The sequence below is a fragment of the Marmota monax genome, unplaced genomic scaffold, assembly GCF_021218885.2.
Source record: "Marmota monax isolate L192 unplaced genomic scaffold, Marmota_monax_Labrador192_F-V1.1 WCK01_AAM20220418_F8-fsc00179, whole genome shotgun sequence".
NCBI classification, from domain to species: Eukaryota; Metazoa; Chordata; class Mammalia; order Rodentia; family Sciuridae; genus Marmota; species Marmota monax.
In genome coordinates, this window is record NW_026695200.1 from 4,306,134 (window position 1) to 4,378,222 (window position 72,089).

Consider the following 72,089-nt stretch of genomic DNA (forward strand, 5'->3'; position numbering starts at 1 on the left):
CTCCGCAATATATTCCAAACCATGTACTTGTTTTTGCCATTACAAATATTTTTTTGAGATTCAACTTACCTGCTACTATGATGATACCTATTCTATACATTGTATGCGTGACAATGGGTATTAGAATTAGAAAATATAAGTGAAAACAGAATATATGCACTGAAATAACTTATGCTAGTATCTGTAGGATAAGACAAAATTACCACAGGGCTTCCTCAAAGACTTTTGTATAGATTTCAAAAACTTGAAGAAGTTAGGCCTGTACCATAAAATACTCATCTCAATGTAGAAATATGATGTATTATTCCCGTCATTTGTATTTATTTTGTTTGGCTATTACTGCACTTAATTCATGTATTTCCAAAACTCTTTAGCAGGATCATGCAGATGCTTTGCCTGATTGCTTCTGAAAATGGATCTTAAGAGATCTGTGAGGTATAGGCAATTCCCTTTGAAGAAACAATTACTGACACTCAAACTGACACACTGTAACTGCAAAGTGAGAAAGAATAAGGATCAGCATCCTTGGAGCTTGATGGTGTTTTCTTGAGGTTATTTACCAGTGTTTGAAATGGTGATAGATAAGGGAAATTGCAAAGACAATATATCCAATTTATAGAACTTTCAACCTCCTATAATGTTAAACTCTTACATATACCTGATACATGGATGAAACTCAGAAACTGACAATAGTACAAGTTATTAAACAAACTGAAACATAAACCATATCTTGCCAGATTTCCTACTACTATCATTTTTGTGTTTTAGTATGTAATCCAGAATACCACATTGCATTCACTCTTAGTGGAATTATATATTTTGGGGGGCCTAACAAAATACAGCATTGCTTAGTAAGTAGCTTTAAACCACATACACTCACACTACTCCTTCTCCTCACATTTTGTTTGACTCAGGAACCTAGATGATGGAAAATACTTAGGACTTGAGTGAAAGTTGAGCTGGGGAAGGACTCACTGTAATCTCATGTGAGTGTTGTTAAGAGTCAGTTCCTGCCCATTCAACGTAACATCAGTGGATAGACCTAAAATTTAAAGCTTTCGTAATAATCCTTCAGTGCCTCTTCATTTAAAAATGAATACAATTTTAATTATGGAGCACTTACTGACACATTCTGCATGGTCAGGTCAGTTTATCTTGATAACACAACTAGACAAATACTTACATGAAAGAAAATTATAGACTAATATGCCTCTGGATACACAAGCAAAAATCCATAATGGGGGAGGTGAAGAGGGCAGAAAAAAGGAAGGGTGCACATCTGGCAGTTCCTCCACACTATACCTACAAAGAGGGAAAATTGATTCTAAGTGAGGTGGGTAACTAAAACTTAATACTGAACTGTCAAACCAAACCAAAACAACAACAAGAAAAAACCTGTAGATTCACAGAAGTCAGAAACATGAACATAAGAAATAGGACATTAGAGAAGTCCCAGCTTGGGTGCCAGCATGGCTGCCAGCAGCTGTAGTAAAGGGGAGGGGTAGAACAGACAAACAAAGGAGATTATGTGGACAAGGGATAAAGAAACTAAAAACTAATTAACTTGAGGTAACATGTGGATTAAAGAGGAAGCCTAATTTTAATAGACACAAAGTCAGTAGGAAACAAATCAGTAAAAGTGTATGTGTTCCTAAGTTCCTTCGTGGTCGATGGTCACTCAGCTACCTTGTCACGGGGGATAGAGATGCGGAATCAACACACAGACTCTGGGAACTGGTGAGAGAACTGGCTGGAAACCCAACTCAGGTCATCCAGTAAGTAGCTCAGTTTATTTTTGGAATGCACACAACTGTTATAGGGTTCGAGTGGGGTGTGCCTGTCAATCATACATAAGCAAGACAATATCTATAAGCCAATCATCTTCTGCCTAATGTAACTGCACTGTGAGGAAACTCTAATTATTGCTGTCATGGTGGAAAGCAATCCGGAAGGGTCTTTGGCCCTTACTGAGTCAGGGGTTTCATGCCCTGAAGCCCCTGACTCGGTTTCCTGGCCTGGTAGTTTGGCAATGCTAACCACAAGTGCTGAGGATGTGGTTTCATTCCATCCTGCAGGCCCTCCTGTCAGGCCTGAAGGAACATGGATATTTCAAGCACTTCTGAGCTGCTCGTAGCTGCTAGCTGTGACTGAAAGTTTTTCCAACATAAAAGCAATTCCAAACTAACTCCCACAGGAAAAGAAGCATTTTAGACATAGTAAATGACTGCCAGTTTCCCAGGGAAAGCTACCTAAGCAGCATTCACCACCACCCACCACTGGGAAAAGTCCATGCTGACCCTAACAGAGCAGGTGGCCAACTGTTGTGCTCATGCTGTGAGAGAAAGCAACAAACTTCTGCAGTCCTGAGCCTAGGCAAGGCACATATTCATTCATGCTACAGGAGAAAGTGACCATTCACTTCATTCCTGGACCAGGAAAATGAGCACTGGTGCTACCATAAAAAGTGACTGCCTGCTGTGGTCCTGTGGCCAGGAAAGGACATGCTCCATGCCCCTGCCCACTCCCACCACCTGCAACCCCAGCACTCCCTCCACTAGGGAGGCAGCTGACCAACAAATTCACAGAAGTCATCTGAACCAGAGAGACTAAAATAGGCACAAATAAAAGTTTGCCTGGACAATTCAGGCTCTGGATCTCGAGGGAGAAAGCTCCCATTGTTGCCAGTGCTGCAGAAGACACACAGGAGCATCTGTACTTCAGCACAGATGTCTGGTATTTCATATTCCCAGTGGTGAAGGTGAAATGTTCATAGGTTTTGTTTGGTGCCCTAAAATTGTATTTTATCAGAGATCCTAGAATTCCAAATATCCCACAGAGACTGGCATGCCCCATAGGACAGGGAGTGTTACACAATTCTTAAACACCCATGTACAGAGTCCCAAAGTTCTGGCTAGAGTAAAATGTAATTACTAGAATCTCCAATTTATAAATCTACAACACTCTTGACAAAGGAACACAAAACTTATCAACCCACAAACTGTTCTACTGGGAGACTGAAAGCTATGATTTACTACAAGTAGCTTTGCCTCCTTGCAACAAAAGCTCACAGCTAAGAGAAGAATACAAAAGTGTTGGACTTAACAATCCACAATTCTCGATCCAAGGATTACCAAGCCAAAAACAAATACCAAGAATAAACATCCATCCCTGTCAATAGCTTTGACCACTTCAGCAAAAATAAGCCCTTTATTTCTCAGCAATATTTTAAAATTTTTTCTTTCATTATTTTGTTTTTCTTTTCTTCATACTCCAAATTTTTTAAAATTTATTTGTTCTTTTTAGATATACATGAGAGTAGAGTGTATTTTGACATATTATACATAGATAGAGTATAACTTATTCTAATTAGAATCCCATTCTCGTACATGATGTGGAGTTTCACTCATCATTTATTCATATATGCACATAGAAAAGTTATGTCTGACTCATTCTACTATCTTTCCTAATCACTTCCCCCTTACTTCCCTCATTTCCCTTTGTCTAATCCACTGAACTTATATTCTTCCTTCCTTTTATTGTGTATTAGTACCACATTTCAGAGCATATCGGCCATTTAAATCTATGCTTTTTTAAAATTGTAACTATTTTTAAAAATGTTAAATATCACTTGATTCTATTGTATTTTTTCTCTTTTAATTTTTATTCTATTGTAATTTTTTTCTATCCTATTTTTTTCCATTATGTATGATTTTGTGTGCACATGTGTGGGGTGTGCTGTATGTGAGTGTGTATGGATGCACTACATCAATAGGCTTTAAAAACTCATGTATGTTCATATACTTTTCTTTCATATTAAATTATCCTTCTGCAACTCTTTATTATTTAGCTTTGACTTGTCTCAGGTGGGGTTCAATTATATGCAGGTTCAAGCTGTTTTGGTCTTACAGTTGTGGGTTTTTCTATATCTATATCTTTCTTATTTCCCCTTCAACATTCGCTTCCCCCACAAACAGAGAAATTTTTCCTGTTTCCACATTTTCTCTTTATTGTATTATTTTCTGCAAATATTTTATTCCTAATTCTTTATAGCTGACATCTGCTACTTACCACCTGACTATCTTTTGGTCATGCTTTAAAAATAGTTCAAATTTTCTCTCACCTTCACAACTTATTTTCTCTGTAGTTAAGAAACTGTAAACACGCTGGGTGTGGTGAAGCATGCCTGTAATCTGAATGGCGTGGGAGGCCAAGGCTGGAGGATCACAAGTCCAAAGCCAGCTTCAGCAAAAAATTTAGTGAGGCAATTAGCAACTGAATGAGATCCTTATCAAATTTTTTTTTAAAAAGGTAGGGAGGGAGATGGGGATGTGGCTCTGTGGTAAGTGCCCGAAGAAAGAAAGAAAGAAAGAAAAAAGAAAGAAAGAAAGAAAGAAAGAAAGAAAGAAACCATAATCCCACTAAATAATGAAACTATACAGTTTATTTAATTCATTTCCCCATTCATATTGCTGTGGTTATTAATATAGTAGATAACGTAGTAGGGAATTGCTGTTGAATGCCTGATCTAGTCTACAGTTTTATATTACTGGTACTGATGTTAAATGCTGACCCCACCATTCCTACATAGGTGTCAGTTACTATTATAGATGTTTAAGTACACACTGAATATTTACCCCAGAACTGTACATATGCAGTAGTGATATTACTGGTTCTCCCTTTCTTTAAGAGAGTCTGGAAGTGATTGGGACTGTTTAAGACCACAAAGTAGAGATCCTGCTGCCAAGAAACATTCATGACTTTGCCAAGCAATAGTGACTTTTATCCCAAACATGATCTAGCATCACCCAAGCCTAAAAATCACTTTAATTCACAGAGTTAGGGATACAAAAACCCCAAATCAAAAATCTAAAGCCCAAGGAAAAACAACTAGACGGGAACTTCAGGTCTCAACCTCATTATCTACTCATTTATCAAAAAAGAGACATCCTAGAATAAAAAAGAACCACACATGTAAGAACATGTGTATAAAAGAGGAAGGAGAATCTACCTCAATTTATATATGAGTCTATTACTCTGTGATTGTCTTATTGAAAATAATCTTAATGCTTTTAGCTTGTATCTTCATGTTCTCTTCTATTTATTTTTATTAAGACAATCACAGAAAACATTCCCCATATCAGAAAGAAGATATAAATCCACTTACATAAGGCATAACAGGTCCCCAAAGAGATCTGACAAAAAGTGAAGTTCTCCAAAACATATCATAATTAAAATGTACAATATATGGAAAGAATTGTTAAAAGCTTCAAGAGACAAACATCATGTCATATTTAGAGGCAAATCAATAAATCTCATTTCTGATTCTCAACTCAGACATAAAAAGCAAGAAGGGCAAGGAATGCAATATTTTAACTCTAAAAAAATGCCAACCAAGATATCTATATTCAGCAAAGCTCTCCTTCATATTCAATGGGAAAATTAAAACTTTCCATGGCAAGGATAAACTAAAAGAATTCAGACACCAAGCCAGCATTAGAAAGAATTCTCAAAGATAAGTTGCACGCAGAGGAATCCAAAACCAAAACACAAATCTCCCAAATAGATGAAGATCAATAGAAATTTAACCATCTAAATGAGAAACAACACAGAGTTAGACATAGCAAAAAATAAAATTAGCAGTCACAAGCCTACATCCATAATAACACTAAATATAAATAGTCATAATGTGATAGTAGGAGCAAATGTGACTCCATTTTTTTTTATGACTTCACCCTATAAAACAACCATGCCAAGTAGAAGAGTCATGACTGGAGGAAGATCTTTTCCTTTTGCTATAGAAACCTTCAAGAACATGGCACTACCTAATGGGATATTGTTTCTGTAACTAGGGTAACGGGGCTCTGCTTCTGTAACTGGGGTGACTGGGCTAACTGTGATTAATTAGGCTTCCCTCTGCTTGACTGCATTGTTCTGCTTCTGTAACCTGGCTTGCTTGCCTTGGCTAGACCCCCTGAACATTCCTTTTGTGGTTTTCAGGCTTATAAGGAGTGCCTTTGCAATTGTTCGGGGCTGATCAGGGGAACAGCTTTACGTTCTGGTCAGCCACCACTGGTGTGCTTCAATAAAGGCTTGATTCAATTATACGTGAGTGGTCTGGAAGTCAGTTTATAAAACCCTGGGACGAAGCTTTAACTATAACATTTGGGGGCTCCTCTGGGATTCATTTCTTCCCTACCCTCACACCAAACTTGCCTCCAACGACGGGACTTTGGACCTCGGCCCCAGAGTAGAGGGGAGCTCCTGAGAGACATTCCTCAGCCTCACTCCGAGGACAACTCCAATCCGTCCTAGGACACTCTGTAAAGCCTCCTGCTGGCCTGTCAATTCTGGTGAGTCCACTCTTCTCTGGGGGAAAAGGTCAGATTGGACACAGTCGCTTACACCTTCCCTGGGACAGGACGAGACTTTGTCACTGTCTCCCTGGAGGTCTCTCTGTGAGACCTCATCTGTCTGGGGGCAAGACAAGACAAGACGTCGCCTCTGTCCCACTGGAGGCCTCCCTGCGGGGCCTCATCTGTCTGGGGGCCTCTGCCCCATTAGAGGTCTCCCTATATGACCTCAGCGATTGTTGCTTGTCCTGTGTCTGTTCTGCTGTTTGTTGTTTCTCCAGCATCTTTTGCTGTTTGTCATTTTTCCCCTGTCTGTTCGCTGGCCGTTTGTCTTGTGTGTATCTGTTCAGGTGTTGTGCACGGGCCCTTTTCTTTTTTTCATAACTGCTCTTCTTTCATCAGGACTCCTTCGCTCCACCGACATCATGGGACCAAGAAGCGCTACAGAGATCTCTACCTGGACCCCTTTAACTTGTTTTCTTAACAATTTTCAGGACTTTGTCTGTTGGTTTGTTTTTGTTTGTTCCCTTTGTGTTCTGTGTTAATTTATACCTCAGTTTGTTTCTAATGAAAAAAAAATGGTTAAAACGGTTTTAACTGTGCTCACTACAGCTTGCATTAAATGTAAAGTGCTGTCAACAGAACTAAAAGAATTGTCAAAAGTAAAAGCTAAAGGTAAAAAGAAAGAGGCATTCTAGAGATTGCCTTCATTTAGGAACTGGGCCAAGTGGCCAATTGGGTAAATCAAGTCAGTTTCTATAGAGGACAGATTAAAACTAAAGTGTTTTATAAAATTCTTATTCCTAAATTGTATAACAAAAAAACATAATTTTGTCTAAAAAATTTGGCTTTTGTCTCTCAGTATTTGTAAGCATGAATAACTCCCAACTATTAAAAAATAGTCCAAAGATTTTTCAATGTCAAGCTAAAAGTTGGTGGGCGCTATACAAGAAACCAGAAAAACCAGTTTAGAATGGTACCCCAACCTGGGGGATTCTCCCAAGGAGACCAATTAAGCTGTGTATTTGGGAAGTTCCTCCAGGGAAAAATAAGCCCCCTTCATTTGTCTATGTTCCCTCAACTCTTTTCAGCTTTCATGAACAGGACCACCTCAGGAAAAAGGTCAGAAAACTTTTAAAATTCTATATTTGTTAAATTCATAATTTTGATCCAATATGCCTAAGTTAATATGTTTTTCTGATTACACTCTGCTTTATTCTAAGGCCAATTTACAAGGGTTAACTCTCAATCTAATAGGTATTAAAAATAAGCTACAAGGCTTTTGTTTGTCTGTTTGCTTTGTGTGGGTGCACCAGTGTACTGTCTGTCTATATGTATTGCTATGTCTACATACATTTGGTACAAAAAAAATTGACATATGATCTCATAAATTAAAATTTTAAAAAAGTGGATCCAAATACTTTTGTTTAATATAATTTAAAAGGTTCAATTTAAATTAAAAAAAATAAATAAAAGTACAATATCTTTAAAGTTACTTATACACAGCTTTGTTTCTAGATGGTTAAACAGCTGTTAAAATGTTAATGTCTATAAAGTGTCTGATATCCTTGTCTCTAGGATTTTTATTCAACAACAACAAAAAAAGATTACTAATACTATTCAATACACTTGTCTGGTACCTTGTTTTTTAAAATAATATGTAAATTTCATCTAAACGTATATAAAATTAATCATGGATATATTTGTTAGAGACATCTAATTGGTTTACAAAGTTAAAATGCTGACTGTTAAATATAATATCAAGTACTCCTAACTCCTTAAATTCCATAAATTGGTAAACTAAAAAAAATTTTGAAATTATTTTGTATTATTATTAAAAACAAGGTTACTCTAAATTACAAAGTCCTAACAGGTATAATTCTACATACAAGGAGTCAAGAGGTTTCAACTGTATTTCAATTAAAGTACTGTAAATAATAAATATTTCATCTTATTAATATGGATTAATTTATCTAAATTCAAAATTTATAAGGGTTTATTATTTCAAGGTACAAACAAAAAAAGGATCAATGGGTTAAAAATTATTTAAAAAGTTCTAAATATAAAATATATTTAATAAAAAACATTTCCAAGTAAAAATCTTTATGTGATAAAATATAATTATAATACATCTAAGTAAACAACAAAAGGGTCTAATTAAGTAATATAAAGGTCTATAAATAAAAGACAAATATTAAAATGTTTATATGTAACTAAGTTGGTTATATATGTAACACAAATAGTTAAAACTATTCAAGGTTATTCCCTAAGACAAATAATAATGTACAGATATATTTATAAGTTAAATTGACAAAACTTCTAAAAATATTAATTAGATTGTGTCTATTAAGATTTATACCCTAAAACAAGTAATCTTAGAAAAATTAAGGTTTTTACATCTGTGGCTAAACAGCAACTGTTATTTTAAAGTATTGTCCTACATTACAGAGTCTAGATTTTCCTTTAAAAGCTAACCTTGATTAATATAAAAACATCAATAAAAGTATGGTACATCACTCTTCTTTACAGATTAAATGTGTTCATATCTTTCAGGTAAACAAGTCTTTAAGGTAAAAGGTTTAAAGGAACATTTTATCAAGCTGGTATTCTCCAAACTAAAATTGTCTGTAATGGTAATTTAAACTTATAAAGATAATAAATTTTATTGGGGATTTATTTATATTATTTGATGTTTTATAACCAAATCTTATGTTAACTTTTACACTAAGGTATAAAAATTTAAAGGTATTTTAAAAGATAATGAAAGCCTGATCTGTTTAAAAATTAATATTATAAAACATTTTGCCACTTTTCCACATGGAAAAAAATGGTAAGGGCTCTCAGCCTTTACTTAATTAATGTTTCAAATATATGTCATATTGTGCTTGCTAACATTCATACAGAGTCAGAAAACAATATATGTAAACTTTATAAAATGATATCTAAAAAGAGAGACAAAGATCAGCTTTAGAACTAAAACACTTTACCTAAGATTGTAAAGAGCCCTGCCTTACCTGAGATAAGGCTCTGCCTCCCACCTTACAGCATGTCAGAATAACTTCAAAGTAGGCCAGATTTCAGTTAATTTAAAGTTATATTCAAAGATTAATTTATTGGAAAGATTACTGTGATCTCAAATAGAAAATATAATGTGTAACTCAGCCAAAGTTCAAAATTATATACAAGCTAAATATGTTCTTACTATTGTTAATTACACTTTGTATTTTCATTATAACTAAAAAAAAATGACCATGACCACTACACTTAGAGCAATCAAGAGACCTTTACTGTGACAGTATCTGATTAACACAAAAAAAGAGAGAGAGAGAAAAAGGAAAGTGCAAAAAAGTGAGAGGGAGAATGAGAGACAGGGAAAATAAGAAAAAAAGGAGAGAGCAAGAGAGGAGGACCTGGCAAGAAAAAGTTTTTATAGCCAAAATCCAATGGGGTCTGAGTCTGCAAGCTGCCTTGTTGCGTACAGTGATTGGATCATGCAGTAGAAGCTAAGGTGTCATCTTCTGCCTTCAGGCAGATCTTCAACATTACATAAATTAATAAATAAAATAAGAATACTGTGTTATGTAAAAATTAACTGTAAAGTTATAAACATTAAAGTTAAAGCCCAGCATTCTTACTTTAAAATTGGTAAAACTGACTAGCTGGATGTTTAAGGCCAAATTTAAACATTAAGGTTAAAATAAAGGGGCCAAAAAATCCAATATTTGGCTCTTGCCCTCTGAGTCAGCCTGAACCCAGGACAGGGGAAAAAGCTTTGCAACTCCGGGCCACATAACCTCCCAATAAGGGAGATTAATGAGACCACTGGAGAACAGAAAGCCAATGAGTGTACGTGCTACAAAAGAGGAGGGTCATTTAAAAAAAAGACATGCCTGATGCTTCCAAGGGAAGCCATATGGTTAGCAAGAACTTGACCCATCCTAATGCAGATGACACTAACAGAGCTAAAATGCTACTCACACGTTCCCCAAAAATGTCCTCCACGGAAACTCAGCTGACTGTTACCAATAGATAGAAACAAGGTTAGTTTGACCAGCTTGGTCTTAAACACCTAGCAAAAACATTTAAAACCAAAGCACAGCCATTCCTGGACATTTAAAAAGAAACAACAGTTATTTTAATGTAACTTAAAATGTACACTAGTGTCAACATCCCCAAAAATGAGTAAGACTGGAGACAACAGAAGAGAAATTCTTAAACAAAAATGCCTGATAACTACCAATAAACATTGCCAGAAGTTTTTAGTCAGTTTAAGGCCTACAGATCATCCTAACCTCCTACACAGGTAGATGTAATCAATGTTTATTAATATAATTATCTAGCCTTAAGTAACAAAAGGATCTTTACTAAACACAGTGGTCATGCAAAAAAGGTATTTTTACAAAAATCAGATCACATTAACTAATTTAACTAAATGTTGTGTCTACATTCCTGATAATTCTGACAATGTGAAAGATTTATGTTTCCTTAAAAAAAAAAAAAAAAGTGCCCTATTACGCTTTGTTAGGCCTTGTTATGGGGACAATTTCTCAGGTCTTCTGCCTCCTGGTAAACAATTATTAATTTATGTCATTTTCATGATATTCATGGACAGGTTCCAGATGCTACAACTGCTATTTTGTATTAATCTTACTTCAGCACTCATGTCTTTTTGTGTCTCTCATAGAAGTGCCCACCCAGGTGAATTTACATCCTGTTCTTCCTGAGCCAGATTTTTACCACGGACTCCTTGACCCACTCAGTTTCTAAAAAGGGACTCCAAACTGCTTGCCCACTGCAATCGCCCCCCTTTCAGCTGGAAGTAGCAAGAACGATCATTGCCCTTTTCCCTTACAGCAGTTGGAGGTCCCTAATATTAGAGATAAAATTACGGTCAATATAGATGTTCGCCAATATGTCTAGCTCAGAAAGATGTACCTGAAAAACTACTCCCAAGATCACCCTGGGTGATCTCCCAGAAAGAGACACTTGCTTCCACAACCCAACTTATAAGTGGAACAACTCCCCGTTCGCCAAAAATTGTGCTTCCCGGGTCCCACTTCGAATTCCTTGCATAAATCTCCAACCTGTCAATAACTCTAAACTATGTAACCTACTATTTTGGTGGAGTAAAGGAAAAAGAACACCTGTACTTATTAGAAGGCCAGGCCCCACTGATTTATCAACATAGACTGGCTGCCCCCATCTTAGTTCCCCTCCTGGCTGGTTTTGAAAGTCCCTCAGCCGTCAAATAGATATAGATTTAGGAAAACTAGAAAGGTCAATCTCCAAACTAAAGGTTTCACTAGACTCTCTGACAAAAATAGTCTTACAAAACAGATGAGGTCTAGATGGTCTCTTTCTGAAACAAGGAGGACTTTGTATGGCTCCAGGAGAAACTTGTCTCTATACAAACCATTCTGGGATAATAAACAGTTTGGTGCTTGTGAAAAACAGGTCAAATAAAAGAGATAAAACACTAGAAACTTCAGACAATTGGTTCCAAACCCTATTCTTATGGTCCCCTTGGTTGACTACCATCATTTCAGCCATACTTGGGCCCCTAGCCCTTCTCCTGATTGGTATTACTGTAGGACCCTGCCTCTTAAAAACCCTCCTAAACCATATACACACAAAAAAATGGTCTGTTCAGCTGCCATCGGTGGGCTTCAATAAAGGCTTGTTTCGATTATACGTGAGTGGTCTGGAAATCAGTTTATAAAACCCTGGGACGAAGCTTTAACTATAATTATAACTCCAATTAAAAGACAGAGATTAGCAGAAAATAAATAAATTATATATATATAAAGAACCTTAAAAAACAATGCCAAAAATATAAGTAACCCATCAAAGGATGGGCAAAAGGACTAAATAAAAAATTTTCAAAAGAAGGAAAACAAATGGCCAACAAATATTTGAAAATTGTTGAACATCTTTAGTACGGGAAATGGAAATGAAAACTACACTAAGATTTCATCTCACACTTGTCAGTTATTTTTATACCTTAGTGTAAAAGTTAACATAAGATTTGGTTATAAAAGTTATCAAAGATACAAATAATAATAAATGTTAGCAGGAATGTGGGGGAAAATATACTCATATATTGTTATTGGGACTGCAAGGTAATATAACCATATTTGGAAAGCAATGTGGAGATTCTTCACAAAAAGTAGGGATGGAACCACCATATGACCTAGCTATCCCACTCCTCAGTATTTATCCAAAAGAACTAAAATCAGCATATTGTTTTGATACAGTGACTACAATGTTTACAGCACCACAATTCACAATAGCCAAAGTATGGAGTGAAATCAGATGCCCATCAAGGGATAAGTAGATAAAGAAAATATGGTATGTATGTATATATTATACATACATACATACATATATATACACACACACACAATAGAATTTTACTCAGCCATAAAAATCATCAAATAATGACATATTCCAGTAAATGGATGGAATTGGAGAAAATTTTGTTAAGTGAAATAAGCCAGACTTCAGAAACTCAAGGGTCTCATGTTCTTTCTCATGTGTGGAAGTTAAAGCAAAATAAGGTTAAAAAGGCATAAAGGGAATAGAAGCAGGAGAATGTAAAGGATGGATAAAGAAATGAAAAGAGAAATGAATATAGAATGAATCTAACAGAATCATGTTATATAGATATAAGTGTACCAATGGGAATATCTCCTTTATGTATATGTATAAAATACCAATAAAAAAATAAATAAATGAGGGAAAGAAAGAACAATAGAGGAGGGAGAAAAGGGAGAAGGAGAAGAGGAGGGGAGGGATAAAGAGGGTAGAGATCAAATTCATTATATGTATAATTTTGTCAAAAGGAACCCAAATACTAGGTAAAATTATAATACACTAATAAAATTTATTTAAATCTATAATAGAATACAAGGCAGAGAAACTAGAAACTTACAAAAAATATTATATTTTATGAAGAAAGGCATTTATCCAAGGAACACAAGTCTGGTTTAACATAAAAGAACAATTATTAAAATGCATTCTGTTAATAAAGGAGAAAAATAACATGATATCTGGAAAGATGCAAAATAGGCAATTGACAAACACAAAACCCATTCATGGTAAAAACACTCAAGAAATTAGTCATGGATGTTGACTGTTTTCACCTAAATAAAGAATTCACGAAAAAAGTGATGTAACAACACATATTATTGTGACAGTCTCTGTACATCCTCTAAGATTAGAAACAAGGATGATGTCCACTCTTGTTACCTCCATATGAACTTGAAAAATATAGCTATGGTTATTAGCACAAAAGTTAATAGAAGACATAGTATTCAAAGAAAAAATTCATACTCTTTCTTTTCAAATGACATAATTGTTTTTGAAAAAAATCCTAAATAATACACTAAAATGAAATTAGAACCAAAAATTAAGTTCAGTAAATGTTTCAGAGTATAAGGTCAGTAAAAATATTTTTCTATGAACTCATGATTACTCTAAAAATAAAACTTAAAAACAATTTCATTAAATTATCATTAAAATGAGGAAACACAAATTAAGAAAGATGAATTGAAGATATGAACATTGAAACATACTGAAGTGAAATAAATTACAGAAATTGAAAATACTAGATTGATATGATGAATTTGGCAGTGTTTCTTCCTTTCTATTTTATGGAATAATTTGAAGAGGACTGGCATTAGTTTTTCTTTAAAGGTCTGGTAGATCCTGGATGAGAATCATTCTTGTCCTGGGCTTTCATTTGTTGGAAATGTTTTAAGTATTACTTCAATGTCATTGCTTGATAATGGTGCATTTAATTTTTCTATAGCCCCAGTAGTTTGATTTGATTTGGTTGTAAGTATCTGGAATCTATTAATGTCTTAGAGATTTTCTAGCTAACTGGACTATAAATTTTCAAGATAGTTTCTAAATTATCCTCTCAATTTCCAAAGGATCTGTGGTGTTATTTCCTTTCTCATCTCCAATTTTGCTGATTTAGGTCTTTCTTCCTCTTTCTTTTGGTTAATTTGGCTAAGGATTTATCAAAATTTTTAACTTTTCAAAGAACCAGCTCTGTTGCATTGATCCTCATTTTATTTTTTTATTCTCAACTTCATTAATTTTGGCTCTGATCTTAGTATTTTCCTTTCTTCTACTAATTTTGTAATTAGTTTGTTCTTTTTCTAGGGCCTATATTTGTAATATTAGATTATTTATTTGGTATCTTTCCATTATGTAACATAGAAATTCATTGCTATAAACTTTACTCTTAGAAGTGCCTTCATACTGTCCCAGAGACTTTTATCTTTATTTTCATTTGTTTCTAAGAATTATGTTTCTCACCTGATTTAAATTCCTCATTTAAAAATTTATTATTTAATGTCCAGGTGATAAAATTGTCAGTTATCTTTTTGCTGGCTTCTAGTTTCATTCCACTGTGCTCTGATAGGATGCAAGGAATCATCTCTATTTTCCATAAATGATGGGAAAACTGGACATGTCTAGAAGAATAAAACTAAATCCCTATCTTTCATCCTACAGAAAAATCAATTCAGTATATATTATAGAAATTATACCAGGGTGTATTATTGGAATTATACCAGAAAATGCAACTGCTAGAAGAAAATATAGGGACAATGATCCATTGTCACAAAATTTCTTAACAAGCTGCCAAAAGCACAAAAAATAATGATGTGACATAAAGTCTGAATATACCATAGTGAATCTCCACATGACATATAACTACAAGACAAGAATCCTAATTAGAATAAGATATGTTTGTATAAATATGTCAAAATATACTGTCATGTATAATTAAAAAGAAAACAAAACCAAGAATCAATAATTGAGACTGCAACAAATTACAAGCTTCTGCATAGCAAAGTAAACAAGAACATGAAGAGGGGCCTAAAGAATGGAAGAAAATCTTTTTCAGCTGTTCCACCATCAGAGTATTAATATCCAGAATACATGAACAACAACAACAACAAAAACCTTAATATCAAAAGTACAAATAACCTAATTAATGAATGGGCAAAGAAACTAAATGGCCATTTCTCAAAAGAAAAGATACAAATGGCTAAAATATATAATACTGGTTAGATTCAACATCCTTAGAAACCAGGAAAGTATTAATCTCAAATATATAAGCCATTCATCCATTGAACTGAATCTTCTATTTAGGATAGAATGTGGAGACAGCATGTTAGGTTCTTTCCTCTTGATGTGGTCTTAAAATGTGTGATGATAAATAGGAAATAGGAACAGAGTATTCCAATTCTGTTCTTAGAATTGTTTTAGCCATTCAGAAGAACTTACATTTTCATATAAATTGTTTGCTAATTTCCAGAAAAAAATTATTTTTCAAAGAAAGCCAGGATTGCCATAGTGACTGTTCTTTAACCTATAGATCCATTTTGAAAGTATTCCCTTTTTTACAACATTAAATCTTCTGATCAGATTGGGATGCTATTTAGTGGTAGAACACTTACACTTCAGGCTCTATATTTCATTCCCCAGAACTAGAAAAAGAAAAAATTAAGATCAAGTGACCCAGGATTTAAAATATTTTTTATTAGTGTATTATAGTGACACATAATATTGGGCTTCATTTTGACATAAACATACAAGCACAAGAACAATATTTTCTACTTTAGTCCCCAGAACTTCCCATTTCCCTCCCTTTCTCCCTGCCCCCGTTCCGCTTCCTCTATTCTATTGGTCTTCATTCTATTATTTGTTTTAAGTTAGTGCTTTTTTTAAAAAAAATATTTTTTAGTTGTAGTTGGACACAATACCTTTATTTTATTATTTATTTATTTATTTATTTATTTTTATGTATTGCTGAGGATCTTGCTACGTGAGCACTCTACTGCTGAGCCACAACCCCAGCTCCTAACAGTTCTTTATAGATATACATTAAGGTGAAACTCATTGTGTTATATTAACATATATTTATAGCTTAATTTAGTCATTTATATTCCACAATCCTTTCCTTTTCTTATCCCTCCTTCAATCCCTCAAATCCCCTTCCTCTGCTGCAGTGACATCCCTTCTATTTTTATGGGACTCCCCCACTTTTTTAAACTTATTTTTGTTGAGCTTATGCATATAAAAGAAAACATTTGATCCTTGACTTTGAGTATGGTTTATTTTATTTAGCATGATGTTCTTCAGTTTAATCCAGTTAACAGCATATGCCATAATTTCATTCTTTATGGCCGAGTAAAACTCCATTGTGTATATAAAATATATTTATTCATCTTTTTATAGGTAAAACTGGGCTCATTCCATAACTTGACTCTTTTGAATTGTGCTTCTATAAACATTTGTGTGCCTGTATCACTATAGAATGCTGATTTTAGTTCTTTTGGATAAATATCAATGAATGGGAGAACTGTGTTTTTTGAGGAATCTCCATACTGCTTTTCAGAGTATTTATACTAATTTGCAGTCCTACTGAGAATGTTATGAAGGTAATTTCTTCCCCACATCCTCACCGGCCTTTATTATTATTTGTATTGAGGTGAGATGAAATCTCAGTGCAGTTTTGATTAGCACTTCAGTCTTTCTCACATCCCATTGTTCTAGTTGATCCAGGGTATCCACCATGTTTTAATTAATGTAATTCTTCAACTCCAGGAGAATGAAGGCACCATTCTTTGCTAAAACAAATACTGCTTTGCTGTTCATCCAAGCAGATCTATGAGAGAATTCCTACATGATATTACTAAGTCTTAAAAGTTAGGACACATGATTTCAGAAAAATTGATCCACACTCCCTTCCTCTCAAGTTGGCTGGCAGCATTTAGAGAAAATAGTCACAGATGACAACACATCTACTCACAAATTTCTTGTCTCTTTCTACTTTCTGGACTCATGGTGGGATCTTCCTTCTCTGACCTCTTTGAAGCTAGCCTGACCATGTGACTCTTCTTGGCCAATGAAAAATGATTATTTTAAAATTCACATTTCATTCAGCATTCTACATCATGAATTATATGAATTCCTACTTCACTCAATATATTCAAGAGGTGACAACAAAACCAATTTCAATATAGACATGATTACAATAACAAGGAGGCAGATCAAAGTAAAAAAAGAACATATCCTAATAAACCTTATTATGAAAGCTATACAGCATCTACCTTAACCCACAGTAACTATTTGTATGATCATCATGCACATTAACAGGGTTAAAGAAAAAGTAATATATACAAATATTATATGTTGAAGAATTAGGTTTAGAATACAGCTTAGAGAGAACATTGTTCATATTTCTCAGATAAGGTCATAAATTCTCATTCAACTTTTAAAAGTCTTTAGAAAGCTAAGAATCATGTTTTAGTACTCAGGTAAATTATTGGCTTCTCATTTCCTCTTCAATGGACATCTTGAGCCATAGTTCATAAAATGACATATCCACACACAAAACAAATTTCAGTAGTCCACTAGGTAACTCTATTGTCTAGGCTGACTGTATATTGTGCTGTTCAATGTATGTAAAAATATATTTAACTGTGTTTCATCAGCAGTCAATCAGAATACAGGAGATTAGTCACCAGAATCTAACTGAGAAATAAGCAGTCACAAAGAACACTTTGTGTTCTTTCATGCTAGATATTTTTAAAATAAGGATGCATAACAATATTGATACTGTGAGAAACTCCAGGTTATAATGCAGTTATGATGTGGTTATTTGGGTATACATATATGAACTTGACCTAAAAAGCCTTCCATTGTCACCCTCTCTGTATGGAACTATTAAAAACACAGGGAGGGGCTCTTGGAGATTGACTGGATTAATCTACATTTTGAGATGAGCCTGAGCTTTGTGAGGGCCAGGGGTAGAATGTTATGTTTTGGATTTTGAATTTCTTCAAACCCAAATAAATGATCTTTGAATAATTTGAAAGGACTAACTGGGAGGAAGTAAGAATTATAGGCAGATTGGGGATGGCTGGAGGAAGGAGGTCACTGATGGTGTGGCTTTAGGGACTACATCTGTCCATCTCCCACTCCTGTCACTCTCTGCATCCCAGCTGCCATTAGTTGAATAGCTTTCCTCTTCCATGCCTTTCTACCATATCTTTACATTGGAGCCAGCCAACCATGTACTCAGTCTTCTAAAAATCATGAGTCAAAATGTAACTTCATTCCTTATGTTGTTCTTCTCACATATTTTTGCCACAACGGAGAAAAGTTAACATGTATGATAGCATCAGAATTTACAAGGGGTTTGCCATAGATTTGATATATAATCTCACATTGTTGTGTAAGTTTTTCTCAATAAACACAAAAATTTCCAAATTGTGAATGAATAGAAATGGTGATAACATGGGGAAAGTAAAGGACAAGATAATAAGTTGAAAGTTCAGGAGAGTTTGATCTGAATGGGAGGAATTTAATGTATTTTGCTTCCATCTTTCATCTCATGTAATTATATGAATAATACAATACAAATATCTTCAGTTAAACAAGGTGAAAAATGATTTTTCAAAAATTAGCTTAAAAAATCCTAAGAAATACAAAATATTTGCGGCACTGGTTTTTATGTTTTATTTATTATTGTGATATATTTCATAAATAGGGCAAATGAGGTATCTGGCAAAATCTTAGCAAAGTTGTCATAGTGGTTAAAGTAAACTTGGTATTACACTACATATTTTATATGCTATTAAATGATACAAGCTACACAACACACAAACAGGTAGGTATAATTACCATTCTTATGGCCCATGGCACAATCTGTTTTGTGTTGCTATAACAAAATATTCAAGGCTGGATAATGTAAAATGTTAATGACTTAGAGCTGGAAAATATCAACGACATGGTGCAGATATCTGGCAATGTCCACCCTGGCTGCGTTTCATGTCAGAGACATGGAAAAGGAAATGGCCACATTAAGAAAAGGCACATGTCATAATGAGGAAGCAAGAGCATGGGGAAAGGTAAGGCTCATTATTTTATAACAACTCACTCTAATGGGAACTATTCTTGTCTTGCAAAAGCCACACTAAGCCATTTTGTAAATGGTGGCCCCATTATTTAACCGTCTTCCACTAGCTCCAATTCTTAAAGTTCTACAATGTTTATACTGTTAAATTGGGAACCATTTGTAGCACATGAGCCATGGAGGGATTTTATAGGTTAGATAGGAGTTATCCCACAAAACTCAAGTGCGAAATATGGGAAAATATTCAGACTTGAAGTAATTAGATTATAAGAGTTGTAACCTAATCAGCGGATTAACCTATTGATAAGGAGCAATTTGGTGACAACTATAGGCAGGTAGGGTCTGACTGGAGAAAATAGGTCACTGCAGGAATGACTTTGGGGTTTATATTTTGTTCCTTATGAGTGGAGCTCCCTCTTTCTGTTTTCTTGTTGCTATTCATTAAGCTGCTTTCATCTGCCACACCCTTCTGAGGTAGGGGGAATAGGCAGTAAGAATAGGAAAGAATGGTGAGGACTTGCTATTTGAGATATGCTTCAACATGTCAAAAAACATGTTTCTCAAAAAGGACAAAAACATCTATTCTCAAAAAAAAAAAAAAAAAAAAGAGAGAGAGACTACTATGCAAATCAGCCTGAGTCCCTGCATGCAACAATTAAAATCTCAAGGACAGGTTGCAAGAGAGGGTCAGTTGACTTCCCTTTATGTGCCTTTAAATGAAAAGGGATACCAAGAGACTCTGGTGGTAATTTCTCCCTCCCAGATTCTCCATTGGGAGCTTTCTTATACTTTTGTACCTTAACCTCATAACAAATTTCTGCTTTCTTGCTTATCTCAGCATTCACAGTGTTCATTCTTAGACTCAGTAAAACATGGATGTGATCCTGATTTCTACCAGTAACACTTCCACTGGGATGGTTGTGCCTCGCCTTGGACCCAGAGGTATGAAGTCAGCAGATAATGAACTGAACTTCTGAAAGCATGAGCCAAATTAAGTGGTTCATCCTCTATGTTGTTCTCTTGAGGTCATATAGAGTTCATGGTTGAGTCTGTAGTATAAGAAGTACTTAATTATCAAAGCGTTTTCTCACAGGCCTGAAACTATAGCTTTTTAATAACTCAAGGAACAGTCAATACCAAGGAAACTCTCTTCCGAATGTACAAATATAATTTCTGTATCCTGTCGGATGTTTCACTATTTTGATTTCTAACACCAAAAAGTCACATTTTCCAGGAAGTCTTCAGGGATCCTATAAATGTACTGCCAGATGATACCTGAATATACAACTTCCTTTTCTTTGTGAGACATAGGCATCTCTGTTTAAAGAAGTGGTTTCCTATATTCCAACTGATGACTGGCTAATGGGGATTACAATGAGGAAAAAAGAAAAAAGAGAAAAGAAAAAATATTCTAAGAAGCCTATCAATAATTTGATGTGCTAAAATCCCTGGAGATTGATAGTCTTTTTGAGGCAGACACACCTGGTTTAGGGTGGTGGACAGATCAGGAATTTGATGTTTCCTTTCAAAAGAGTTGGAAGAAAAAAATTGGGAAAAAGAATAGAATAAAAGCAAAAATAGGGCTAGGCATTCTTATTATCACTTTAACTCAAGATTTTCTGTATTTTTTATAATCAAAATAGTACATTTAAAAATAAAAATTTATTTTGAATAAATTTTAGATTTATAGTAAGATGATTTAATGGTACAGAGAAAGTCATGTTCCTTTCATTTTCTCTAATGAAAACATCTGATATAATCATGGTTTAATTTGTGAAAACTGAGAAAATGACATTATAAAGACTATAAACTGAACTCCCAGTTTTACCATATTTTCCACTAACATTACTTTTATTTTTTTCTTTCATGAGCCATTATAGGGTACCATATTATGCTGACTGCCAGGTATATCAATTATTTACTGCTGCATTCCTAATTAACACACCATTCAGTGGATTAAAATTATGCACAATATTCAATTTCCTAAGCTCAAGAATGCAGAGGTATGAAATAATTATTACTGAGGTCTCAAATGATGGTTTGGCTAGGGAAGAATCATTGCCTGTTGTAAGGATTTGATTCCCTGTCTAGGTTGAGGTAACTGTTCTGGTGAAGTATTCCAAATCTTTAAAGAATAAATATCGAGGGGAGGGGAGAGGTGGGGAGGGGGGAGGGTGGATGATGGGAAAGGCAGCGGAGCACAACAGACACTAGTATGGCAATTTGTAAATCAATGGATGTGTAACTGATGTGAATCTGCAATCTGTGTATGGGGTGAAGGTGGGAGTTCATAACCCACTAGAATCAAAGTGTGGAATATGATATGTCAAGAAATTTGTAATGTTTTGAACAACCCACAATAAAAAATTAAAAAAAAAAAAAAAAAAAAAAAAAGAATAAATATCACTCCATCTAAAACTCTTTACTTGACAGAAAGAGCCACAACAACACTGGGGGAGAGAGAATTTCTCAATGTATTCTGTGACATCATTTTATTCTGGTTCCACAACAAGACAAATTTTTGCATGTGTGTGTGGTTCTTGGGATTGAACCCAGGGCCTTGTGCATGTGAGGCAAGCAATCTAACAACTGAGCCATATCCCCAGCCCCAAGACAAAAAAAAATTTAAAAAGAAATTACCTTGATCTGATAATCAGTCCTGACATTCTAGTACAACTAATGTAAATCTGTTGTCAAATAAGTCTATATATCTTCACATGTAGTGTAAATACGAAACATTAAGAAGACGATTCTAATTCCTCTCTTTATTCTTTTATATTATTGTCATTCACCACAATTTTTTATACACTATCACTATTATTATTTTCAACAATTACACTAATAATTCAAAAAATAAAATTTTACTTTCTAGGGCAAACACTACTAAACAGAAAAAAAAAATGTAACTAATTTACTAAGGAAGGAGCGAAAATGGAATAAAATACAATGCTCAATTAAAACTCCAAAAGTTAGAAAAGAGTTGGAAGAAAAAAATTGCGAAAAAGAATAGAATAAAAGCAAAATTAGGGCTAGGCATACATCTTAGCATGCACAAGGCCCTAACTTCAATCACTACAAACACAAACATACACACATATAGACACATACCCAACATACACACACATGCAGAAAACAGTAACAATATCTTAAACATTAATTCAACTTCATAAATAATTATTTTGAATGTGAATAATCTAAATATAATAGTAACTGTAATAATTTCACACAAAGCTGGCAAAAGCATAGTGATGAGGGATATAGAAAGGTTTCACATGAAGATAAAGAGGTCAATACTCTAAGAAGCCTATCAATAATTTGATATGCTAGAAGAGGAACTTTATGCAGCTTAACATTCAGATGAGACCTCAGCTTTGATATTTATCTCCAGTGGGCTACTGACCCTGAGGAACTAAGTGATATGAGTGTAATTCTGAACCATTTAAATTATGTGGAAATTAATGGTACAACAGTAAATAAGTAATAAGAAGATATAACAATTTTTTTTAAAATTATGTGATTAATAACAGAGTTTTGGGCCTGGGGTTGTGGCTCAGTGGTAGAGTGCTTGCCAAGTACATGTAAAACACTGGGTTTGATTCTCAGCACCACATATAAATAAATAAAATAAAGGACCATCAACAATAGTAAAAATATTTTTAAAAAATAATGGAATTTCATCTTTGCCATCCACACCTCAGATAGTGCACTAATCTCAAGGATATACAAAGAACTCAAAAAACTTAACACCAAAAACAAATAACCCAGTCAATGAATGAGCAAAGGAACTGAATAGACACTTCACAGAAGAAGAAATACTAATGGTCAACAAATAAATGAAGAAATGTTCAACATCTCTTATAATTAGACAAATGCAAATTAAAACCATACTGAGATTCTATCTCACTCTATTCAGAATAGCAATTATCAAGAATACAAGTAACAAAAATGTTGGCAAGGATGTGGGAAAAATGTTATACTCATACATTGCTGGTGGGACTTAAAATTGGTACATCCACTCTAGAAAGAAGTATAGCAATTCCTCAGAAAACTTGGAGTGGAACCACATTTGACCCAGCTATCCCACACTTTGGTTTATACCCAAAGGACTTCAAATCAGTATACTACAGTGATGCAGCTGCATCAATGTTTATAGCAGCTCAATTCACAATAACTAAGCTATGGAATCAATCTAGGTGCTTTAAACATATAAATTGATAAAGAAAATATGGTATCATACATGCATAATGAAATATTACTCAGCTACAAAGAAAAATAAAATTATGCCATTTTCCATTAAATACATGGAACTGGAGACTGTCATTCTAAGTTAAATAAGCCAATCCCCCAATACCAAAGACCAAATGTTCTTTCTGATATGCAGATATTAATTCACAATAAGGAGGGTGTGAAGGGAAGAACAGAAGTTCATTGAATTAGACAAAGGGAAATGAATAGAAGTGAAGGGGAATTGGAATAGGAAAGACAGTAGAATGAATTAGACATAACTTTCCTATGTTCATATATGAATACATGAACAGTGTAACTCCACATCATATTCAACCATAAGAATGAGATCCTAATTAGAATAAGTTTTACTCCATGTATGTATAAAATGCCAAAGTATACTCTACTCTCATGTATATCTAAAAAGAACAAAAAAAAAGAACAGAGTTTCCAATTATATGAGGCAGAAACTGCTAGAAGTGTAATGGGAAATAGATGGATCCTTTATTATTATTAGATTCAATATCCTCAAAAAGATATGGACATATCTTTGCAGTTGAATATTACTAAGGACATGGCTTAACAGAACCGTGCTAACAATGAAGTGGATATAACTAACAAAAAACTCTTATATTGACAGTGGTAGAAAAACTATGAAATTTGACTTTATTCATATTTAACAGATTTTCCAGTATCATTTCTTTCAGTCCTAGAATCTGGTCTGGAATGCTACATTATGTTTACCGTCAGGTTTATTATTTACTATAGATGCACAGATTTCCACATAATTGAATGATTCAAAATCACACATCACTCAATTTCTCAGAGGTAGATCAAGGTCAAGGCTGAGGTCTAATCTGAATGTTTAGCTAACGAAAGATCCTCTTCCTGCACCTCTAATTATTGATAAGATTCAATTACCTTCCCTAGTCTAAATATTAAGCCAATCCCCTAAAACCAAAGGCTGAATGTTCTGATATGCAGATGTTAACACACAGCAAGGGGTCAAAGAATGGATTAGACAAAGGGGAAAGAAGGAAGGGAAGAGACGGGGGATAGGAATAGGAAAGATCATGGGATGAATTAGACATAAATTTCCTATGTTCATATATGAATAAACAAGCAGTGAAACTGCATATCATATATAACCACAAGAATGGGATCCTAATCAGAATAAGTTATATGCCATGTATGTATATTTTGTCAAAATACACTCTAATAGTAGGGGCAAGATGTGGATTGGAGACATAATTTCTCCTAGCTTGGCTACCCAGATCTCAAGCAGCAGAAATATTGCTTCTCCCCAAGGTTTAGAGTGAAAAATCCTGAGACTGGAAGGGCAATTTGCCCTAGACGAATCAGATGGTTTGACTCATTAAACAGATTTAAAAAAATTGAATTTATCAATTGTCTACAGAGAGCCAATCCAGGAACCATCTCAGGGCTACAGTATGGCAGTGCCAATGGGAACTGGAAACTCAGATCTATGAGTTCAACACTAGGTCTGTGAAACCTATCTGAGGCTAGCAATCCTGTGGAAAATGAGAAACTGAGAATTTTGCCCACGGTAGCACAGATGGAAAGGCTAGGAAGAATCTGGCTCTCCTAAACCCTGTGATTCCTACAGCTCACATGGCCTAACAAAGTCAGCTATAGCAAGTCAGATAGTTGAAAGGGTGGGTGTGAGGACACTCTGGCCCTCAACTTTCATGTGTGACTGGTTCTGATGCCTGACCCATTGCCAGAACAGCACTCATTGGGTCTCCAGGTTCTGGGTACTCCATCTGCTCAATCCCTAGTGCCCTTTCAGTCCAGCACACACCAGGTCCCTAGTGCCCACCAAGTTCAGCATTGGTCTTTCACCTACCTGGTTCAAATACCCACTGTGTCTCTGGCACCCTTATGGTCTCCAGCACTTCCATAGGGTCTGGCATCCACAGGGTCCCAGGTACCTGCTGAGTCCCTAGCAGTCCCCAATCCCCATCACCCACCGAATCTAGCACCCACCAGCACCCACTGAATCTAGCACCAATTGATAAATTCAATTTTTTAAAATCTGTCCCCCAGGTCCCTGGCACTCACCCACCCCTAGTACCCACCCAATCTGGCACCTACTGGGTCTGGCACCAGTCTAGGACATGCCTAGGAACCTGGCCCTGGGGCCTCCAGTTGCCCAACCCCCAGCTCACCGCCTGGCCCACTGCTCAGCTTACTAGGCCCGCTCTTCACTACTGGCCTATAGCCCAACCTGCCAGATCACAATTTTGTTGCCAGGCTGCCTGGCTTTGCCCACAGCTTCACAGCCAGCCTATAAGGCCTGTCACCCAGCCCTGATCTGACCGGCCCAGGACAGTGAGGCCTATCTGACATAACATGACATTGTACCAGCTACCTGTAGCCCAGCCTGCCTGGTCAACAACTTTACAGCCAGGCCCACCTAACCAGCCAACTGCTTTGCCATCTGGCCTGCCCAGCCATGGACCACCTGGCTTAGGTTGGCTAGGCCCACCTGAAAAGCTGCTCTAACTCCTGGCCCAGCCAGCTGATTTGCCATTGGGATGCAGCTGAGCCTGCCCAGCCTGCCACTTTGCTGCCAGGCACATCTGCCCCAGACAGTGGCATTGCTACCTGGCCCATAGCCTGGCCCACCCAGCTCACTGCTTTGCTCACTGGCCTGTCCAGCCTGTCACAGATCAGTATCTACTACAAATCTGTCAGCAATTTGTCACACAATAAAGCACCTGGAACCTCACTAAACCTAAGTCTCTGCGACCTGGAACTTCACCCACAGGAACTCTTCTCATAGAACACAGTGGGAAACACACCTGGGGAGTTGAATGGAGAGCTCTTCCCGTCCTATCCCACACCAATCTCTCAAGAAGGGAAGTTGGAAAGTCTTAAACCCCCACCTTCAACCCATTGAACCACACAACAAAAAGGAAGGATTTGACAGCCAATGGTCCACACTCCTTTGCTCAATTCATACCTCAAGAAGAAAAAACAAAAGAAAATCAGTTGAGCACAGACAGTGAACACATATATTTTCTGACTATTTTGCCCACCATAGTAGAAATGACTCCTTAATTTCTTGTTTACCAAGATTTTCATGTTTTTTTTTTTTTCTGTTGTTTTTTGTTTTCTCTTTTTGGTTGTTGTTTTATTTGAATGTGTACTGATTGATTCAAGATCACCTATGCATATACATTTTAGTTTCTCTGTCCTCATTTTTACCCTGTTTGGAAGGTTTTTGTTATTTTTCCATGTTCTGTTTTTCTGAGGATTAAGGGTTTTGATTAGCATATTTTGTATAGTCTTTGCCACTATTCTATTTCCCTTGTCTCCCTCTCTCTTTTTACTATTGCTGGCAGACAAACTGCATTCTCCATTCCTTTATATTCTTACTTCCATTTTTTCTTACCCTCCTCATAACAACACATTCTAAATTACCACTGCATCTGCTCTATTTGCCCTTTGAAATGGCAAATGATTTTCTATCCTCTTTTCTCTTTCCTCATACTGTAATGTACTAGTAACACAGAAGGACTATAAAGTTGTAAGGTAGAAACTCTACAGCTTCATATCCATCCAGATAGATGGGTAGACACACACACAATATGAAAAGGCAAAGGAAAAAACCATCCCCAATGACACAGAACATCTCAATAACATATCAATAATACCATCATGGAGAAAATATCAGAGGCGAATTTAGAAAATTCATGGTTACCTATCTATGAGGTAAAAGATAATGTAAGAAATAAAATCAGAGAAAAAAATACAAGAAGTGAAAGATCACTTCAAAAAGGAGATAAAGATCCTGAAGAAGAATCGCTTGGAAATCCTCAAAATGAAGGAATAGTAAACCAAATTAAAAATTTATTGGAAAGCATCACCAACAGACTAGACCACTTGGAAGATAAATTTTGAGGCCCCGAAGCCAAAGTATATAATCTTGAAAATAAAGTTGACCCCCAGAGAAGAGATTAAGCGACCATGAGCAGAACTTTCAAGAAATTTGGGATAATATTAAAAGACCAAACTTAAAATTCATCAGGATAGATGAATATATACCAAAGGAATGCACAATCTTTTCAATGAAATAATATCAGAAAATTTCCAAAATCTTAAGAATGAAATGGAAAATCAAATCTAGAAAGTATACTGGACTCCAAATATAAAAAATTACAACAGACCAGCTCCATGACACATTGTTATGAAATTGTCTAACATACACAATAAGAATTAAATTTTTTGTATTTATAGAAAGACATTTATTTTAAGAAATTGGCTTATGTGATTATAGTGGCTTCACAAGTCCAAATCTGATGTTAGACTAGGTATGGATACAGACTAAAAAAATTCACAAGAGTTATAATTTGAAGATGCTGTAGACAAGAAGTTGTAGATCAAAACTGCCAAAGGTCAGGAAGAGCTGATGTAGGGACACAAGTTTGATACAGTGTGCTAGAGAATAAGAAAAGAATTTTGAAAGCAGCAAGAAAAAAATGCTTGGTTACATTCAGAGGTAAACCAGTCCAGATCTCAGCCAATTTATCAATCCAGACACTAAAAACTAGATCTCGCACCTACTAGAAGAAAAAGTAGCCCAAAATGTACATCATGTCAGCCTAGGATTCAACTTCCTTAATAAGACTCCTAAAGTAAAAGAAGTAAAAACAAGAATAACAAATGGAATGGAATCAAACCAAAAAGATTCTTCAGGGAAAAGGAAACAATCGAGAATGTGAAGTGAGAGACTACAGATGGGAGAATACCTCTGCTACCTGTACCTAAGATAGAGCATTAATATTCAGAATATATAAAGAACTCAAAAAACTTAACACCAAAAAACATAACCCAATCAATAAATGGGCAAAGAAACTGAATAGGCACTTCACAGAAAAAATATGATCAATCAATAAATATATGAAAAAATGTTCAACCCATCTAGCAGTTAGAGAAATGCAAATTAAAACCACACTGGGATTCCATCTCATTCCAGTTGGAATAGCAATTATCAAGAATACAAGTAAGAGGGAGCTGGGGATATAGCTCAGTTGGTAGAGTGCTTGCCTCACATGCACAAGGCCCTGTTCAATCCCCAGCCCACGTCCCCCCCCACACAGAAAGAATACAAGTAACAACAAATATTGGCAAGGATGTGAGGAAAAGGGAACCCTCACATGTTGCTGGAGGAACTACAAATTGGTCCAACCACTCTGGAAAGTAGTATGGAGATTCCTCAAAAAAGTAGGAATGAAACCACCACCATTTAACCCAGTAACCCAACTCCTAGGCATATATCCAAAGGAATTAAAATCAGAATGCGACATCCTCAATATTTATAGCAGCACAATTCATAATAGCTAAGCTATGGAACCAACCTAAATCCCCATCGACAGATAAAAGGACAGAAATTGTGCTATATATACATAATGGAATATTACTCAATTACAAAGAAGAATGAACTTATGACATTTGCCACTAAATGGATGGATGTGAAGAATATCATGCTTATTGAAATAAGCCAATCCCAATATACTGAAGGTTGAATATTTTTGCTAATATCTGGATGCTAAACCACAAGACATGGGGGTGGGGTGCTGTGGGGAGAAGTTCATTGGATTAGAAAAAAAGGGGAACTATGTCGCGACCCCCTTGCCCGCAAGGAAGACGCAACTCGAGAATCTTCTCTCAACAGTTTTATTCAGGTCCCTGGATATTTCTTCTTCTTCTCTCGGGTGCCCCTCCCAGCCTTAATAAAGCATCCCAAGCCCCAATGCAAAGCTGCCGCGTGGAACTTTCTCACAGGGTGGTGAAAAATCATGTGCCAACTTTCCCAGATAAGAAATTGTTTGTCACAGACCACAGCGGAGCCAGCGCCATCTTGTAATGGCGACCATAATCTGCAGAAACGGCAGAAGCGGCTCACCACAGTTCCCCCTTTTCTATTTTATTAAAACAATACAGGCGAGAGTAGAGGTCCTATCCCACTGTGCAGAAGTGGCTGCATAGTATGGCTCAGTCCCAAGGAGGGCCCTTCCCCAGATCTGAGGCCATATCAGCCGACGCCTTTTTTCGTGGGGCGGGGCGTGAACGCGTCTAACCCGCATGCAATAGGACATGCTCTCCTTGAGGTCCTCTTCAAGGATCACTCAAGTGCAGTGCCTTGCCTCGCATCCTGTATCGTGACGATGGTGGACGAAGGGAGATAGCTGAGGCTGAACTGTGGCTGTTTATAATGACAAACAAGTTGACAGCACCCTGAAAGAAAGGCACGAACTTCAAGGCGATAGAAAAGCACTAGTGTGGAAACCCATCTGCGTGCAATGGCAGTAAGACCGGCAGAGTGCAAGGGCTTTCCAACACTAAGAGAATAACAAGGAAAGTCATGTCGATCCCAGTGCAATGTTATAATAACTTGGGGTGTAACGACCATGACAAAGGTTTACTGCTTAAGATGCGCAAGCCAGACTTGAGGCGAGTTGCCATTTTCTAAAGCTGCAAGAGCTTGTATGATCATAGCCTTTTCTTGTGCATGGCGAGTTTTAAGGCGACAGAGAAGCCACAAACAGAGCACAACACTGAAGCAACACATTGCACCAAAAATGCCTACCCCCACCCACTCTTTGAAGAAGGAAAAAGCAGAAGATATCCAATCGGTGAATTGACCCAAAGTCACAGGATCGACACGGGTGCTATTCAGAACAGCAATCTGAGTTAGTTGAGACTGGATCAAGTTTTCTGCTTCCATGGACCAGGTTCCGGATAGATACTCTCCGATGATGCGGGAGGCATTTCTGGAATCATTAAATCTGACAGAGGTTATACATAAATGTGCACGTTGGTCAACACAACCCAAAAGCACCAAGTCGGCCAATTCTTCTACCTGAGCTTGGAGTAAATCTATTCTTTGGTTGGCAGCTAAAATCCCTGACAAAATATGTTGATTAATTGAATTTTGGGACTCAAGTATGGTAGAAGTTTGTTGAACAACTTGATTAATGGTGGCAGCAGTTTGTACTTGACTGGCCATGGCCACTCCGGCCGTAACCGCTGCAGCAGCAGACACTGCCACAGCTGTCACTATAGCTGCCGTAATTCCAAAATCCCTGCGGACTCTAAGTAGCTCAACAATGGGGAATTTATCTGGGTCCGCAGTGACTGGAATTGGGACAAAGGTTGGAATTTTCATAACCACTGCTACAGTCCAAGAACCATTCCAACACTCAGATAAGAGACAGGTAACACTAGAACAATCCAGCATCCCTGACGAGGTGTCATTAGTCAAAAGGAGCAAGAATGGGGATTGGACGCAGACCATCGCAGGGGGCAATGTGGCATTATATAGCAAAGAGTTGAACGAAACAGATGTAAGTCTATTACCCCGTTCACTCTCGCGAACAGTACCAGAAACATTAGCCAGCCAGCTTCTGACTCCCAGCAATTGAGCCAATGCAGAAATATCAGCTGAAGCCCCCTTCTCATTGAAAATCAGCCATTGAAACCAGGACCAACCTACTCCTGTAGAGGAGTTGGCACTATGGTTAAAGTTATAAACATACCTCTTAAGAGAGGGGGAAAAAGAGAAACCCTTAGCAACTTGAAGTCTCTCCCAAGAATGATCCTGACAAGGCGTAAATGTTGGGGGGAAACCAAGATTAGGGGTACAGTAAGGAGAGGCCTTAAAATGAGTGGCATTGTAAGTACTATTAGAAGAAGGAGGCACTGGGATTAGTACCTTGGAGATCATAGCCAAGGTAGTTATGTTAAAAGCAGAGCTATTTACAGGGGTCCCTGAACCTAATTGCTTCCCTGAAACTACTTGGCTCAGTACGGCATTAATAATACTCCCTGAGACCTGATTGGACCGCAATGGATCCTCCCAGTTAGTCAAATTTTTGGTCTTAAGGCTGATGCAATTAGCGTTTCCAAGGCTGAAACAAAAAACTCCTGTGAGATTAACCTGAGATTGATTAAAAATGCTCTCCACGTCCCCTCTAGGAGAGGCACAGGGAGCAGACATCTCACATGAGGTAGAGAAAAGAGTGGGGAGGACACTAGAACTACCATGAACCGGCATCGGCATTGGCCAAGCCCGTGCCACTGCCCACCACTGCATTGGTGTCGTCTGTGCCATCGGCACCAGCACCAGAACCAGAGCACGTAGCAGAGTGAAGATCCTCATCACAGGGTTGCTGTGGTATCTCTTGTTGTTGGTCGGTTGATGTCAAGACTCTTCTTGTCAGACGTTCAGGGACCCACAACGGCTCCGTGCGATCCTGGGGAAAAACACATACAGATCCTCGTGCCCATGTCAGCACGGGGTCGGGGCCGTTCCATTGGCCCGTAAGAACATCCTTCCACTTAACATAGCCAATCACAGAGGGCTGAGGGGACACATGTCTATCGGCCACAGAGTGACCATGAATATCCAAATTTAAAAAATTAATGGTAAAGAGAGCTAAGGACAGGCGTTCTTTAGGAGTGTGTTCAGCTCCTATTCCCCCTTTTTGTTTTTGTAAAGTTTCCTTTAAGGTGCGATGAGCACGCTCAACAATGCCTTGTCCTTGAGGATTGTAAGGCAGACCATGAGTAAGTTGCACTCCCATGGTAGAACAAAAGGATGTAAATTGTCTGCCAGTATAAGCAGGTCCATTATCAGTCTTAAGGGATGCAGGAGCACCCCATGCTGCCCATGCTTCTAGGCAATGAGTAATAACATTACGTGCCTTCTCTCCCGACAAAGCAGAGGCATGAATAACTCCAGAGCACGTATCAACAGAAACATGTACATACTTGAGGTTACCAAAGTCAGGTATGTGCGTCACATCCATTTTCCAGACAACCAATGGCTTCAATCCCCGTGGGTTCACTCCATAAGTAGGGGGATGAAGAAATGTGACACAATGGGGACATTGTAATACTATCTGACGAGCATCCGCTCTTGAAATGGAAAAACGCCTGCGCAGCGTTAAAGCATTAACATGGAAATTCTGGTGAAATAATTTAGCCCCCTCTAAGGAGGAAGCCAAGCATATCAACTGGTCTCTAGTGGCTGAGTCTGCACAGGCATTACCCTGTGATAACGGACCAGGAAGAGAGGTGTGAGCCCGTATGTGCATTGGATAAAAAGGAGCAGTGCGGCTACAGATAAGTTGTTGAAGCTGATTAAAGTAAGCAGATACATTATGGGCATTACTAATAGCTCCCACGGCCTCCAGGACTTTGAGTGCTTGTACCACATAAATGGAGTCCGAGATAAGATTAAAAGGAAAAGAACATTGTTTAAAAACCTCAATAACAATTTGCAGTTCAACCCATTGTGGATTACCAGGAGCAAATTGATGCTGAACAGGGGGAGAATCATTAATTACATAAGCTCCCATTCCAGACTTGGAACCATCAGTGAAAATGTTAACAGCCCCCGGAATTGGGTTGGGTGAAGTTACCTTAGGGAAAATGATGGGATGTTCTTTAACAAAATGGAGTAATGGATGGGAAGGGTAATGATTATCAATATCCCCTTGAAACGAGCAACATAGAATAGCCCAGTTGTCTAGAGTAGCACACAAAACATTAAGCTGAGCCTTAGTATAGGGTATAATAAGAGAAGAAGGTGATTGTCCGAAAAATTGAATGCTTTGGTGGATCCCTTTAAGTGCTAATGCTGCAACAGCATCAGGATAGTATTCTAAAGATTTTCCTGGGGATATATGTGGGTGGATCCATAGTAAAGGCCCATCTTGCCACAGTACTCCAGTAGGCTGCCGCATAGTGGCAAGCACACATAACTGGAAAGGTTTATCACTGCGGAGCCTGCATAGAGTAGCATGTTGTATAGCTTCTTCTACTGTTATAAGGGCTGCCCTGGCCTCTTTGGTGAGGCTACGAGGAGAAGCAAGATCTGGATCACCCTTAAGGGTAGCATACAAAGGCTGGAGCACACCATTAGGAATATGTAAATATCCCCTTATCCAATTAATATCTCCCAGCAGTTTTTGAAAATCATTCAGAGTTTGGAGATCCTGAGTTCTTATGGTGATTTTTTGTGGTTTCAATTTGTCATGCCCAATGATTGCTCCCAAATACTCAATAGAATTCCCTGTTTGAACCTTTTCAGGTGCGATATGTAGCCCATATTGAGCTAGCAGCTTTACTAAGTCTCTATAGGCCTCATTAACTATCTGCTCTAACTTAGCGGCCAATAACACATCATCCATATAATGAATGATCTTGATGGAGGAATACTTATGTCTGAGAGGTGCGAGTGCCTTCCCCACATACATCTGGCACATTGTGGGACTATTAGCCATTCCCTGCGGCAACACTACCCACTCAAACCTAAGATCTGGCTCCTCGTGGTTACACGAGGGAAGGGTGAAAGCAAAACGTTGTGAGTCTTTAGGATGCAAAGGAATAGAAAAGAAACAATCTTTAATGTCAATAGCAATAATATGCCAGCCCTGAGGAATAGAGGAGAGCAGAGGCAGCCCTCTTTGAATGGGCCCCATAAGTTGCATTTGAGCATTAACTGCTCGTAAATCATGCAGTAGGCGCCACTTTCCTGATTTTTTTCCTAATAACAAATATGGGAGTATTCCATGGAGAAGTGGAAGGTTGGATGTGACCCAAGTCCAGTTGTTCTTTGATTAAATTATGGGCTGCTGCCAATTTAACCGAGGGAAGAGGCCACTGAGGCACCCAAACAGGCTCCTCGGTGAGCCATGTTATGGGTATTTGAGCCCCAGTGGCCCCTAGGAAAAACCCAGACCAAATCTGTTAAGCTTTTGATGACCTTGCACAGGATGCCTACGCCCCTGTAGATGTTTTCCTAGTCCTAGACCCGGCCTATACCCCATATTTTGCATAATCTGTTGAGACGCCGGGGAATAGTCATTACTAAGAGTGAACCCCATGTCTTTCATCAGATCACGACCCCATAAAGAGATAGGTAAATCAAGTACATAAGGCTGAAAAGTGCCATTGTGTCCTTCTGGGTCCTTCCAAGATAGATGTCTACAGCTGATTTGAGGGGCTTGGGCATATCCCAAACCTCTCAGTGATTGATCTGAGAGCTGCACCGGCCACCCCTTTGACCAGTCCTTTTGTGCAATTATACTACGATCTGCTCCAGTATCGAGCAATCCCAAAATTGATTTGCCTTCTATGGTTAAGTTTAAAGTAGGACGGTCATTCATATCTAAGGACAAATAAACAGAATTCCCTCCAGTAACTCCAATCTCATCACTTGTCCTTGAAAAGGAATCAGCAGAAAAGCGGGTATGCAGGCTGGGTAGAAGTAACAATTGGGCAATCCGGTCTCCTGGGGAAATAGATACAATGCCTCTTGGAGCTTCCACCATAACTTTTATTGTCCCTACAGTATCAGGGCTAATAACTCCAGGAAAGACATGAAGACCTTGCAAAGTAGAAGATGCACGTCCAATTAGCAAACCTACAGTGCCAGGCGGTAAAGGCCCTTTGAACTCAGTTTCCACCAATTGGACTCCCATCTTAGGTGTTAATACGAGTCTGGAGGTGGAACAGAGGTCCAATCCCGCGGCACCTGTAGTGGCTCTCCGCGTCTCATGGGATGGCGTAGAGATGGCCATGTCTCGGGTTTGGGTGTGACATTCTCCATTGCCCCATATATTTGTGGGCCCTGGGGTCGGGGGCCCCTTCGGCCGTTTTTTGGCCCAGCTGAAATAGGCTGTCCATGGATGTCCCTCATTGATCTACACTCTTTTGCCCAATGCTTCCCTTTTTTACATTTTGGACACAGCCCTGGTTGACGAAAGCCATTGGAAGGGCCACCGTGAGGGGGTCCAGTAAAATTATCTTTTTTAGGACATTCACGTCTGAAATGACCGGGCTGACCACAATGGAAGCATGTTCCGGCACCAGGATTGCCCCCTTTTGCCACCCGAAGGACAGCAGCTGCAAGACCTGCATTAGTTAAAGGTCCTCCAATCTCTCTACACACTTTCATCCATGCTTCTATGCCCTTATTTTTATAAGGAGTGATTGCCGCTTTACATTCCTTGGTGCATTGTTCAAAGACCAATTGCTTGATAAGGGGCATGGCTCTATCAGGATCCCCAAAAATCTTTCCAGCAGCATCCACCATCCTTGCTACAAAATCTGAAAAAGGTTCTGTAGGGCCTTGTAGAATCTTGGTCAAATTGCCAGACACCTCTCCTCTATTTGGAAGCGACTTCCATGCCCGAATACAAATATTGTTAATTTGATCATATGCCTCAAGAGGAAATCCTGTCTGTTGATTTGCAAATCTACCCTGTCCCAAGAGCATATCCTTGTCCCAATGGGGGCGTCCCGCTGCATGGTTTTGGGCGGCCTGCTCTATTGCGCCCTCTAGCACGAATGCTCTCCAGTCCAAATATTTACCCGGGGAAACGCAAGCCCGAACAAGGCTAGCCCAATCAGAGGGAGTCATACAGTATCTAGACAGATTTTCCACCTGAGTCAGCGTGAAGGCGGCATCCACCCCATAAGTGCGTACAGACTCCGCCAGGGTCTTCACAATTTTAAAATCTAAGGGTTCATGGACTCTTCCCCTGTTGTCATCCTGAAAAACTGGATAAGCAAGACCCATCTCAGCGTGAACAGCCCTCCATGTTTGGGCATGGAAAGCTCTTCCCGAAACGCCCCCGCCATCCGGCGGTGGATCCGGGGGATCGCTTTTCTTGAGCCCTTGCTTATCTGTGTTCCCTTCTCCTACAGCTAAACTCCCTAGCTGACGAGACAGCCTCTCGAGCTCTTCCTCCTCATCCTCCTCCTCCTCTGACCCACTTTCGCATGGGGGTGTACGCAGCGTACTGAGATCTGGATACAACCGTTTCCTCCCCCGTCTCATGCTCTGCACACTCCCATCCTCCCGAGTCACTTCACTTTCTGCCATCTCCGATTTTTCCTCATGCAATCGCTCTAAAACCTCCTGTCCTTTAGTAAGTGCTTCCTGACATCTATCATCTGTAAGGCAACTACGGACCATTTTCCAAAGGGGTATCACCCCACCCTCTAATATGCCCTGCTCAGAAGCAAAGTCAAGATCTTTGCCTAATTTATCCCAACTAGGCACAGTAAGGCTGCCCGAAAATGCGAACCACGGTGCAGCGATATCTATCTTCTGTAAAAATCTCTGTAAAGTACTATGTTTCACTTCCAGTCCCTTGGAACGTAACAGGCCATCTAGGGCCAGGAGAAGCGGACTTGAAGATGCGGCACCCATGACGCAACAACAAAGAAAGCACAAAAAAAAGAAAGCGAAAGTAGGAGCGAAAGTACACAGTGCAGCTGCAATAAAATATAAGGCTCTCTCTTTCATTACAGAGGAGCTGTCCCGCTTTGGTCGCGGATCCCACTTACTAGGGACTAACCCCGCTTTGATCGCGGATCCCACTTATTGGGACTAACCCCGCTTTGGTCGCGGATCCCACTTACCTGGGACTAACCGGTGCACCACCCCTGACTGTTGAAAGTTCTGGTTCCCGGGTTTCGGCACCACTTGTCGCGACCCCCTTGCCCGCAAGGAAGACGCAACTCGAGAATCTTCTCTCAACAGTTTTATTCAGGTCCCTGGATATTTCTTCTTCTTCTCTCGGGTGCCCCTCCCAGCCTTAATAAAGCATCCCAAGCCCCAATGCAAAGCTGCCGCGTGGAACTTTCTCACAGGGTGGTGAAAAATCATGTGCCAACTTTCCCAGATAAGAAATTGTTTGTCACAGACCACAGCGGAGCCAGCGCCATCTTGTAATGGCGACCATAATCTGCAGAAACGGCAGAAGCGGCTCACCACAGAACTAAAAGAAGGGAGGTGGAATAATAGGAAAGACAGTAGAATAAATCCAACAAAATTTTCCTATGTACACATATAAAATTACCTAAGTGATCCCCACAATCATGCCCACCCAAAAAAATCAGGTCCTAATTACAATAAGATATATCCTATGCTTGTCTAATTTCATGAAAATAGATTCTATTGTCATTTTTAACTATGAAGAACCAATGAAACAAAAAATTTTAAAAATACATTCTACCGTCATGTATATCTAGAAAGTATAACAACAAAAAAATGGCAATACTGCCCAAAGTAGAACTATTGATTCAATTTAATGTCTATCAACATACCACCTAACATTTTTTGCCCTACATTGGCAAACTGATTCTAAAATATGGAAATGCAAAGAGGTTCAGAACAGCCAAAACACTCTTGAAAAATAAGAGCAAAGTTGACATACTAGATTCATAATTCCCAATTTCAAAACATACTACAAAGTGATAAGTAATTAAAATTTGTGGTAGTAGTATAAGGACAGACATTTAGATCAATGCTATAGTACTGAATGTCCAATAATGAATCTATACATTTATAGGTAACTGATTTTATAAGTTTCCTGACTCAATTCAATATGAAAATTTTTTTCCACAAAAGTTACTGTTGCATGTGTATACAACATGCACAATGAACTTTTCCTCACACCATGTATAAGTGACTTAAAATCATTCATATACTCAAATGTAAGAGCTAAATTATTACAATAGGAGAGAGAAAAAGTACATTTTCATGACATTAGGTTAAACAATGCTTTTTAAGATATGATCCTGAAATGCATGTGACAGAAGAAAAAACTGACACTGAACTCCATCAGAACTGAAATATTTTTGTGATTGAAAGTACACCATCAAAGGTAAAAGAAATCTTTATGGCTAGTAAATGTAGGATCTTCTGAGTATTTCCTTGTGTTTTCTGAGCATTTGTGTATTTTGGTTCCAGAGTAGTGTTACCTTACCTTAGATAACTCAAGGGATAGGCTGGATAATTAATAGTCTAAGTATTAGATCATATATAATCAAGGGATGCTAATGCAGTTATAATAAGAAATTCATTTACATGCACATGAAATGTTATAGTTTGTTTATATGCACATGAAATGTTAATGAAAAGGTTCTTTCAAAGTAGATGCCCAGTTCATATTGTTGTCTCCAAACTAAATGAATCCTAAGTTATAGAGTTTAGGAGTACACACCACATTACAAATTACATTTGGGTCCAAAAAGTAAAAGACACTTAAAAGAATGGGGGGAAGTCGTTGTGAGTTCTAGCTGATAAGGGCCTGATATCTAAAATTATATTTTAAAAGATCTTAAAATGTAAAATAAAAGAAAGAAAATATCCCAATTAAAAATAGCTAATTACAAGAATAGGCATTTCCCTAGTAAGACCTAGGTATGTCCTAAAAGCTCAGGAAAATATGCTTAATACCATTTGCCATTAGGGAAAAGCAAATCTAAGGAAACATAAAACAGTTATAATATAAAAACCATTTTGATAAGTGAAAAAAAAAACAATTTAAACAAGCAACATAGTATGTAATTTTATTTGTCTGACTTACTAGAAAAGGCAACAGTGTAGAGCTAGTAAAGATTTTAGTGGCTATCAGGGGTTTCAGAGGTAGGAAGTTTGAATAGATATATTTAAGGAAATTCTTCATGGCAGTGAAAAGGTTCTTTTTTAATTATAACAGTAGATACATGATGATGTTTTTACAAATCTTGTAGAACTTTATAACATGAACAGTGAACAAAAAGGTATGCTAATTAAAAACATTGGAGAAGCTAAGATGGCAGAAGAGTACTAGACAACGATTTCTAATCTCTCTCCCCACTAAAGAAGGAAGACAGTAAATAAACAGCAAACCTGTGAGGTTTATGACAAATTCAATACCTAAGATTCAATATTACAAAGTCTGAGACTTGGAGAGACTAGAAGATCAGTTACCAGAGTAGAAAATAAGAATAGAGGAGCTAGGGTTGTGGCTCAGAGGTAGAGCGCTTGCCTAGTATGCATGAGGCACTGGGTTCAATCCTCAGCACCACATAAAAATAAAGGTATTGTTTCCACCTACACTAAAAATAAATATTAAAAAAAGAAGCACAGAGTTCCTCAACCCTGAACTTAGACCAGAAGATGCGAGGGGTGAAAGAGGGAGCAGAAAATCACATCAACTCACCTCATTAATATTTGGAGAGATGGGTGGGGTGGGGTAAGCTGAGCTGAGTTGGGCTGAGCCTAGAAGAGCTGGCTGGGCTTGTCAGGGTTGAGCTAAACTAGGCTAAGATGGGATGAGATGATGAATTAAGGTGGGTTCAGCTGAGCTGTGCTAAAACAAGCTGACCTACACTTAGATGAGCTGAGATCAGGTGGGGTGGACTGGGCTGATTCTTCACTGAGATAGAGTGAATTAAATTGGGCTAACCTGAGTTGGGCTGTTCTGGGCTGAGCTGGGCTATTCAAGGATGAACTGAGAAGGGTGAACTAGCCTGATCTGCTCTGAGTTGGAATGAGCTGTGGTGATTTTTGTGACCTGTACTAAGCTGGGAGAATGAGCCCATCTCCCCCCAAATCACTTCCCCTGGTCTCCTGTGAGAGGTCCTTGTTTGAAGAGAGCCTGGGGATCTGGCTGCCTGGCACAGGACTTCCTACCCAATGCTGCCACCTTCTCCTGAGGCTACAAGAACAACTTGGAGATCTGTTAAGGTGTCAGGACATTCCCTAAGGTGTTGGTTCCACCTAGAAGATCCTACTGCCCTCCAAGGATGTTTTTCAGGGCATTGATGAGTACCTGGTATGCAGCGTCCAGGACAGCGGCAACAACAAAAACTCGCAGGGCCTACCAGAGCTCCAGGATCTGTGGAATAGCCCTCCTTTGTGAGTGTGTTCATTCCACCTTGAAATGCCTTCTCTGGCCCTGGCACATGCAAGCCCAGGCTCATTTGCTAGGCCACAGACTTCAGCCCCAAGCAGATCCCAGTGTCTTGGCTAAGGGAGAGAAAGCCCTTGAAGTCCAGCTTCAACAAAGACTGCAGAGGTCAATGGGTCCCAACCCCTAACCTTTAAGATCACCAGCATACTGATCATTGCTGAGAGCAACTGGTTTAGCTAGAACATGTTCAGCTGCTATGTGGATCACCGAGGGCTTATCTTCAAGAACATGTCTTCCATGTGTGGCACCACAGGTCCATCCACACCTAGGTCTTCACCATCTCCCCATCTTTCACTAGTATCTTCCTCACCAAGTCAGCCAAAATGTCCTGCCTGGTCACAGACCTGGACATCTATGAAAGTCTGAGCATTTCCTGGGCCTGCCAGAATGGAGAACTTCTGAAAACCCACACCAACATCTCTGATAGCCACCTTAACACCACCTTCAGTGCTCTGGGAGAGGCCAGGGTCTGTGTGGAAGAACAGGAGTCTAGGGAACAATTTATACATGCATGGCAACTTACACTGATCTACCCTCACTGCTGAAGCAGGCCATCTCCAGGTCCAGGGAGGTGGCAAGCACCCACCAGCTATGTATCTGCTATCAGAAGTCCAGTAACAGCTGATCCTACAGGAGGTAGCCACAATCACCTGCCTGGTGAATGGCTTTTTCTCCTCTGTATGTCTTTGTACAGTAGTTCCAGTGGGGGCAGCTCTTGTCCTCAGACAAATACATGACAAGTGCCTAGATGCTTGAACCCCAGGATCCTGGCCTCTACCATGCCCACAGCATCCTGATGGTGACTGAGGAAGATTGGAACTCAGATGAGACCTTCATCTGCTTTGTGGGCCAAGAGGCCCTGCCACACATGGTGAACGAGAGGACCATGGACAAGTTCACTGGTAAATGCACCTATATAACATATCCCCGATCATGTCTGACACAGCCAGAACCTGCAACTGACCTGCTGGCCACCCACCAGCCCAGGCCCTGGGTCCTGTTGTTCTGTATGCAAATGAACTGCATCAGTGGAGTGAGATATTGCATTTTATAAAAATCAGGAAGAAAACAGTTGGAGAGAAAAAACAATTTTATTAAAATGTATAGGAACAATGGGTTTTCCTTGAGTCAGATCAAAGCAGTTTAAAACCAAACTGTTTTAAACTGAAAGAAAGTACTGCTGAGCTCCATAGTTATTTTGAGGAGCACACAACTGTCCAAATACACTTAAAAAAAAAAATATATATATATATATATATATATATTTTTTTTTTGGTGTAGATGGACACAACACAATGCATTTTATTTTTATGGGGTGCTGAGGATTGAATCCGGGTCCCACCTGTGCTAGGTGAGCGCTCTACCGCTGAGCCACAATCCCAGCCCCCCAAATACACTTTAAATCAGTGTCTTCACACCTAAAGATTCAGCAAACTAAACTCTAGGAAATGCCCCTACAGCAAAATCTCTTAAAATTCATCTAGTTAGAATTTATAGAGGGATCACCACTAGGCAAAGTCACCCTGCCTCCCCATCACCACAAACAAGGGGAATAGGGTGGAGCACACTCACATAGCAAAGTGGGAGTTCAGCACTCCATGTAGCCTCCATGCGAACGCCTGAGCAAAGGAGTGCTCTGAACAGTGTCTCCAGGAGCCCAAGCAGTAAAGGAGTGTTCTGTGTGGTCTCCAAAAGAGCCCTGGTGGAGAAGGATCACTCTGCACAGTCTCATAGGAGCTCAGTGGAAAGGAACACTCACTCTCCGAACTCTGTGCAGCATCTGCAAGAGCCCTGGCAGAATAGAAGTGGTCTCCCACATGTCCTGAAGGCAAGAACCAACAGCTCAAATCCAAGCAGGAAGGCAGTTTCAACCCTGAGCAAAGGTAAGGCAAACCTTCAGGACTGATGCTCCAGCTGACCACTGACACTAGGCAAAGACACAATGGGAAACTTTCTGAATCCTAAGAAGCCTAGGGGGAATATATCCCTGATTTTGGTCACAGTTTGCATGCGACCCATCCTGGTGTTAAGCTTCTAGACATCTGGCAGCATAGTGAGACTGCCTGTGGTTTGTGACAGCAGCCAGTAGAAGGCCAGGACTAAAGACTGACTGATTCCCAGGAAGCTTAAAGGGTAGGTGCCTTGACTGTGATCAGAACCAGTGGAAAATCTGTCAAGGAAAGCTGCCTGGGTCCAAGGCAGTGGATAGTGACAGTATCTGCCCTGACCTATGACCGCAAATGAAGAGTGTCTAAGCACTGTTTGGACACTGGCTGGGGTACCGCCTCAGTCAGTCAGCAGAGGGAAAAAGCACTCAACCCCATTTAAAACATGGGGCACTGGAAGATAGAACCCAGGTGAGTCTGCTAAGTCACCTTACTCAGTGAGCTGTATCAGCCAGGGATAATACTTCTGCACCATAGATCACCCTCAGAGAACCCACAATCACAGGATCTGTGCTTGTAGACATCAACCAGGCTCTACACCACACTGCAAAGGATTCTATAGGGGAACAGGTACACCACTATCCACAGCAATTATAGCAATAATCCAGAGCTCTAAATCCTGGTCCCTGGCACACAATACAAATAACCAACACACAATACCATGTCCTTTGAGCAGTCAGCCACAGGATGCTAAGCTGACAAACCAGAAAGAGCTGGGGGAAAGTCCTTAGCAAGCAGAGTAAGGGCTCCTGTGCTTCACCACTTCTGGTGTGATCCAAAGCCAAATAATGATGGAAATCTTCTAAATGTCCCAAATCCTAAAGAAATCCAAACCAAGATTCAACTAAATATTATCATGGCATGGTTTACTATAAATAACTGTAATGTTAACTTTAATCACATATATCATTCTTTATCTTGATTAATAGTGGTTACTCTAAAATCTAACACTATACCTTCAACCCATTCAACTGTATTCCTTCTAATATTTTAAAGCATTAATTGGAATCATTCTATCTTTGTTTTATTAGATCTGGTTTATAATTGCTCCTCTTATCCCTATTCTCCGTCTTACACTATCTACTATTGCCCCAAATACCCTATTCATCTTTTTATCTTTTTACCTTGGTGTGTATTAATCTATTATTTTATTATATTTTTCGCTCTCCTTTGCCTAATCTTTCTCTCTTCATCTTTTCAATCCCCATAAAATGTTACAACAATTTTTCTATATATACTAACAACATTTTTTAACCATTCCAGAACTTTACTACAAGATTACATCTGGGTTAGAGGAATGGTTGAGAACAAAATCAATGAGTTTTTTGATATTCATAGGATTTACTAGCATGTGGATTAGCTCTGAAAGGATTGTAGTAAATAGGGTTTTGTGGATTCTTTCAAAGTGGTGCCGAGTACAACCAGGAAAACCCATATATTGAATTAAAATATCAGTACTTAGATATTCTCCCATTCCAAGGATCCTAAGAGAAAGAAGTGTAGAAAATAGTCCATTGCTTAAAAGAAGAAGCAATAGTCATCCTAACAGATGTGTAGACATACAAGCAATATGGAAAAGTAAGCGAATAAATTACCAAACTGCCCATAACACTTCACAAATGATTAAATTGATATCTCAGTGGAGGAAATGTCAGAGAAAGAATTTAGAAGGTTCACAGTTAAAATGTTCAACAAGCTAAATGATATAAAGAGTGAAATTAGAGATAAAACATAGGAAGAGAAAGATCACTTCAATAAAGAGACAGAAATCCTGAAGAGAAACCAAACAGAAATTCCGGCAATGAAAGTCTAAACTAAAATAAATATTTAATGAAAGCATCACCAATAGATTAGATCACTTTGAAGATAGATTTTTTTAGGCATCAAAGACAAACTATATAAAGTTCATCATTAGAAAAAACATGCTAAGAGACTATGACCAGAATATTCAAGGAATCTGGGATAACATCAAAAGACCAAATTTAAGAAGCATTGGTGTAGATGAGGATTTCAAAATGCAAACTAAAAGAGGGAGGGACATAATTAGAATAAATTATATTCAACATATATATGTTGAATAGGTTCATATGAAAAATATACTTAACTGTCAAATATATCTAAAAAGAACAAATAAAAATCTCTTATGAAATAAAGAGGGATGAGCAATCTTTCCAATAAAATATCAGAAAAAATTCCAAATCTTAGGAATGATATGGAAATAAAAAAAAAGCTTACAGAAAACCAAATAGGATCATAATAGATCTTCTCTAAAACACATCAAAATCAACATGGCTAATATAAAAAATAAGTGTGGAATTTTAAAAAAATACAACAGATAAACCAAGAGTCATATTTAGAGGTACACAAATTCAGATCTCAACCAATTTCTAAACCCTGGAACCTACAGTACAAAAGTACTCAATGAGATATTTTGTCAACTAGCATAGGGATTAATTGCATGAAATAGACATTTAAAGAATTGGTCTGGTTTAGAAGTGAGGTGTCCTCAAAAGCTCATGTGTTAGACAATGCAAGAAAGTTTAGAGGTGAATTGATTGGGTGATGAGAGTCTTCACCTGGCAATGAATTAATCTCTTGATACAGATTAACTGGTTGGTATTGTAGGCAGGTAGGGTGTGACTGGAAGAGGTGGGTTATTTGGGATGTTCCTTTGGGGTATACATTTTGTCCATGGTGAGAGGTGTCTCTCTTCCTCTGCTTTCTGGTATGATGTCCTAAGCTGCCTTTCTCTGCCCTATAGTTTGGCCATGATGTTCAGACTCACCTTGCACCCCAAGGAATGGAGTTTGATGGACTGCAACCTATGAAAGCATAAGCCCTCAAATAAATTTTTTCTCCCCTAATAGCGTTTGTCACATCTTTTGGTCACAGTAGCAGAAAAGCTGACTAAGACAGAATTCATGCCATAGTGTAAGGTTGTGGCTGTGACTAACTGCACATGTGGTTCAGAAGCTTTTTGAGGCAAGCTGGAAAAGCATTAGAATGTTGTAGGTGGACCTTACCAGACAATTCTGATGGGAGATCAAAAGATGAGAATGCCAATAGGACTGGGGAATGAAAGCTGGAGTCAAGAAGTTTTACAGGAAAAGGAAGCCTCTATTGGAAATTAGACTAGAGGTCATGCATGTTATGTTCTAGCTAGAAGTTGTCCACATTTTTCTGTGTCCTGAGACTTTCTGTGAGACTATATTTAAAGGCAATGAACTTATTAATCTGATCAAGGAACTTTCAAGGCAGCATAGTCTTTAGGGGAGTGGCATGAGTATTCCTGGTAGCTTTTCATGAGGTTTACTATGATAATCATGAGCAGAAAACAGAACAGAAATATTTGGAAAACTTGGACCTGAAAAGTGAGAGTAAAACTGGGGCTAAGGAACTTATGAAGTAACTTGTGATAGTTAAAAGAGAATACAGCCACTACCAAGTACTTTACCCTGAAACAATAGGTTCATCTCAGGAACTGGCAAGACCATATCCATTTTAGGATCAAGGCTGTAAAAGTAAAAATTCCTTTGAATAGACACCAATGGGGCAACTCACTCACATAGGGCATCCTAAGATTTTTTTTCAGCCTCACCTTGAGCCCCAAGGAATGGAGTTCCATGTCTATGTGTCATGAGCTGTCTGGCCTGTGTACCCTGGCCATCTTCCCCCCAAAATTTGGTGCTCAACGTGGACCTGCCTCAGAGATGAAGCAAAAGTAAGTAGAGACTCATTTGAATGATCTGATCATCCCTAGATGCAGAAGATAAAAATTAAGGTAAGCCACTCCCACACCAACCTCAAAGTACTATCGAAAATTCGGAGTGTGCACCCCAATCTAGAGAAAATTCGGAGGTGGAAAAGTTTATTTTGATACCCTGATATAAAGTTGAAGCAAAACTCTTCCACAAAATGGCCTATCCACTTAAAACTCTTATTAAAATAAGTGAGGAGAAGAAAGGATGCATTTTCTGCAAGTGTTTCAGAGATTTAAACGGACTGATTCATCCTATCCGGTGAGTGGTCCCTTACTAGCTAAAGCCCGGCTTTGGGTCAGAAATTACTAGCTGTATGCACCAAACATTGGGGGTCAAAAGCTTATCCAGAACAGGGATTCTTCGTGGGCTAGACTGCTAACCTGGTGCAGCCCTTCAGGGTTCCACAGAAGGCAGGTAAAACCAACCTAGAAAGCCATGCAATGCTGCTGCGGAGGTATTCAGAGCTAGGAAGTGCGGACGGAAAGGCCATGGTCCCAGAGACAAACTCAGATGACCACAAAGACACTAAGGGCGAATGGCAACAGGAGCACACCAGAACCGGCACCAGTGTCAGCAATGGGGGCAGCTCGCAGAAAAGACAGAATGCTGACAACCAAGCTGGCTTTGGGGACAAGGCAATGGGGCAGCATCAAAGATTCTGCTCATCCTTGGAAGCTATGGCGGTGACTCCTGCGCCGGGGTTAGCGGCGCAGAGCCGTGACTGCTGCAGCTCTTGGTACAGTGGGGTCCAGCCAGGAATACTAATATTCTACTTCAGATAGACGGGCATGGAGGGCACCCAGGACAAGACTGCTTGAGAAGTGCGGACCCTAACACAGGAAGCAAAATCTCACGTCACGTGAAGAACACCGGAAAATGGCTCTAGCTACACAGCCGGAACAACGCGGTACCCTTAAGTCCCGCCTCCCGCACTTCTGTGGGATTCCATTTGGTCTTTCCCACTTTCACTCAGGTGGAGTTTCCGGCCCGCCTCCCAGCTTTGCTGAACTTGTTTCGCCATAGCAGACACCTAACTTTTGCAGCTTTTGCTCCTTGAAGAGGAATGCCCGACTCCGTCTAAGAGTCCAAACAGATGAATTTCTGTGTCCTCAATAAAAGTTTTATGCTTGAATTTTCCCAATGCTAAATTAGTCTATCTCTAGTTCTATTTACAGGCTCCTCCGAGAATCTTCCCTTTTTTTCTATAGCTATGCTACTGAGGAGGAGTTGCAAAAGACTTATTACGTTGACAAAGATGTTTTACTTGTACTTGTTTATATTTTGACTTTCCTTTTATGGATTTTAGGGATGAATTTGACCATCACGAGAACAAAAAAGCCAGCAATCTAAAGTGTTCAATCATAATGTTCTCATGATGACCAACAATCTTCATTCTTCTGATTTGTGTGTGCGTGTGTTCAAAGATTAAATAAATATATGCACAAAAATTCTATATTAACTATATTGCATATGTCAAGGTTTACATAGATAAAAGAGTGCACTCATCATTTCAAACAAAAATAAAAATGGATCCAAATACTTTTAAAATCACGTGATTTAATAAGATTCACTTTAGGTCATTATATAAGAATATATTCTCATTCTTGATACATATTTTTTCCAGTTGCTTAAGTAATCAATAATCTTTAATTCCTAGGCTAATTAACATATATGTCTATTTGCTTCTAACTATTTTTCCTCAACAGGAAACACATACTTTTTATGCATGCATTTACCTGATGCTCTGCCTTTTACAGTTAGAGACATTGAAGATAAATGTAATTTATTATATGTTTATTTCAAGAGATACTTATTAAATTATAAGGCTGAGATGCAATCATCAAGTAATCTTAACTGCTATTATTTAAGTTTTCATAAGATGCCAAACAGATATGATTCTATGAACAAAGGTGTGCAAAAAGCTTTGGCTACATTTCCATTGAAATATTTCTTATCAACATATAATGATTTGTTTAGATTCTTAGATTTACAGGAATTGTTCCAAAATATAGCTAAGAGGAAGAATTGTGGAAGGAGAGAAAGAAATGCTTCTACAGAGAAGAAACAAAAATTATATAGAGTCCTAAAAGAAAGAAAGAAAACATCTCTGGGTAAAAAGTTCTTTATGTATTCAAGACTTTAATAATAAAGATTTTCCTAAATAGATTAAATCTTCATATGACATTGAGACAGGTGTTATAGGAGATTAAAGTAATTGAAAAACAGATTTATGTGTGACTAATTTGGCTATAAATATATAGAAAAATCAATTTAAAAATATTACAGTTTTTTCCATAAGAACAGAAATTATTGTGCTGATATAAACCAAAATTTTTATCCATCCATTATGATGACAAAAACTTATTGCAACATTATTCTACTCATTCCAATAAAATAATTACTTATGCCTAGTAATTTTTACTATTTTTAAAAAGGTCTAATTTTTAATAAATTAAGATTCATACATCTTTGATTAGATAGTAAATGTTTTCAAATACCAACTTAAGTTCCAATTTTGAAGTTTCTCTTTAAAAATTAAATTTGATTTTAAAACATCAATAATTAGGATAATCATTATTAATTCCTATATAACAATTATATCTATTTCCTAAATATATAAGTCTTTAAAGTGTAAGATTTAAGAAAACATTTTATCAAGCTGATGTTTTTCAAACTAAAGCTATATGGTTATTTTAAACTATAATGATAACAAATTTTATTAAAAATTTGTTTATATCATTTAGGGTTCTCTATTTTCAATAAGATACTCTCTACACTGGAAAGTAAACTTGGTTGTAATTTTAAAGAACAATTGAGGGACACTGACTTGTTTAGAGGGTAACATTATAAGATATAAAGATGTTTTAAGACCTTCTCTTGAGAAGGAATTAAAAGTTTTCTTAGTTTGTCCATTTTATATTCTAGATATAACATTAAATTGGATCAACTAGTTTATGTTAACCCAAAAGATTACATACCAAAATTTATAAACTGATATTCAAATGAGAAAGTAAAATTAATTTTAAGATAAAACACCTTACATATCTTTAGCCGAAAATATTAAAGGAATTAAGACACAAATATAAAAATGCCATAAAATTCTTCTGTCCACAAGTTAACTGCTATTGACATCTAATATACAGCCTACTAGATTGTCTCCTATACACAGGAATACACATATTTTATATAAAAATAAAATCATGTTTGCTGAAAGACATATCCCTCTGACATCACCCTTGAGGAACTTGAGGCCACACAGGAACCATTCCAAAAACGATTTCAAAGAGAAGCATCTACCTTGTTGCACAGCCAAAATGACTTTTGTGACATGTATGTGCTAATTTATATGTAACAATCATGATAGGCAGGAATAATACATTCATATTATTTTACAAAAGTTAAGACACTTGGGGCTGGGAATTTGGCTCAAGCGGTAGCGCGCTCGCCTGGCATGTGTGCGGCCCGAGTTCGATCCTCAGCACCACATACAAACAATGATGTTGTGTCCACCGATAACTAAAGAATAAATATTTTAAAAATTCTCTCTCTCTCTCTCTCTCTCTTAAAAAAAAAGTTAAGACACTAAAAGTCCAAAAACTGCCACCTAAATTAGACCAACCTTGCACTAATAAAGAAATAACTTCTTCTCAAACAAGAAAATTACGCTTCCTAATGTTCTGACAACACTTATATCCCAAAATGTAATATTTTATATTAGGACTTCCCTGTTACACAATAAACAAGATAAACATTTCTCCATGTGAGCTTAAAGTTTTGTCCTACAATACATATTGATATTTTTAAAAAGTTGTAAAATCATTGTAAATTATACATATTTGAATTGAACTTACTACCTTAAATAAATTATCAAAGATATTCATACAATGTTTAAACATATAGATTATTTTGCCACAAGTCCATTGAGATGGAAGATTACTGAGTCAATACCATATAAAATTCTAAGTTTTCCTAAATAATTTGTTAGATCACTGTCCTAAACAATACTACTGACTTATTTTTACCTATCAATGGGTACTGATTTCTCCATACTTATATCAACACTAGGTTTAATAATAAAAACAATTTCTCTTAGATTGATAAATAGAAAACTATTCATTATTTTTTTCATTTTTGTTATTGTTATCATAAAAGACAAAATGTCTTTCATATGCTCATTAAACATATATATTTCCCACTCTAAAAAGGTGTATGTTTATATCTTCCATGTCTCTTGAAGAGGCCACCTTTCCTAAATTCAAACTCTGCCTCTCACCTAATCCCAAATTCAGATAATCATCAAGGGCTGGGATTGTGGCTCAGTGGCAGAGTGCTTGTTTCACACGTATGACACACTGGGTTCAATTCTCAGCACCACATAAAAATAAGTAAATAAAATAAAGGTATTGTGTCCATTTACAACAAATTTTTTTTTAAAAATGATAATCATCAAGTTCTTTTAGAGTTAGTTTCAAAATACAAATTTTTATACATAGCTTATTATATTTTCCATTTCATAATTCTGGTAAAGTCAAAATCAGATCATACATTTGGTAAAATTAAGTTCTGTTTACTATAGTCCATTTCCAACTCAATAATATTGGCCTTGACATGCCTAATGAGTAACTTTCACCAAGGTTCCTGGCAAACTAGAGATAATAAATATCTTCTTATAAAATACTTGTACCGTATTAGACCATGATATGATATAAAGCTTAAGGATAATGATACTCTGAATTATTTCAACCTTTTCTTCAATTTTAATAAAATAAATAAAGGGGGAAAATAGAACCCTATATGCACATGCTAATCTGACAAAAAGTTTCAAAAATTTCTTTAAATTGTGATAATAAAAGTCTTACTGCTGCTGAACAATACAGTTCAATAAGTTAAACTAGATTTCAAAGTATAGAATGTAAACCTGTCATTGTGGAAACGGCTGAAAAACCTGACACAGGAAGGTAAATCTCCAACCACAGAGTTTATAGCCATTAGGGGGCTGGGTATATAGCTCAGTTTATAGAGTGCTTGCCTAGCATGCACAAGGCCCAGGGTTCAATCCCCAGTACCATAAAAAAAGTTTACAGCCATGCAGGCTTCATGAGCTGCCAGGTAAGTAAAATCTATGGAGAGACATCTGTGGACTCATTCCCCAGTCTACCTTTAATGTACCTTGCAATATGGATTGGAGTATCCATCCCAATATTTATTAATGATACCCATATGATGGATGGTCTTACAGATACTTCTGTTACACCTACTCATGTGACTGGATTTAAGCATACTGGCTGCTGTAGAAACTTAAATATATATTGGTCCCATAATGAACATGCTGGTTATTTAAAGGTAACTTTTAGGAAAGGACAATTTGGGAAGAACCTAGACCAGTCAATCATACTGGTCCTCAGAATTCAAGACAGTATTTATATACCTGGACTGATGTTAAAATAAAATGATTATTGAAATAGAATTTCCCATACAAGCCAGTTATTTCCACAGAATATTCACCAATATTTTACTGCCCTAATCATTCTACAATAAAATTTCCTAGATGAACGAAGAATTCAAATGCTTTGCCAATGCAATATAAAATCCCTACAGGTGACAGATAAGTCTTGGATTGATCTTCAAACAACTGATAAAATACAATTATATCAAGATGCTACTTCGTATGGAAAGTTCAAAGCCAGAAAGACTCTATGTAAAAGCAATGCAACTGAATGTTCTACTTCTCAAAAGAAATTTGTAATCAACCATGTCTAATTTGGATTCTTAATTTAACAAAAGATCTAAGAAGCTAGAAATATAATTGAGTTATATAAAAACATTTTTAGGATACAAAGATAAAGTTAGATACACTATCCTTTTGACTCTTTAAAATCCATATGATTTAAATTATTCCTTGTTGTTTGGGTATTATTTACAGCCATGTAATGAAGGCCAAATTAAAGCCTGACAAACTGATTTACAGCAGTTATTTCTTATTTGATGATAATTTTAGTCTTATATATCTTAATATATTATTTCTGGCTTATATCTGTCTCCACATTTATCTTGTTTATGGACATAATACATTCTGTCATGATGCTATGACCCTTGAAAATTTCATTGGTAATATTACAACTTTTAGGAAACATGATATCCAAAAAGGGATCTCTATTAATTATCTCTATTAATTATCTTGGTGCTACTATCTCTTGTAAAGCTATCACACCCCAAAAGATAACTCTGAGGACTGATAAATTGCAGACGTTAAATGATTTCCAAAAATTATTGGGTGATATAAATTGGATTAGAAGTTACCTACATATTCCCAATGTTGAATTAAAACCTTTGTATGAAATTCTTAAAGGTGATTCAGATCTTACTTCCCCTCGACATCTTACTGAGGAAGCCAGGTCAGTGTTGCTTAAAGTGGAAGAGGCTATACAACATGCTAGCCTTTGTAGATTTCAAGAGGATAAACCTCTCCAACTATGTGTGCTCGCCACTGTGCGACAACCTACTGGAGTTTTATGGCAAGATGGTCCTTTACTGTGGATACATCCACGTATGTCCCCTGGAAAATCCCTTGAGTATTATCATGATGCAGTTGCTTCCTTAGCTATGTTAGGGATACAACAAAGTGTACAATTTTTTGGTTTCTCTCCAACGTCTGTGATTGTTCCTTATACATGTCAACAAATTCTGGTCTTATGTGCTAACTTGGATAATTGGGCTATATTACGATACTCTTTTTTAGGAGAGATAGATAATCACTATCCATCACATCCTCTTATTACATTTGTTAAGGAACATCCTATCATTTTCCCTAAAATCACTTCTTCTACGCCTATTCCAGGAGCTGCAAATATCTTTACAGATGGATCTAAGACTGGTATTGGGGCTTATGTGATAAATGATCAACCTCCTATCCAACATCAGTTTGCTCCTGGCAATCCGCAATGGGTGGAGCTGCAAATTGTCATAAAAGTTTTTGAACAATGTAAAATTCCTTTTAATTTAATCTCAGATTCTGTCTATGTAGTTCAAGCTTTAAAGGTGTTGGAAGCAGTGGGTCCCATACACACATCAGGAGTAATGTCTTCCCTTTTTCTTCATCTTCAAACATTGATTTGGAATCGTTCTGCCTGTTTTTACCCCTTGCATATTCGAGCCCACACAGGTTTACCGGGTGCTCTTTCTGAGGGTAATGCCCAGGCAGATCTTGCTACTCGTCCTTCTTGGGTGTTCCCTATTTCCTCCTTAGATCAAGCTAAAAACTTTCATAGTAAGTTTCATATTAATGCACGAGCACTTCAGAAACGCTTTACCATCTCCCGTGCTGATGCTCGACAGATTGTGTTGGATTGTCCTAATTGTGTGATTTTACATCATCCTCCTTCTATAGGCGTAAATCCTCGTGGTTTATGGCCTTTAACTATATGGCAAATGGATGTTATTCATGTTCCTGACTTTGGTAAACTTAAATATGTCCATGTATCTGTAGATACTTGTTCTGGCATTATCTATGCTTCCGCTTTGTCTGGGGAAAAAGCTGGAAATGTTATCACACATTGCTTGGAAGCTTGGGCAGCCTGGGGATTACCACAGTCCATTAAGACGGACAATGGTCCAGCATATACTGGGCGACAATTTTCTTCCTTTTGCAGCAAGATGGGTATCCAACTTGTCCATGGTTTACCTTACAATCCACAAGGCCAGGGTATTGTAGAGCGCGCTCATAAGACTCTAAAAGAGATGTTACTAAAACAAAAAGGGGGAATTGGCTTAGGCCACTCCCCGAAAGAGCGCCTCTCCCTGGCTCTATTTACTATCAATTTTTTAAATTTGGACATTCAAGGGCGCTCTGCTGCAGATAGACATTGTTCGCCCTCTGCCCCAAATTTTGGGTATGTTAAGTGGAAAGATGTCCTTTCCGGACAATGGTATGGGCCTGATCCCGTGCTGGCATGGGCACGAGGCTCTGACTGTGTTTTCCCACAGGACCGAGCGGAGCCGGTGTGGATCCCTGAACGACTAACGAGAAAAGTCTCGAAGACAACTGATCAACAACGGGGGACCCTACAAGAGTCCAACGATGAGACCCTTCATTCTGCTGAGTATCCTGGCCCTATCACAGACGATAATGGTCCAGATGTTACCGATGCAGTGGTGGGCGGTAGCTCGGACATGGCCGATGCCGATGCCGGTCCATAAAAATTCTAGTGTCCTCCCCACTCTTTTTTCTACTTCATGTGAGATGTCTGCCCCTTGTGTCTCCCCTAGAGGAGACGAGGAACAGGCTTTCAACCTTTCTCGTGTTAATCTCACGGGAGTTTTCTGCTTCAGTTTCTTGAGAAACCATTGTATTCGCTTACAGTGCAACAATTTGACCAATTGGGAGGACCCCTTACAGAACAGTAGGGTCTCACTGGGAATCTTGTTTGCGGCGCTTAGCCAAGTGAGTAGTGGAAAAGGGGCGGGCTCAGGAGAGACTACAAATTCGACCGAAATGAATATCACCACTTTGGCTATGATTTCCCAGGTGTTACTCCCGGTGGCTTTTTCTAATGCTAGTAATGCCACTTCTTTTAAGGCCTCTCCTTATTGTACCCCGTACTATTCTTTCCCCCCGACATTCACACCTTGTCAAGATCATTCTTGGGAGAAGCGCCAAGTTGCTGTGGGTTTCTCTCTTTCCCCTTCTCTTAAAAGGTATTTGTATAATTCTTCCAAGGCTAATTCCACTACAGGAACAGGCTGGTCTTGGTTTCAATGGTTGATTTCCAATGAAAAGGGGGCCACAGCCGATGTCTCTGCTCTGGCTCAATTGAGAGGAGTCCAGAGCTGGCTGTTTAATGTGTCTGGCTCTGTACAGGACACTGGTAATGGTAGGAGGCTTAAAAACATTTCATACAATTCTCAGGTGTCCAATGCCACACTGCCCTCTGCAGCAGTCTGCCTTCATTCTCCGTTTCTGTTCCTTTTGACCAATGATACCAATACTACAGGATCAGAAATGATTGACTGTTCTAATTGTACATGTGTCTTATCTGAGTGTTGGAATGGATCTTGGAGCACGGCAGTTGTTATGAAGGTCCCGACTTTCGTCCCGATTCCGGTTACTGTGGATCCGGACTCCTTCCCTATTGTTGAGGTGCTCAGGAGCCGTAGAGATTTTGGAATTATGGCAGCTATTGTGACAGCGGTTGCAGTGTCTGCTGCTGCAGCGGTCACTGCTGGAGTGGCCATGGCTAATCAAGCGCAGACTGCGGCCACGGTTAATCAGGTCATCCAACAAACTTCCAACATTTTAGAGTCTCAAAGTAAAATCAATCAACATATTTTATCAGGAATTTTGGCCGTTAATCAAAGGGTGGATCTCCTCCAAGCTCAGATTGAGGAATTGTCAGACCTTGTACATTTGGGTTGTGTTGATCATCGTGCACATCTATGTATAACATCTCTCAGATTTAATGATTCCAGGAATACCTCTCAAATTATTGGACAGTACCTGGCCAGAAACTGGTCCATGGAAGCAGAGAAGTTGATCCAGACCCAACTGACACAAATTGCCATGTTGAACAACACTCGTGTGGACCCTGTGACATTGGGCCAATTTACGAATTGGTTGTCTTCTGCTTTTTCTTTCTTTAAGGAATGGGTGGGAGTAGGCATTTTTGGAGCGATGTGTTGTTTTGGGGTTGTCCTTTGTTTGTGGCTTTTCTGTCGCCTAAGAGCTCGCCATAGCCAAGAAAAGGCTATGATTGTCCAGGCTTTTGCAGCCCTAGAGAATGGTATCTCTCCACAAGTTTGGCTTGCGCAACTTAAGCAATAATTTCCTGGGTTTTGGCCATTGCACCCCAAGTTATCTTTGACATTGCACTGGGATTGGCATGCCCTCCTCTTCCTGCTTTCCCAGTTATGGAAGGCCCATGCACTCTGCAGGCCTTGTTGCCATTGCACGCAGGTGGGCTTCCATGCTGGCGCTGCACTTTATGCTTTGGACCCTTCGTTTTCTCAGGGGCTGAGAGATGGTGTTGCCACTTCCAACCTCATAGTCACTGACCGGCTACTTGTAAAATCCCCCTTCCTTTTCGCCATCATCATGATGCAGGATGCGAGGCAAGGCACTGCACTTGAGTGATCCGGTCTCCGGACCTCAAGAGAAGCACGTCCTATTGCATACAGGTTTGGCGTCCAAGCCCCGTCCCACGAAAAAAGGCGTCGGCTGATATGGTGTCAGATCTAGGGAAGGCGCCTCCTTGGGACTGAGCCATACATTGCAGCCATGTTTGCACAGTGGGATAGGATCTCTAATTTCGCCTGCATTGTTTTTTAAGAGATAAGGGGGAACTGTGGTGAGCCGTGTTTCTAGACCGTTGCCGCCATTAGAAGATGGCGCCGGTTTCCGTTGTGGATCTTGGTAAACAACTCCTTATTAGGAAGTATTGGCGCGCTGTCCCTCAATACCCTATGAGAAAACCCCACGTGGCAACTTTGGATTGGACTTGAGTAAGCTTTATTAGGCTGTGTGTGGGGGCGTGAGAGGAGAGAGCGCTTGAGAGAAACCTAGAGTTAAGGCCTGAATAAACCGCTGAAAGAAGAATCCTGTGTCGTGTCTTCCTTGCTGGCGAGGGGGTCGCGACAAAAAACAATGCTAAGCAGGAAGTGTGAATCAGGCGGTATAGCGATACCAGACTTCAAACTATACTACAGAGCAATAGTAACAAAAACAGCATGGTACTGGTACCAAAACAGGCGGGTGGACATATGGTACAGAATAGAGGACACAGAAACCAATCCACAAAACTAAAACTATCTTATATTTGATAAAGGGGCTAAAAGCATGCAATGGAGGAAGGACAGCATCTTCAACAAATGGTGCTGAGAAAACTGGAAATCCATATGCAACAAAATGAAACTGAATCCCTTTCTCTCGCCATGCACAAAAGTGAATTCAAAATGGATCAAGGAGCTTGATATCAAATCAGAGACACGCCGTCTGATAGAAGAAAAAGTTGGCTACGATCTACATTCGGTGGGGTCGGGCTCCAAATTCCTCAATAGGACACCCATAGCACAAAAGTTAATAACTAGAATCAACAAATGGGACTTACTCAAACTAAAAAGTTTTTTCTCAGCAAAAGAAACAATAAGAGAGGTAAATAGGGAGCCTACACCCTGGGAACAAATCTTTACTCCTCACGCTTCAGATAGAGCCCTAATATCCAGAGTATACAAAGAACTCAAAAAATCAGACAATAAGAGAACACACAACCCAATCAACAAATGGGCCAAGGACCTGAACAGACACTTCTCACAGGAGGACATACAGTCAATCAACAAGTACATGAAAAAATGCTCACCATCTCTAGCTGTCAGAGAAATGCAAATCAAAACCACCCTAAGATACCATCTCACTCCAGTAAGATTGGCAGCCATTAGGAAGTCAAACAACAACAAGTGCTGGCGAGGATGTGGGGAAAAGGGTACACTTGTACATTGCTGGTGGGACTGCAGATTGGTGCAGCCAATTTGGAAAGCAGTATGGAGATTTCTTGGAAAGCTGGGAATGGAGCCACCATTTGACCCAGCTATTCCCCTTCTTGGTCTATTCCCTAAAGACCTAAAAAGAGCATGCTACAGGGACACTGCTACATCGATGTTCATAGCAGCACAGTTCACAATAGCAAGACTGTGGAACCAACCTAGATGCCCTTCAATAGATGAATGGATTAAAAAAATGTGGCATTTATACACAATGGAGTATTACTCTGCATTAAAAAATGACAAAATCATAGAATTTACAGGGAAATGGATGGCATTAGAGCAGATTATGCTAAGTGAAGCCAGCCAATCCCTAAAAAACAAATGCCAAATGTCTTCTTTGATATAAGGAGAGTAACTAAGATCAGAGTAGGGATGAAGAGCAGGAGAAGAAGATTAACATTTAACAGGGATGAGAGGTGGGAAGGAAAGGGAGAGAGAAGGGAAATTGCATGGAAATAGAAGGAGACCCTCAGGGTTATACAGTGGACCAGGTAGAGAGAGAGGAGGGGAGGGGAGGGGAGAGGTGGGGAGGGGGGAGGGTGGAGGATGGGAAAGGCAGCGGAGCACAACAGACACTAGTATGGCAATATGTAAATCAATGGATGTGTAACTGATGTGATTCTGCAATCTGTGTATGGGGTGAACGTGGGAGTTCATAACCCACTTGAATCAAAGTGTGGAATATGATATGTCAAGAAATTTGTAATGTCTTGAACAACCAACAATAAAAAATTAAAAAAAAAAAGAGTGGCTTGGGTTGCTATATCTCAAGGAATTCTTTTTCATGCCTTGTTGAGTGGGAGGGAAAAGGTATGCTCCCCTAGTCTGGACTGGTGACCCCCAGGGCTTTTAATAACTCTGAAGAAGGGTTTGGAGATCACATGTGGTTCTAGTACCATCTATCCCATTTTCCTTTCTCTCCTACAGCCTGATGATGGTACCTATTAGGGGTGAAATGGGGACACATATAGCTGGCTTTGGGACATTCTGGACAGTGGATCCTAGCAGCCAGTCCCCAACCCTTCCAGCCCCTTATTCCTTCCCTGCTTCCCTCCAACCCAGAGTCTTAGGGATGAAGATGTAGACAGGACTGAGGTTGTCTCTAACATCCTTCTCCTCTGGTTCTACTGCAGGCCTTACTTCCAGGACAGGCAAAGAGTGAGGGTTTTGTGGTGGGGGCTCTGATTCCCTAACATCTTAACTCTAGACAATGGGAAGTATGGTTTTGTGTAGGGGGAGGTTGTGAACATGTCTTGGTCTAACTTTTGGTTTCATGTCCATTTTACCACTATTTTTATCCAATAAACCAAGTTATTAATTTTTGTTTAAAAAAAAGATATGTCATGCAAATAGTAGCCAAAAGCGAGATGTGTTGGCTATTCTTATATCAGACAAAGTGGACTTCAAGCCAAAAGTAATCAGAAGAGACAAAGAAGGTCACTTTATACTGGTTAAGGAAATCATCCAACAACAAAAAAAATAATTATTGTAAGTATTTTTGCCCCTAATAATGGTGCATCTATATATAGAAAACAAAACCTTCTCAATGTTAAACATCAGATGGACCATGATACAATAATACTGTGTGTTTTCAACATACTCCTCTCATCACTAGACAGATCATCCTGATATAAACTAAGCAAATATTTTTTTCTGAACTTAAATATGCACTTAATTAAATGGACCTAATAGATATCTATAGAATAGACCACTCTTCAATGACTGAATTTATTTTCTTACCAGTAGCACATGGAAGATTTTTAAATTTTAGTTCAGAAAGTAAACCTTAGCAAATACAAAAAATAGAGATAATACTTTGAATTCTAACAGATCATAATGGAATGAAATTAGAAATCTATGATAAGATTAAAAAAACCCTCAAAAACCTGTAGATTAAATATACTATTTAATGATAAATGAAGAGAAGAAGTAGTGAGGGGAGAAATAAGCAATTCTTAGAAACAAATGAGAACAGTGATATAACATATCAAAACTTCTAGGATACTATGAAGGCAGTGTTAATGGAAAAGTTTAAAACACTGACATCATACGCTGAAAACATAGAGAGAGCCAGTAATCCCAGCAATTTGAGAGGCTGAGGCTGAAGGATTGGGAATTCAAAGCCAGCCTCAGCAACTCAGTGAGGCACTTAGTAAGTCAGGAAGATCCTGTCTCTAAATAAAATATAAAAAAGGGTTGGGGATGTGGCTCAGTGGTTGAGCACCTCTGGATTTAATCCTCAGTACAAAAAAAAGGAAAAGAAAAGAAAGAAAGAAAAGAAATAACCTAACATTACAACTTAAATGCCTAGAAAAAGAAAAAAAATTAAACCCAAATCAGAAAAAGACAGAAAATTATTAAAGTCAGAAATGAAATAAATGAAACTGAAAATAAAATAACAATAAAAAGAATCAATGAAACAGAGTTGTTTTTTTCAAAGAATAATAAGATGGATAAACCCTTAGTAAAACAAACCAAAAGAGAGATAGAAGTGTCAAATTAATAAAATTAAGAGATAAAAAAGAAAATACCACCACAGACATTACAAAAAAACCAGAATCTTTAGAAATTAATTTGAAAATTTGTATTACAAAACATTAGAAAATCTTGATGATACTGACAATTTCCAATTCACATATGACCTACCCAAATGAAACCATGACATTATAGTAAACTTAAACAGATCAACATCAAGAAATTAAATTTAAGCACTCATATGACCTACCCAAATGAAACCATGACATTATAGAAAACTTAAACAGATCAACATCAAGTAATTAAATTTAAGCAGCTATCATAACCATTCCAAAAATGAAAAGCTGAGAATTGGGCAAATTCTCATCCATGTTCTATCTGACATTTAAAGAAGACCTAACATGTATCCTCCTCAAATTATTTCATGACACAGAAAAGGAGGGAACACTGCCAAATTCATTCTATGAGGCCAGTCTCACCCTGATATAAAACCAAAAACACATCAAGGAAAGAAAACCTGAGGCCACTATCATTGAGGAGTATAGATGCAAAAATTCCTAATAAAATATTGACAACTTGGAAACAAAAGCACATTAAAAATATAAAAAACACATTAAATATATTAAATTACATTTAAAAAAAACAAAACAAGGGAGAGAAATGAATTACAGTAGATGGGGTAGAGAGAGAAGATGGGAGGGGAGGGGAGGGGGGATAGTAGAGGATAGGAAAGGTAGCAGAATACATCAGTCACTAGTATGGCAATATGTAAAAACGTGGATGTGTAACCAATGTGATTCTGCAATCTGTATACGGGGTAAAAATGGGAGTTCATAACCCACTTGAATCAAATGTATGAAATATGATATGTCAAGAGCTTTGTAATGTTTTGAACAACCAATAATAAAAAAAAGAAAAAAATATATTAAAAAAACTCTCACTAGTCCTAAGTTACTGTTCACACCTTGTAAGGGTGCTAACAAACACCAGAGAAAGGTCACTTTAATTAACTCAGATGCAGTGATCATTTGTCTTCTGTAGATCCACTGAACTACACCTCTAGCTGATTTATGTAACTAAGAGAGGATGTCAAAGCCCACTCTTCAGAAGAACTACTTTCTGAAACACTGAATAACTAAGGTACCCACCTGTCTGTGACCAACATAACTTCTCCTGAAAAAATCATATAAAATATTCTCTCCAGGGCTGGAAAGAGATGGCAGATAAGTGGAAGGGTGTAGCACTGAGGCTTGGAATTCAAGCAATGGGGGCAAAATAGGGAATTCACTGAAATTGAAGGTCAGAATCAGAGAGACAGATAAATCACATTTAAACAGAGGAAAAGAAAGAATAACACAGAGCCAGGCCAATAGCACCAGTTCACTGCAGAGGGGGGAGGTAACAGAAGCAAAAAAAGCCAGCAAAAATATGATAAAATTTGGCATGTGAGAAACCTGCAATCAGAGGCAGGCTAATCTTTACTGATCCAGAATCAGCACAGCAAACTGGTGTTTGAAAAGTGTTCCATGTCTTGGCTGGCAAGAGGAGAGCTATGGTCAGTGACCATCTTGAAGTGACTACGGAGTGACCTTCTGCTACGGGAGCTGGGAACTTAAAACAAGTATTATCAGACGGTCCCAGAAAGTACCTGCCATGAGGGTTAGAGTCCATCTGGAGGGGCATGACTAAAGTGGGCACAGAATTGATTTCACTCAGATGACTTAGGTTGGGGACATGGGACAGACTATGGGTCCCTTTTCAACCAGAGAGAACCCAGAAGATGGAAAGGCAGGTACATTTTTACCTGAGATCTGATCCTGGGAAGACAACATTAATAGGTGATGGAGAATGTGAGACTAACAGAGGTTTAGTTACCTTGCCCTATGGGTGGAGTTCTCCTGATGCCCCAGAGATTCAGAAATCCAGCAGAGAGATACTTCTTCTATTTTCTCCAGAGCAGACATCACCTAATAAAATTCCAAAGCTTGATCAATGCTAAATACTAGCAAACGGAACTTCATATTTAGAAATCTGCATCAGCCCTGCTCTGGGAGTGTATCTATCTAGCTTGCACAGATAAAACTCCAACTGCCACTACTTCCCATTCTGTCCTACTTTAGGCTGGTTACAAGTTTGGAGTAGAGTCATTCAGTGAGACTCACCAGGCCACTGGCAGCATAGTCAGCAACTCATTGAGGATGGGATTAACAATCCCTAGTCCTTTCTCTAAAGAGAAAGCTATTTGTCGCTTCACCTTGTTTTGACTTTAGAGGGTTATGGGGTTTTTGTTGTTGTTGTTGTTTGTTTTGGTTTGACTTTGTTTTTGACTTGTTGCTGCTCCTGTTTTGTTTATTTCTTTTTCTGTTATTACTTCCTCTTTCCTTGTTTTAACCTCTGGTAGCCAAATTTTCTTGTTCTCTCCCTCTATTTCTTTTAGTTATTTTTTACTCTCCCTTCTTTATAGCTGTCACTTTCTACCTCTCTCCCGCTTTCACTTTGTCCACTTTTTCAATATTCTAAACTTTCTTTTGCCTTCCTACTCCATTTTTTTCTCTTAGTGAAATGTACTTTTTGTTGGTAAAGATGGCGCCTGGAGTGCTTCTCTTTTGGGAGCTCAGGTCCATGACGCACTGAATAGCACACAAACCATCACCTCCAATCCCTGTGAATGGCATGAACTTTGAATGACGCACCTCTAATTCCTGAAGTGGCGCCAATGAAGAAGTAACAGCTCACTCGCCCTGTTCCTCCTCATCCTGTGTTAAGCCCATAAATATCAATACCCTGTTCATGTTCCTTCTCTTACTCTCCCTTACTCTCCCGCTTTCCTTATCTCTCTTACTCTTCCCTCTCTCCCCCCTCCTCTCTCTCCCCCCCTCCTCTCTCTTCCCCCTCCTCTCTCTCTCTTCCCCCTCTCCTTTCTCTTCCCCCTCTCCCCTCTCTCTCTTCCCCCTCTCCCCCTCTCTCTTCTCTCTCTCTCTCTCCCCCCCTTCTCTTCTGTGATGGCCGCTATGGTCCTGCTAATAAAATCTCGGACAGGTAAATGGTTGTTTTGACTTGTTGAGTGTACAAAGCTTTTCTGCCATCCTTTATATTGGTGCCGAAACCCGGGAGGGGGATCCCTGTCACTCAAGATGGAACCCCATTCCCAAACTCCGAGCCCAACCGTTCCTGTCATAGTCCACTCCTCTGATCGCCTGCCTGACATCCACCACCGGCCTGCAGATTGGTGAGTTCCCCCATCCCATGAGAGCCTGTACCCTAACTCACCAGAATGAGGGAATTGGCCATTGAGTGTCTGGCAATCCCTCCAGGTGTTCTAGGCAGGGAATGCACCCCACCCAGACCCATCAGGGTCGCGGTGGACCCCGGGCACTCTGCTAGGACACCCCTAGGAATTGACTGCCTGGGACGTAGGATTAATTCTCTCTTTCTAACTCCTCTGTCTCTCTTCACGCTTATCTCCCATGGATGGGTTAGTGTAATTGCTACAGCCAGTCTCACCAGAGTCCGGAACTCCGTTTATTCCTCCCGGAACTCAGTTCGTTCCTCCCATTCCTGACTCTCTCGTTCCAGACGAAAAACTTTCCTGACGTCAGGTTGCCCACGGCCCCGGCCCTATTTGGGTCTCACAGATCGCACTTCACTGGTGACTACCGGGTAGTGCCCTCTGTATTTCCTCGTGGTGGTCAGTCATTTTGGGGACGCTCACTTGATCCTCCGTTCGCCCCGAGCTTCCAGGAAGTTTTTTTTTTCCAGCCCAGATTTTCTCTCTGTCCTTCTCTCTTACTCTTTCTCTGACTCCCATCTTGCCTTTCCAGCATGGGAACTTCCTTGTCCCTCCTGGCCGATTCTCCCTTGCAGTGCCTCTTAGATAATTTGAAAACCCTGAGCCTGGCCCCTGATATTAAACCAAAAAGGCTCATAAAATTCTGTACCCAAGACTGGCTACATACCCCTTAGACAACCAAAATGTTTGGCCCACGTGTGGGTCTCTGGAACCCAATTTACTCCAGGATCTTTTAATTACTGTGAGCCATCAAAGAAGTGGAACAGGATTGCTTATGTGGAGGCTTTTTCCTTGTTTCAATCTCATCCAAATCTCTGCACCCGATGCAAGCCTCAACAGCTACTCCTTGCTCTCAAACCTCCTTCCTCCTCTTCTTCTCCACCCTCTGCCTCCACATCTTCTCCTCCTCCTTCCTCTTCTCTGCCCTCTGCCTCCACTTTCGATCCAGCTGATGAACTGCCTCCATACTGCTCTCCCCTGCCCTCAGCCCTGCTTTCCCCACTTTAACCTCCTCCCTCTTCCCCGTCTTCTACATCTGTGGCTTCTTCTTTGGACACTTCTCCTCCACTTCCTCCTGATATTTCTGCACAAACTCCTCCCACTTCCATTCCTTCTGTCCCAGTCCCTCCACCTCAGTTTAGTCCACCCACCACCTGTTCAGCCACCTGTTCACACACTAATACAGCACCTAACCCACAAGTCACCACATCTCATCATCTGACTCAAACTTCACATGTTGTGGCCTCCCTTCTGGAGGGGTTTATGTTCCTTTTTCTATGCTTGACCTTTCCCAGGTAGAAAAATTGGGATCTTACACTGCAAACTCTGTCTCTTATATTAAAGAGTTTCAATACTTAACTCAAGCCTATAGCCTCACCTTTTATGATCTCTATTTGATTCTGTCCAATACTCTCCTCCCTGAGGAAAGGAGAAGGGTCTGGGACCAGGCTAGGGCCTATGCAGACCAGGTTCATCAGACTAATGACCACTATCCCTTAAGGGCCCAGGCGGTTCCAGACCAAGACCCCCATTGGGATTATAATGACCCCCAAGACCTGGGACGTAGGGACCACCTTATTACCTGTCTGATAGCTGGCCTAAAGGAGGCAGCACAAAAGGCTATTAACTTTGATAAACTCCAGAAAGTCATCCAGGAGAATAATGAAAACCCCTCAGCCTTCCTAGACCGACTAACAAAGGCTCTCCTTCAGTACACTAATTTGGACCCTGAATACCCAGATGGGAGGCAACTTCTTATGACCTATTTTTTCTCACAAAGCTACCCCGACTTCCGGGCAAAGCTAAAAAATTAGAGAGGGGGCCCTTGATCCTCAGACCAAGGTGTTGGCCATGGCCTTAAAGGTCTACCACAACAGAGATGAAAGAGCAAAATGCCAAAAATGCCAGATGTTGGCCCACGTGTTACAGGGCTCCTTCCAACCTATGGAAATGGGGAGACAACAACCCCCCCAAGGAGAACCCCCTGGGCCCTGCTTTAAGTGTGGTGATGAAGGACATTGGGCTAGAGCTTGCCCTAACCCCAGGGCACCACCTAGACTGCCCCAATTCCCGGAGGGGAGCTGAGGTCAGTCACCCCGCCAGTGACTTGCTGGGCCTAGCAGCCGAGGATTGACAGGGCCCTGGGTCTTCTGTCCCGACCTATTCAATCACCAAGCAGGAATCCAGGGTGGTTATCCGAGTGGATGGGCATCCCATAAACTTTTTAGTAGACACCGAGGCTACATTCTCAGTTCTGAGAGAGTTTTGGGGAACTACCTATCCCTCTGAATCTCCTATTGTCGGGGTAGGAGGTCAAATCATAATCCTTTGCAGAACTTCTCCCCTCATATGCTTCTTATCTGAGTTCTCCTTTTCACACCATTTTTTGGTTATGCCTCAGTGTCCGGTGCCCTTGCTGGGAAGGGATATATTATCCATCTTGAAGGCCTCCATAACCTTACCCTTATTGTCCCCCCCTACTTATATCTTCGTCATGGCTTTACTCCCTGACAAAGAAGAGACTTTACCCCCTTGTGTCTGGTGTGGAGACTCCAGCAACCACCAGAACACACATTTTCCCCTCCCCTATAAAATGGTAGATCCAATTGTATTTGACACGAGATTCTCTCGTTCCTGGGTCTGGCAGCCTATTTTAGGGCATGGGTACCAAATTACTCATTACTTGCTGGACCATTATATGATCTAGCAAAGGGGAACAAGCATGAGCCCTTGTTACTTTCAACAGCACCACATTTCAGAACCCTCCAGAAGGCCCTCTTACAAGCACTGGCTCTACACCTGCCAGATGTGAATAGGCCTTTTACTCTTTATGTTCATGAAAACAAAGGGCAAGGCTTGGAGGTGCTGGGACAAATGTATGTGCCCACCTTTGCTCCGGTGGCATACCTTTTGAAACAGTTAGATCCAACTGTCCAGGGATGGGCTCCTTGTTTCCGCGCCCTAGCGGCCTCCTATGTTTTATTAAAGGAATCACAAAAGCTTACCTATGGAGCCCAAATCACTGTTACCTCCCCTCATCACCTCAAGGACTTGCTAACATACAAAGGACTGCAAACCCTCCCTCCCTGTCGAATTCTCTCTCTCTTGGTCTCTTTCCTCTATGACTCCTCTGTGTCCTTCCGAACCTGCACCCCTCTCAACCTGGCAACTCTGTTACCCATTCAGGCTCAAGGTCAAACACAGTCCCCAATACATAAATGCAGGGAAATTCTAGAAAACTTCCTCCCATGCCCAATTAATATTACTGAGGGACCTCTAGACCAACCTGATTATACCTGGTTCACTGATGGCAGCTCCTTTATGCATGAGGGGATCAGAAAAGCTGGATATGCCATAGTGTCCCTATCATGAGTAATAGAAGCCAATCCCCTGCCTTCAAATACCACCAACCAACAGGCTGAGCTGGTAGCTGCAACGCGAGCCTGCGAATTGGCAGCAGGGAAAAATCTTACACTTTATACTGATTCCAAATATGTTTTCCACATTCTTTTATCTCATTCAGCAATTTGGAAGGAGAGAGGTCTCCTGAACACAAAGGGCACCTCTATAACCAATTCCACATACATCACCCAGCTACTACAAGCCTCCCAGCTTCCTAAAAAAACTTGGAGTTGTCCATTGCAGATCACACCAAAATGTGTGTGATTTTCCCCCGTCACACAGGGGAATTCAAAAGCAGATCAGCTAGCCAGGTCAGCTGCCCTTTCAGAACCCACTGGATCTCTCATTGCCATGTGCTCTCCATCATTACCCAATAACAGAGACCCACCTAAACATGCCCTCTTTACTTACCTCCACTCCATTTTCCATACTAGTCCACAGACTCTCAAAGCCCTTCTCCACTCTTTCTTTACTCTGACTCCCCAGGATAAAGAAGTGATACAGCAAATCACAGCCTCATGCCAGATATGCAAAAGAGTGAATTCCAATACATCTTTAAAACCCGGAACCCTCCCTTCTCATCAGGCTAGGGGCCATATTCCCGGGGCAGATTGGCAAATTGACTTTACCAACATGCCCAGAGTAAAAAACTTCAAATACATACTAATTTTAATAGACACATTCTCGGATTGGGTAGAGGCCTTCCCCACCTCAAATAAGCGGGCTACCACAGTGGCCAACATCCTCCTAACTGAAGTAATCCCTCGGTTTGGGATGCCTGCTTCAATCCAATCTGACAACGGGCCTGAGTTTGTCTCTCAAGTAACCCAGCATGTGGCAAAGATATTGTCCATCCCATGGTACCTTCATTGTCCCTATCGCCCCCAAGCCTCAGGTAAGGTTGAGCGAGCCAACCGGACAATGAAAGACATCGTAACGAAACTATCTTTAGAGACCCATTTATATTGAGTTAAACTCCTTTCTCTTGCCCTACTACGCATGAGGGCTTTATCAAAAAAGCCATTCCTTGCCTTCCCCTTTGAGATAATGTATGGTCGTCCCCTTCTCCCCCCAGAATCTCACCAGAGCCTTGACCCCTCCCCGACCAATATGCTCTTCCCCTCCTCTTCCTAATATGCTCTGAGCTTTAGAAGCAACAAGATTTATTGCTTCTGGATCCAGAGAACTCAGCTGCCTCCTTTCCGCTCAAACCAGGAGAATGGGTCTACTTTTTTTTCCCCAGGGGAAAGATACCCCCAAACCCCAAAATGGGAAGAGCCATTACAGGTAGTCCTGTGTACACCAAATGCTACAAAACTCCATCAGGAAGGAAAGAAACTAACCCCTGGATTCATATTTCTAGGTTAAAAACCAGCAGCAAGCTCTCCAGAGGAAAATCCCACCACAGCTCCCAACCTTGCAGGATGCCCACAATCGCCCAGATTTACCTGTGAGATATCCCCAGATAACCTTCTCAAGCTCTGTTTTTCACAGTCACGTACTACCCTTCATCCCATTCCAGAGAAGAACATACATAAGAATGGGCCTCCTGATAGGATCTAGGAACCCACAACAACACAGTACACCCACACCCCTTTTAGAAATCAACAATTGGCACAACAATCCTATTGGGACCTCTTCACAAACACCATCAGCCGCTGGATTCTCCCGATACTGGGACCTCTAGTTGGTCTTTTTATTCTGTGCCTTCCTTCCTTGCATTTTAAAATTCCTTCAAGGACAAATTAACAAAATTTATAACCAAACTTTCAATCAGCTCCTCTTCAGGGATTACCAGTTACTGGCCAATGAGCCTGACGGCATGAACATCCAGTCATCCCAAGAAACCTCCACCAAGTGCTGAAAGATGAAGATACTGAATGACAACTGCACTGAAGGACCATCTCTACCCCACCATGCCAAAGAAATAAGCCCTTGATTTTCAGCTTTATGTTCTAATCTGCCTTCTCCTGGACATAGGCTTTTTTTCTACCAGCCTTACAGACTGGACAACATGCCAGAAATTAATGTTGTTTCTTTTCATAATTGCAGGGCACATTCATGAACTTCTCCCCAGAGGAAATACATGCCTTCAGTGCATGGATATGAGGCCTCCTGGCCCTTCTTCTCCAACCAACTGACCTCCCTCCCTCCCTCTAAACGACGCCCCTACTCAGTAGGAAGTAGCCAGATCGAGTACGATGATGCCCCCAAACCAAAACAAAAAAGGGAGGAATGTTGGTAAAGATGGCGCCCGGAGTGCTTCTCTTCTGGGAGCTCAGGTCCATGATGCACTGAATGGCACACAAACCATCACCTCCAATCCCTGTGAATGGCATGAACTTTGAATGATGCACCTCCAATCCCTGAAGTGGCGTGAACTCTCCGCCAACGAAGAAGTAACAGCTCACTCGCCCTGTTCCTCCTCATCCTGTGTTAAGCCCATAAATATCAATACCCTGTTCATGTTCCTTCTCTTACTCTCCCTTACTCTCCCGCTTTCCTTATCTCTCTTACTCTTCCCTCTCTCCCCCCTCCTCTCTCTCCCCCCCTCCTCTCTCTCCCCCCCTCCTCTCTCTTCCCCCTCCTCTCTCTCTTCCCCCTCTCCTTTCTCTTCCCCCTCTCCCCTCTCTCTCTTCCCCCTCTCCCCCTCTCTCTTCTCTCTCCCCCCCCCCTTCTCTTCTGTGATGGCTGCTACGGTCCCAATAAAATCTCAGACAGGTAAATGGTTGTTTTGGCTTGTTGAGTTTATGAAGCTTTTCTGCCGTCCTTTACACTTTTACTGTATTTTAGAACTGTTTATATAATTCCTACCTCCACCACTCATAATATTGGGGTTCTTAATTCTGCTGAGGGCATAACTGACACCTGCTATATACTGTAATGCCAGCTTTCGTTTGCAGTTGTCTATTAATGATGCTTATTTTAGTCGAGATGTTATGTGGTCCCCAAAAGTTCATGTGAGAGGCAACACAAGAACTTTCAGAGGTGAAATGATTGAGTCACAGAAAGCATGAAGGGTATGGATAGAAAAGGTGGAAATTGGGGACTGTGAGAATGGCCTTAGACCTGAGCCTAAGCAACTGCATTTAAAAAAAACAAAAACAAACAAACAAAAAAAAACTCTAGTCTTTTTAGACACACCTGACAGAGCCCTCCAGTATGACCTCAGACAAGTTACTTCCTCTCACCCTGATATAAATGAAGCTTCTGGTAGGCTGTTCTTGCTTGATAACAGGGAAAGAGGAGAATATCGGGGTGGAAACCACCAGACCAGATGTTTCTGTCCCCAGGGTAAATGATGTCAAGGAGAAATCTGGTGGTAACTGATAAGGATTGAAAGGGGGGCCAAAAGCCTGAAAAATTAGTATAAATAATAGAGCTTGAGAGCTTATTTGGAGGTTCTAGCAGGGGTGTGCAGCTAGCATTTATACACAATGGAATATTACTCAGCATTAAAAAAAGAACAAAATCATGGCATTTGCAGGTAAATGGATGGTGTTGGAGAAGATAATGCTAAGTGAAGCCAGCCAATCCCCCCCAAAACACAAATGTGAATGTTTTCTCTGATATAACGGAGTAGGGAGGGACAGCAAGGGAGGATTAGGTTAATTCTACATAGGGAAGAGGGGTGGGAGGGAAAGGGAGTGGGAAGGGGATTAGCAAGAATAGTGGAATGTAATGGTCATCATAATACAAAGTACATGTATGAAGACTTGAACTGGGTGTCAATATATCTTACATACAAACAGAGATACGAAAAACTGTGGTATATATGTGTATTAAGAATTGTAATGCAAAAAAAGTACATGTATAATGGCATAAATTGGCATAAATATACTTTATATACAGAGATACGAAAAATTGTGCTCTACATGTGTAATAAAAATTGTAATGCATTTCACTGTTGTCGCATATTTAAAAATAATGATAATACAGCTAATGAACAGGGATTCAGCCAGCCGAAACAAGGTTACACTTGAGCTGGAGAGCCTGATGAGGACCTGTCCTGACATCCCATCACTTGTCATCATTTTCCTGATCCTCTACGTGATTCTCATTACTCTCAAACTCACTGCCTCGTCTCGACCCAGGTGAGAGCTGCAACTACTCCTCAACTGGCCATCCACTCCATACCAAGAGAAGCCTGCCCTTGGTTCTGGACCTGATCACTGTGGTCTGAGTGTGCATCTGCTGGACATAAAGCCTAAGGTTTAAGACTTTTGAACTTAGCATGCAGAGGGAATGTCTGTCAATACCCTATCATGATTAAGTGTGTTTTGCAGTGTGATAGTAGGAGCAAATGTGACTCCATTTTGTTTTATGACTTCATCCTGTAAAACAACCATGCCAAGTAGAAGAGTCAGGACTGGGGCAAGATGTTCTTTTCCTTTTGCTATAGAAATCTTTAAGAACACAAAACTACCTAATGGGGTATTGTTTCTTTAACTAGGGTAACAGGGCTCTGTTTCTATAACTGGGGTGACTGGGCTAACTGTGATTAATTAGGCTTCCCTCCGCTTGACTGCACTGTCCCACTTCTGTAACCTGGCTTGCTTGCAATGGCTAGACCCCCTGAACATTCCTTTTGTGGTTTTCAGGCTTATAAGGAGTGCCTTTGCAATTGTTCGGGGCTGATCAGGGGAACAGCTTTATGTTCTGTTCAGCCGCCACCGGTGTGCTTCAATAAAGGCTTGATTTGATTATACATGAGTGGTCTGGAAGTCAGTTTATGAAACCCTGGGACGAAGCTTTATAACATCTGGGGGCTTGCCCTGGATCCATTTCTTCCCTACCCTCAAGCCAAATTTGCCTCCAACAACAGGCCTTTGGACCTCCGCCCCGGAGTAGAGGGGAGCTCCTGAGAGATGTTCCTCAGCCTCACTCTGAGGATGACTCCAATCAGTCCTAGGATGCTCTGAAAAGCCTCCTGCTGGCTGTCAGTTCTGGTGAGTCAACTCTTCTGTGGGGGAAAAGGTCAGATTGGACGCAGTAGCTTACACCTTCCCCGGGACAGGCGAGACGTTGTCACTGTCTCCCTGGAGGTCTCCCTGTGTGACCTCATCTGTCGGTACCTAGGGCCCACTGGAGGCCTCCCTGGGAGGCCTCATCTGTCTGGGGACAGGACGAGACATGGTCTCTGCCCCATTAGAGGTCTCCCTGTGTGATCTCAGCGATTGTTGCTTGTCTTGTGTCTGTTCTGCTGTTTGTCATTTCTCCAGTGTCTTCTGCTGTTGGTCATTTGCTCAGTGTCAGTTTGCCGGCCATTTGTTCTGTTTATGTGGTTTCTGCCCATGAGAGGTCTCCCTGTGGGATCTCAGCGATTATTGCTTGTCCTGTGTCTGTTCTGCTGTTTGTCGTTTCTCCAGCGTCTTCTTGCTGTTTG

At 39.4% G+C, this 72,089-nt stretch overlaps 1 pseudogene; it reads left to right on the forward strand.

Annotated features, from left to right (window-relative positions):
• Window positions 1–19,180: 19,180 nt before the first annotated feature.
• On the forward strand, window positions 19,181–41,261 carry LOC124082356 (Ig mu chain C region secreted form-like; annotated as a pseudogene).
• Window positions 41,262–72,089: the final 30,828 nt, after the last annotated feature.